The sequence below is a fragment of the Nicotiana tabacum genome, chromosome 5 (assembly GCF_000715075.1).
Source record: "Nicotiana tabacum cultivar K326 chromosome 5, ASM71507v2, whole genome shotgun sequence".
Lineage (NCBI taxonomy): Eukaryota > Viridiplantae > Streptophyta > Magnoliopsida > Solanales > Solanaceae > Nicotiana > Nicotiana tabacum.
In genome coordinates, this window is record NC_134084.1 from 17,354,569 (window position 1) to 17,426,657 (window position 72,089).

At 36.3% G+C, this 72,089-nt stretch overlaps 2 protein-coding genes and 1 long non-coding RNA gene across 12 annotated transcripts; 2 read left to right on the forward strand and 1 right to left on the reverse strand.

Moving 5' to 3' along the window:
* Nucleotides 1–20,008: 20,008 nt before the first annotated feature.
* Nucleotides 20,009–26,330, forward strand: LOC107822101 (B3 domain-containing protein REM17). Of its 10 annotated transcripts, none has more exons than XM_016648601.2 (10): nucleotides 20,009–20,222; nucleotides 21,746–22,058; nucleotides 22,629–22,864; nucleotides 23,099–23,366; nucleotides 23,452–23,648; nucleotides 23,810–24,074; nucleotides 24,366–24,511; nucleotides 24,622–24,856; nucleotides 25,008–25,119; nucleotides 25,933–26,330. In XM_016648601.2, exons 1-9 carry the CDS (start codon nucleotides 20,157–20,159, stop codon nucleotides 25,079–25,081), a joined length of 1,800 nt encoding a protein of 599 aa, XP_016504087.1. In that variant the 5' UTR covers nucleotides 20,009–20,156; the 3' UTR covers nucleotides 25,082–25,119; nucleotides 25,933–26,330. The 10 variants fall into 10 exon arrangements, with proteins under 10 accessions (XP_016504087.1, XP_016504088.1, XP_016504089.1 ...); XM_016648602.2 differs by having other exon boundaries at nucleotides 25,938–26,330; XM_016648603.2 differs by having other exon boundaries at nucleotides 24,378–24,511.
* Nucleotides 26,331–26,532: 202 nt separating this feature from the next.
* On the reverse strand, nucleotides 26,533–34,222 carry LOC107822104 (B3 domain-containing protein REM10). The gene is made up of 7 exons (XM_016648607.2): nucleotides 33,826–34,222; nucleotides 31,885–32,167; nucleotides 30,453–30,544; nucleotides 29,919–30,150; nucleotides 28,278–28,405; nucleotides 27,935–28,166; nucleotides 26,533–26,721 (listed from the first exon to the last, which is right to left on the reverse strand). The coding sequence occupies exons 1-7, from the start codon at nucleotides 33,889–33,891 to the stop codon at nucleotides 26,681–26,683; spliced, it is 1,074 nt and encodes a 357-aa protein (XP_016504093.1). The 5' UTR covers nucleotides 33,892–34,222; the 3' UTR covers nucleotides 26,533–26,680.
* A 3,648-nt stretch (nucleotides 34,223–37,870) lies between these two features.
* Nucleotides 37,871–39,049, forward strand: LOC107822105 (uncharacterized). The gene is made up of 3 exons (XR_001656304.2): nucleotides 37,871–38,027; nucleotides 38,129–38,259; nucleotides 38,454–39,049. It is a non-coding gene; the product is annotated as an uncharacterized LOC107822105 (long non-coding RNA).
* The last annotated feature ends 33,040 nt before the right edge of the window (nucleotides 39,050–72,089 follow it).

Genomic DNA, 72,089 nt, shown 5'->3' on the forward strand with positions numbered 1-72,089 from the left:
CAAACCAGGTCAAGAGCCAGAAATTTACTTGCCTTCTCAGCTTTTCTCTCCCAGATAGAACCCAAGAATATCAAGGAAGTATTGAAAGATGCAGATTGGATTACAGCCATGCAAGATGAGTTACATCAGTTTGAAAGGAATAATGTTTGGCACCTGGTACCCAGACCCTCAGACCGAACCATTATAGGTACCAGGTGGGTATTCAGAAACAAGCTCGATGAACATGGAATTACCACAAGGAACAAGGCCAAGCTAGTGGTTCAAGGCTACAATCAGGAGGAAGGGATTGACTAAGATGAAACATTTGCTCCGATCGCTCGCATGGAAGCTATTAGAATTTTAATCGCTTTTGCATCTTATATGGAATTCACCTTGTTCCAAATAGATGCTAAAAGTGCATTTTTGAATGGACTTCTTAAGAAAGAAGTTTATGTGAAGCAACCTCTAGGGTGTGAATGTCATAAACACCCTAAATAAGTGTTTCAACTGGACAAAGCATTGTACCGGGCTGAAGAAGGCTCCTCAGACTTGGTATGAAAGGCTGTCAAAGTTCCTCTTGGAAAATGGCTTTAAGAGAGGGAAAATTGACAACACTCTGTTCTTAAAGAAACGGGGAAAGAACCTGCTCATTGTTCGGGTCTATGTCGATGATATCATCTTTGGGGAAACAGCTAATTCTCTATGTGAAGAATTTGCAAAACTCATGGGAAGTGAATTTGAAATGAGCATGATGGGGGAACTGAACTTCTTCTTGGGTTATCAAGTAAAACATTCCCCAAAGGGTATATCCATCTGTCAGCAAAAATACATCAAGGAGCTCTTGAAGAGGTTTGACATGGAAGCATCAAAAGTGATAGACACTCCCATTGCTACGGCCACTCGACTGGACATGGATGAAACTGGATCTCTTATGAATCAAACCATGTATAGAGGCATCATTGGGCCGCTCTTCTATCTCACAGCCAATAGACCTGATATTGTTTTTAGTGTGGGGCTATGTGTAAGGTTTCAATCAAATCCCAAGAAATCGTATTTGAAGGCTACCAAAAGAATACTGAGATATCTCAAAGGAACACAGGACATGGTCTTGTATTATCCCTCATGTGACAGTTTTAATCTCATTGGTTATGCTGATGCAGACTATGCAGGTTATCTTGTTGATAGGAAAAGACCTCTGTAATGGCTCACTTCTTAGGTTCATGCCTTATCTCTTGGGGCTCAAGGAAACAAAATTCAGTGGCTCTTTCAACAGCTGAAGTAGAATATGTAGCTGCAGCATCCTACTATGCTCAACTTTTATGGATTAAGCAGCAACTAGAGGACTTTGGGGTACTCACTAAGAGTGTGCCCCTTCTATATGACAACACCAGTGCACTCAACATGGCCAAAAATCTAGTTCAACACAAAATGACAAAGCATTGATGTGAGGCATCACTTTCTAAGGGACAATGTGGAGAAAGGGTTGATATATATAAAGTTCCGCAGCACAGAAGACAAAATTACAGACATTTTCACCAAGGCATTAAGTAGGGAACAATTTGAAAGAAACAGAGTGAAGCTGGGGCTTTTAAAGACCAATTGAGAACCTGATTCCTCTTTATCTGGCTATGAAAATCACCTTCAAGAAATAACTAGCTAAAAGTGTTTTCTGGCCACGTCTAACTCACTTTAATACCGTTGCAGGTAAACACGAATGATGAGTATAGAACCTGTAGATGCATTTGCATGAATGATAAAAGAGGATTGATTCCTTCAAATAAAAGGTCAAGAACCTGGTTCTTGTACCAAAGGTTAGTAGTTCTGTGCATCCTTTAATACACGTCTTAAAAAGGGTACAAAACACAACTGCCATGTCATTCAACTTTTCAGATCCTGCTGTCACGTCTCTTCTTTTCAAATCGTTCCATCTCCCTCTGAAACGTTGCACTTCTCCACGCCCAACCGCCATTTCAAAACCGGTGCATATTCCTCTCTATTCATAATTATCCTCTCCACATAAAACCCATTTTCTATTTTCCCTAACCATAAGTTCTCCATTAGAATTTCTCAAAAGTATCTTCACATTAGTGTTCCAATGGCTAAGATAAACTTCGACCCCCATGCCTCAGTCGTACCTACTACTACTAAACCTATGGAGACCTCTGTTCCTACTGAGCCTTCCTTACCCGCTCTTACCCTTCCTACTAAAATCACACCTCACCCAGATTCCCCGTCTCTCTCTATTTTAGAAACCCCTAAAATTATTGCTCTATCCTCTCCATCTTATGAGATTCCCACTAGTCAAAGACCAAATGGATAATAAGGTCAAAACCCTGAGGTCACAGAGAGTTTCGCCATCATTGCTACTGATTCCATGGTGGCAGTTGTACCAATTGAGGAACAGAATAATGTAACTATTTTGTGGTGTCTGATGATGGTGTACTGTATGAGATCATATCTCAGAAGAACAAAGTACAAGGTGTGGGGGACGAAGGGGCCATTGTAACTATTGAAGGGGATGCAGTAGCAGATACTACTGGGCCCTCACATGAGGAACCTGATCCCTCTGCAGAGGACCCAGGTTAGGGCTCTCATTCCCAGGACAGTTCTACTCCTGCATTCGATGATGTGCCTTTGGAAATACAAGTACCTGAAATGAGGTCCAGTGATAAGGAGGACCTAGATAACATGGCTCTTGATGCGTTCATAGTTAAGCGGAGGGTTGTGTCCACTCCTGAGTCTGAAACCAAACGACCTACTACCAGGCTTCAAGATAAGGTGGCCTACGATTCTGCCCTTCAAAAGAGCAAGAAAAGTAGTAAGAAGAAAAGGAGGAAGTTGGTAAAAGACAGTGTACTGGAAAGTGATGAGGTGATCCCTGTAGTAGAGGTGGAAGAAAAAACACTAGATGAACCTGGTTCTCTGGTCCGACGGTCTCAGAAAAAGAAAAAGCTTGCTTTAATAGAAAAGGGTCACATTCTAGCTCCAAATTGAAGGAGATTGTGAGTGAGTTCTCAATGTCTGATGAGGATGTGCTAGTCAAATCCAAGGGAAAAGAAAAATTAAGTGGTGAGAAGTCCGGAAAACGCAAGTATGAAATTGTTCAGGAACCTGGTTCTGTGAAGAGGTTAAGGAGTGAAGTCAGTCTTGGCTCAGAATTCCTAAGGCACCAAAAGGTCTGCTGGGTCGTACATTTGACCCCGCAATCTCTGAGATGGCTGGCATTCGATAGATTCTTGAAATGGTTGACTTTCGACGATGGGGGCATCTATTTCAAATAGATAGCCCTAAGGCTTATGAGGATGAGGTACAAAGCTTCTTTGCTAGCCTTTTTCCCGTTGACACCAACCACATCTGTGCTTTGGTGAATGGAGTGGATATAGTGTTTGATGTAAAGCTGCTTGGTGAAATTCTTAAAGTTCCTACAGCCGGTGTGTCCAGTGTAAAGGATGTTTGTCAGTTCAACTTCAGAAATGTCGTGGTAAAGGACAACACAAACCAGAAAGGGGACCAGATCCATAAGAAGGCGTTACTCCCTATCTATCAGCTACTTTTTGAGTTGGTCAACAAAGTTCTATTGCCTCGAGATGAGAGAAGGTCTGTGACTTCTAAGTCTGACATGTTCCTGATAGAGCAACTGGACAGCTTTAATCCTGTAAGCCTGCCTACTATTATGATTGAGCACATGAAAAAGGTAGCTACCTTCAAGGATGGCAATCATGGCCTTCCCTATGGGTTTTTGCTTACCAAAGTGTTTAATTTCTTTGCAATGCCATTGGGTAAAGGCCAGGTGGGACCTAAGAAGCAGAATTTCTCACAGACTACACTGGAAGAATGCGAGTGCCTGAAAAAGAATGGGGGAGTAGGAAGTACATCAACCGTCTCACAACTAATTAATGCTCAGAATAGTGCAATTGAGGAAATTCGTCGGTTGAAGGCTAGGAATGCTATCTTGGAAGGTCAGTAAGCCCAAGGGGCTCCGGCATCAAATGATGAGGTAGCTCGTTTGGCGAAGGAGAATGTTGATCTCAGGGCGCAAGTAGAGAACCTGAAAGTAAAACTACTCAACGAGCAAAAGTCGGCCAATACCCGAATAGACCTTGTTCTCCAAACACTTGCTGCAGCCTCCAAGCCTTTTACTCCTAGTGCCCCCTAAGTATTTTCAGTGACCAGATTTGGAAATGTTCTTCAGTTTTTTTTGTTCTTTTCGTTGTGTTGGCAGATGTTTTGTTTTCTTTTTTTATGTGGTTGGGATGAAACACTACTGCTCTTGTTTGAACAGTCCAATATTGTATCTTGCTTCTTAAGCAAAGGCATATTAAAATTTTATCAATATCAATTATGTCCTCTTTTATTATATCAGTGCTTTACTTCTGTGTTTCTATTCTCTATCATGTTTGTGTGTACATATGTGGCATGTGTTAGCTTGGTTAGACTTATTTGTGTTATTCTTCTGATTGTATCTTTTTAATGATGCCAAAAGGGGGGGAAATAATATGACCATAAAGTCAGGGGGAACATATGGGAAGATAACATGTGAAAAAGGGCATACAGCCAGGGAACTTGTGTTATCCTGTTACTTAATCTGGTTCTCTGAGTGAAGAATCCGTTATCAATATGTTAAGTTTGTCATCATCAAAAAGGGGGAAATTGATAGATTTTCAATATATTTGCCTTATGTTTTGATGATTTAACAAACTTAATGTCTAGGACCAGATAGGGAACCTGACTCACTTTGACTACACTGTATTTAATGGATTCTAGCTAAAGGTGAACTACTACAGCTTCGGGAGCTAGTAAACTAAACAAGGACCTGATACCCTTGTGGTTCCCTCATAGCAGTACAAAGTCAATTGGACACAGCTGGAAATAAAGTGATTGTCTGCACTATTTCTGCCGCACTGTAATGTTTCCAGCGCCTTCTCATTTCTTGACCAACTAAAGTGCTCGCATCATTTCAATTGATGTGATCAAGGTTTACCAACAATGAGTTTATATTAAAACATCACTTGAATGTTTTAGTTTCTCATTCAAGCATTTGGCAAAAACAGAGAAATCAATCCTCACGAGCTTGAAGAACAAAGTTAAACGCAACAACGGACCAGTTCCTAAAGTTAGCATGTTGGTGTCCTTAGTTGAGTTGTAACTTTGTGATTGTACTTATTGTATCTCCTAAATTTATTATCTAGAAGCGTTGATTAGGAATCTTCTTGTAAAATCTGTAAACTCCTTGAGTTTATGTTGTGACTAGGTTTAGTCATAAGCAAAAGCCTTTGTAACTGTAGAGTGACAAAGTGGCTTGTGGTGAGAGCATCACAAGTTAGTAAAATCCTTTGTAACTAGGGAGTCACAAAGTGGCTTGTGGTAAGAGTACCACAAGTTAGTTGAGCTAAATTCTTTGTAATGGAGTCATTACAAAGTGGCTTGTAATAGGTTTTACAAGTTAATGAAGTTGAAAGCCTACTGGTGTAGGTCGTGGTTTTTGGTCCCCTTGTGTGGGATTTTTCCACGTAAAAATCCATTGTTTCATTTACTTACAGTTTATTAGCATTCTCAGCAGAATCTCGTAGAGGACCAGGTACTTTACTGTTTGGTAGACTAATACAAACTAACATAACTAGTGTTTGCCCTCTTTCAAAATTTAGAAGAGAGCAATATATAGTAGTTTGAAAGCTAGGTAAATAAGGTAAGAATCAAATTGTTCAGTAATTATAGAACTCAGAGTAAAATCAGTTCGAGTCCTCCCTTGATTAAGGGAATTAGTTCAAACGGTAAAGAGAAGGTGACAAGTAAGGAAAGAAATCATACATAGCTGGAATATAACAAATAAGGAAATACTTCAAACATTGCAAGTATAGAACAAGTAATTAGGGCTAGGTTCAGAAAATTCTAATTAAGGAAATAATCAGTAAGAATCAAGTAACAATGCAGATAAGGTAAAGGAAAATTAATTAAGGTAAGCGAATCAATCAAATTGAGTAGAAGGGTAAGAATCGAAGGTTTAAGGGAAAGTGTTCAAATTAAACCAGAAAATAAGGGATTCAGAGTAATCAAGGGTTCAAAAATCATGAAAGAAGCAACATGCTTAGCATATAAAATGAGGTAAGGCATGAACAATCAGGATTTCACACAACCTCGACAAAACTCATGGTTAAACGACATTGATTCAAAGAGAAGCATACAAGTTTTGCATGAATGGCTAGTACAAATACAAGTTCATAATATCAGTGAAAGTTTGAACTAAGAAGATTCAATAGAAGCATACTAGGACAAGTAAATCATGAGAAGTCACAAGAAACTAAGGCAAGAACACAAACCCATATCAGAAACCAAACGAAAAACCTCAAAACATTAGGGTTTTCAGTACAAACGGGCTAAGGTTACAACAAGTTCATAAAATTAGCCAAAACGTGTGAGAATCAGAAGTTTAAACACAAAGAATCATCAAACAAAGTTTTAAAAGAAATTCTGAAAACCCTAATTTTAGAAAAGGTGAAGAAATCATATGATTCTTGTAAAGAATCTCAAGGATAATATAAAATACTCAAGAAACAAACTCAAATCGTCCTAGATCTAGGAGGTATAGAAAAGAAATTAGGGTTTCGAAAGAGACTCATACAAAGATGAAGAAACCTGTCTAGAAACCTAGAGATCGTAGAAAATATAGAACGATTTCACTTGAAATCACACTGGAATAGCCAGGAACAGGCAGGAGATGAACCCTAGATGCAAGTCAGCATGGCCCTGGTCCCTTGAGGGCCTTAGAGAAGGCAAGAATGACATTAGAGAAGCCATTGGACGCCTTTGAGACGATGAGAGGTCACCGGAGATGGCCAAAGATGGGGGGTCGGCATTTGAAGATTAGGGTTTAGGTTGAGAATGTTTTGAGAGCAGAGAGGATTTTAGGGCAGTGGGGGAGGTAGTGAAAATGAATTAGGTTTGGGGGTTATAGTCTAGTTTATTTAGGAAAGGGTGAATCCGGGTCGTTGATCTCGGAGATCAACGACCAAGATTAAGGGGGCCTAGGTCGGGTAAATGTATTTGGGGCCTGGGCTGGGTAATTTAATTAGAAATTGGGCTGGGTGTTAGGATTGGATTGGGTTGAATTTAGCTGAAATTGAAATAAATTTGGCTAAGTTTTAAATAGCCACTTTCAGTACTATACAATTTTTATAAAAAATAATAAAATAATTTCTAAAAAATATTTCGTGTACTGAAAATGATTAAAAATAATTGTTTAATATTTTTTAAAAATATAAAATACCCTTTTATGCATTAATAACGTAATTGTACATTAATAGGGCAAATATTGCAATTATATGCAAATTGGGTTAGAAAAATATAAATGCAATTATAAAAATGCACAAAAATATTTAAGCAATATTTTGGCATAAATATAGAATTTATATGGCTAAATTACCACAACAATAATTTGAAGGATAATTTATGGAAATTTTATAAGTAAAAGGAAAAGAAATAAATCAATTTAAAGCCTTTAAAAATTAAAGAAAAATTATAAAAGCTTGGGCATGCTTATATACGCATATATGCTATTTTGAAACATGTGTATTAAAATATATAGGAAAAATTGGATTTCAACAGGTCTTATACTGTATATTGTGATGCATCGCAGATTGGTCTCTGCGCGGTGTTGATGCAGGACGGTAGGGTGATTGCCTACGCGTCTAGACAGCTGAAGGTGCATGAAAAGAACTATCTTGTCCACGACCTTGAGTTAGCAGTTATTGTTCATGCCTTAAAGATTTGGCAGCACTATTTGTACGGTGTCCCTTGTGAGATCTATACTGACCACCAGAGTTTGCAGCATCTGTTCAAACAGAAGGAACTTAACTTGAGTCAGTGGAGGTGGTTAGAGCTGCTTAAAAATTATGATATCACTATTCTATAGCATCCCGGAAAGGACAATGTGGTGGTCGATGCCTTAAGTCGTAGGGCGGAGAGTTTAGGGAGCTTAGCATATCTACCAGCAGCAGAGAGACCATTGGCATTGGATGTTCAGGCCTTGGCCAACTAGTTTGTTAGATTGGATATTTCTGAGTCGGGTCGAGTTTTGGCTTGTGTGGTCTCCCAATATTCTCTTTATGATCGTATCAGGGAGCATTAGTATGATAAACCCCATCTGCTTGTCCTCAAGGACACAGTTCAACATGGTGATGCTAAGGAGGTCACTATTGGGGATGATGGTGTATTGAGGATGTAGGTCAGGCTGTGTGTGCCCAATGTAGATGGATTGCATGAGTTGATTCTCCAGGAGGCTCACAGTTCACGGTACTCCATTCATCCGGGTGTTGGGAAGATGTATCAAAACTTGAGGCAGCATTATTGGTGGAGGAGAATGAAGAATGACATAATGAAATATGTAGCTCGGTGTCTAAATTGCCAACAGGTGAAGTATGAACATTAGCGACCAGGTGGGTTACTTCAGAAGTTAGAGATTCTGAAGTGGAATGGGAGCAGATCACTATGGATTTCGTTGTTGGGCTTCCTCAGACTCAGAGTATGATGCAGTTTGGGTGATTATGGATAGGCTGATAAGTCAAATCATTTCATTCCTGTGATGACTACTTATTCTTTCGAGCAGCTGGCTCGAGTTTATATCCGTGAGATTGTCAAGTTTCATGGTGTGCTGGTATCTATCATCTCTGACCGGGGTATGCAGTTTACATCACGGTTCTGGAGGGCCATACTGCATGAGTTAGGTACTCGGGTTGAGTTGAGCACATCATTTTACCCTCAGACAGAAGGACAGTCCGAGCGCACTATTCAGATACTAGAGGAAATGCTCCGTGCATGTGTGATGGAGTTTGGAGGTTCTTGGGATCAGTTCTTGCCACTTGTGGAGTTTGCCTACAACAACAGTTATCATTCGAGCATTCAAATGGCACCGTATGAGGCTCTGTATGGTAGGCGGTGTCGGTCTCCAATGGGTTGATTTGAGCCAGGTGAGGCTAGGCTATTGGGTATACACTTGGTTCAGGACGCTTTGAAAAAGGTTAAGGTAATTCATGATCAACTTCGCATAGCCCAATCCAAACAGAAGAGTTATGCGGATTGAAAGGTTCATGATGCTCCATTCATGGTTGGAGAGCGGATCTTGCTCAAGGTTTCGCCCATGAAGGGTGTTATGACGTTTGAGAAGAAGGGAAAGTTGAGCCCAAGGTTTATTGGACCATTCGAGATGTTACGGCGAGTTGTAGAGGTTGCTTATGAGCTTGCCTTGCCTCCCAACCTAGCTGGAGTTTATCCGGTATTCCATATTTCTATGCTCCGGAAATATCACAGCGATCTGTCTTATGTGTTAGATTTCAGGTCAGTCCAGTTGGATAAGGATCTATTTTATGTTGAGGAGCCAGTGGCTATTATGGAAAGGCAGGTTCGAAAGGAACGATCAAGTAAATAATAATCTAATCTAAGCACAGATGTCATAATTAAAGAAGGCAATAAATTACAAGGAAACAAGTCCCACCCGCATGCTTTAACCCAACAACAACGCATAAGTACTCTTCACTTTACATATACATTGTACCCACACATTTAAACGCATAACAAATAGGCAAATAAGTCATAATCCCTCAAATCAAGGTTAATCACGACACTTACCTCACTCTACAATCAACACAAAGCTCTACCGGGGCCTTTCCTCTAGAATCCACCTCCAAACCAATCGTATCTAACCAAAATCGACTAGTTAACGTCAAATAATGCTAAAGGATTCAATTACAATACATAAAGTTAGAATTTTTACACATTTGCCAAAAAGTCAAAAAAAGTTAACCATGGGCCCGCTTGGTCAAAACTCAAGATGCGGACCAAAACGCATTTATCCATTCACCCCCGAGCCCGATTATGTAATTAATTTTGAAATCCGACCCCAAATTGAGGTCTAAATCCCGAATTTGTAAAAAATCCCCAATTCTTTCCAAATCCAAAATTTTCTACCATGAAAGGACAAAAATTAAGGCTAAAATTAATGGGGGTGATCGAAATGGAAGAAAATAAGTTAAACTACACTAACCTATGAAAGGGTGGTGAAATTTCTCATCAAAATCACCTCTAGGTCAAGCTCTAATGAAGATATGGTGAAAATGGATGAAATCCCCTTTTTTTGAAATTTAAATGATTGGGAGTTAGGTGTTCATCACGATCGCGAGAAACTTGATGCGTTCGCGAAGAGCACTGCCTACTTGGCTTACGCGATTTCGAGATACTCTATACGATCGCGAGGTACTCTACGCGTTCGCATATGCTTAGTCCACCACACCTCCACGTTCGTGAGCTTGGGATCACGTTTGCGTAGAGTAACACATCGGTCCCCTTCCCAGGTCCAAAGCCCTACGCGTTCATAAAAAGCTGGTCGCGTTCGCGAAGGGTAAGTCCCTCATTGCTCGGTATTCGCGACCCATCTATCCTGTTCTCGATTAAGGAAATCCACTCCCAGCACAGTTTACTTTTTGCGATCGCGAGAGTACCTTCGCGATCGCGGAGAAGAAAGTACCAGATCACAACAGAAGTTCAAAAAACAGAAATTTTTAAGTTCGAAACACCTGTAGCCTATCCAAAACTCACTCGAGCTCTCGGGGCTCCAAACCAAACCAAAATATGCACACAAGCCCAAAAATATTATACAAACTCGCACGAGTGATCACAACACCAAAATAACGCCTAGAACTACGAATCGAACACCAAAACAGATGAAATTTTCAATGAAACTTAAGAACTTTCATTTTAACAACCGGATGTCTGAATCATGCCAAATCAACTCCATTTTGCACCAAATTTTGCAGACAAGTCATAAATACAGTAATGAACTTATACCAAATTTCGGAACCATAATCCGGACCCGGTAGTAACAAAGTCAAACTTCGGTCAAACTTTAAAATTTCGTTAAATCTTTAAACTTATAATTTTTCTTAATAAATTACGATAAATCACGCTACGGACCTCCGAATTCTATTATGGGCATACGCCCAGGTCCCAAATCACGATACGGATCCACCAGAATCATCAAAATACGGATCCTAGTTCGTTTTCTCAAAATATTGACACAAGTCAACTCAAAGGATTTTTAAAGCACGATTTCACATAAAACCTTCCGAAGAAGATACGGACTGCGCACACAAATCGAGAGAGGCTAAAAGAAGCTATTTGAGGTTTCAAAACACAGAATTAAGGGTTAAAACTCTAGATGACTTATCGGGTCATCACAGATATCCTCGATGAAGAAAGGATTGGAAAGACAGTTGCAAAATGTTGGATGATTTACTTGAGATTTGTCTTCTCCGGTAAATCACATCTATTTATTTAATATCGGATAGGCTCCATATTCCACTAGCAACTTTTGTGGTTACAAGATTCTGAGCAGAATATAGCCTTCAATAGAGCAGACTATAATGAAGTAGTTCTTATCCAATTTAACCCCTCATATTTGAGGTATTTAAAAATTCTATTGATGGTAATTCAAGTAAGTTGGTCGAATTATTTGCTCAACTAATGTAGAAGCATACTTTAAGTCCTTATAGATTAGTCAGAGTATTTATTTATTCTCTCTTTATTTTTATTTTTGTCGTCAGGTAGCATATTAAAAGGAAGTGGCAAACCGCTGGATATATTAGCAAAGTTAAATGAGTTAGCTAATTTTTCATCTTACGAAGAAATTAAACTTTTTAAAGTTAATTTTGTTTATAACTAATAATGAGGAACAAATGTTTTACCGATAAAAAATAAGACCAAAAATGTCATGCTCAAGCCCTTTTTTAACAAGTCACTTGGGATTGGTAGTCCATGACAACAATAATATAGAGACAACCTGATGAAATTAATCTATTTGTTTTTGGTTTTAATTGCTTTAATTGCGACCACTAAATTTAAGAGGGGTTGCTCTGATGGTAAGGAACCTCCATTTCCAACCAAGAGGTTGTGAGTTCGAGTCTCCCCAAGAGCAAGGTGGGAAGTTCTTGGAGGGAAGGATGTCAGGGGTCTATTTTGGAAACAGCCACTCTACCCCAGGGTAGGGGTAAGGTCTGCGTACACACTACCCTCCCCAGACCCCACTAAGTGGGATTATACTGGATTGTTGTTGTTGTTGTTGTTGTTGTTGTTGTTGTGTAAATTTAATCTGCAATATACATATGTTTTTAGTATCTCTCTCCACTCTTTTTTTCTTTGAATCGATATGTACTAAGTACAGTAGTTACTAATGACAAACCCGGCATGTCATAGTTCCCCCTCTTGGAAATAAAATAGTTATGCTAATGTTGTTAGAATACACTATAAGCCATGCGTATTGTTATAGTATTCTTTATGAACAATTATTTATTTACTTGTTTAAATTCAATAAAGTTTCATTTTAAATAGATCATGTGTTGGTTTGTGCGTCCATTGCTTACATAGTAGATGATTTAGTGTATAGAGTTTAGCTTATACACGGAAGATTAAATCATCGGTTCTTGTAAGACATAAAAGATAATGTTCACAATCTAATGATAGAATTGGACAAATCATCGGAATGATTGTAGCACAAGATTAAATATAATTCATCTTGATTATGGGAATGGTTTAATTCCAACTTCTTGTGCTAGTACATTTTGTATGTATTGAACGGATCAAGTAGAGATGAGTATTTTATACTAACTTTATAAAATAATCTCTCTAGTCCATTTAATGTACTTATACTCTTAATCCTGATATAATTATTATTAGCTATGTATGTCACTTGTTGTTTTGATTTATTGAAAGGCGAGATTCTTTCGCGAGTCAATAAGCCTGGTAAATTGGATAACAATGATATACATTGGGGAAGTAATAATTAGTTGATGGAATCCATGTCTCGATTTTGAGATTGATGATACTCCTTTATGAAAGCTTTTAAGTTTTCATGTGTAAATCCGGCCGGTGGATTTTGTATCTGACACATGAAATAAGTTAAGTGTAAGTTTAAAGGAAGTAATCAATAAATTAAATAGTCAGTAATTTAATTTGATTGATTAGTATCTGAATCTTAACATGGGAAGTTAAATAAGGTTTTATGGAAGAATTTCGAAATTGAACTAAGGAGTGCAATTACGAATTTTTAGTGGAATAATTCGTAATTTATTATGATGGAAATTAATTTCAGAATTTCAAAATTAATATCATAATAGGAAGTCTTGTTAATTAAATTCTGTGGTCCCTACTGTGCCTAAATAATAGAAAATAGTGGAAACTGTTACTTAGTGGGAAAGAAAATATGGAAATTGTCCCTTAGTGGGAGAAGGAAACCTAACAGGTTTTGAAAACGGTTTTGACCCAAAAATGCAGCTATATATATGGATATAAGGGCTGGACGTTTGAGTTATGATTCTGACTGCGGTTTCTACTAGAATTTTGCCCACCCAAAATTCTCTATTTTCGGTTATTGTTTGAGTAACACAGTAGAAGACTGTGGAAATCTGCAGGTGTGTGGTATCAACTGAGGAACTGGAGAACGACATAGATTTGTTGTGTTTACGCTTCAAGAGGTAATCCTAAAATCTCCATACGTGCTAGTTGTTTAGATTACACGTGAATAAGATTCTGTTATTGCTTCCGTTGTGGTATATACTCCAACACTTGGTATCAAAGCTTACTCACGTCTAATTAAATAATTAGGATAAACCATAAGGATTAATATCATGTTCTATATGCAAGTTTTGAATTACATGCAAAGTTTGTTTTTTCTGAAAACGTGCACTGTTTTTTGGTGTGATTATCTGTTATGGGTTGTGTTGATTATTCTGAAAACTTGATGTATCCTTTTAATATTGGTGGTGTTGAGTGAGAATAATCTGAAAGTTGAATTTTATCATGTAAAACGGCAAAACAAGTTTTGCCAAATTAGGGCAGGAAATCGGAGGTCAAAAAGTTGACGGACTCCGATTGACCTGAAACTTGGCAGGTCCATGCGAAACGGCCCAGTGAGCAATACTCATGGATTGACTAAAGTCGTTTTTTGGTCTTTCGGGGTCGTTTAGATGGTGTTTTTGCTATTTTTCTAAAATTCTGAAAAAAAATTTAGTTATTTTTAATTCCAGTAATTGTGGGGATCAATTCCCTTGGTCCTCGGGCTTAACAAATCAGTGATATAATGTTTTTTACACTTTGACGTAGGTCTTCTTCCATATCGGATAAAAAATATTATGAATAATCACCATATTATACTAGTCATTGATTATTTGTATTTACTCTCCATCTGAGTATGCATGTTGGTTCAATGGGACTAATATATGTTGAATGTTGATATTCACTTGGATTAAATTAATAGTTTACTCTCCATCTGAGTATGACCTGTTTAAGTTTATGGAGTAAAAATCTGTTATTATATATGTATATTGCAAGAATAGCTTCTTTCCCATCGAAATTTGTTGTTCAAGGTGCATAGATTGTATATATATAATGTGTTTTGAATTTTAATGTTCATAAAACAAACTGATTTGATCTATTTAAATATTTAATGTCTTCCAGATTGACAATGACTACTTTCAATCCCCTTACTGCCATTCTTACCCAAAACAAACTTGAGGGTCCAAATTATGTTGATTGGAAACGAAATTTGGATATTATTCTAATTGCTGAAGAGTACAAATTTGTGCTTGATGAGGTGTGTCCAGAAAAACCTGGAAATGATGCCACAGATGATGAACAGAAGGCTTACCAGAAATGGATTAAGGCTGATGAGATGGCGCGGTGTTACATTTTGGCATCCATGTCGAATGTTCTGCAACATCAGCTTCAGTCGATGGAGTCTGCTTATGACATTCTGGAGAATCTCAAAGAAATGTTCGGAGATCAGAATCGTGCGGCTAAGCAGACTGTCATGAAAGCCCTTCTAAATACCAAAATGGTTGAAGGTTCATCGATCAGGGACCATGTTCTGAAGATGATGAGTCTTCTGAATGAACTGGAGGTCCTTGGAGCTAACATTGATAAGGACACGCAGGTTGAAATGATCCTGCAAACTTTGCCTGATAGTTTTCAGCAGTTTCGCCTGAATTATAACATGAACAAAATGGATTTGTCCCTTGCGAAATTGTTGAATGACCTGCAATCGGCAGAGACTATTATCAAGTCCCAAGCTCCTCCCGTGGCATTGAATTTTGAGGAAGGTTCTTCTTCTAAGCTGAGAGGCGGGCAGAAAAAAAAAAGGCTCAAAAACCCTGTGTTTGTGGCGCGACTGCTGGTGTGAAAAAGGCTAAAGGCAAGTGTTATCACTGCAAGCAGCCCGGGCATCATAAGAAGCAGTGTCCAACTTATCTGGCCAAGCTGAAAAATAAACCAGGTGATTTACATCTACTTGTCGTTGAAACATTTTTAGCGGTTGTTTCTACCATGTCATAGTGTGTAGATTCGGGAGCCACTAATCATATCTGCACTTATTTGCAGGGGTTTCAGATAACGCGGCGGCTAAGTAGAGGAGAAATCAATGTTTATCAAGCAGACGGTTCAGCAGCCCCAGCTTTAGCATTAGGAAATATTAGTATTTCATTTGGTAGTGGTAGAGTTTTAGCTTTAAAAGACACATTATATGTACCTTCCGTTAGAAGGAATTTAATTTCGGTTTCTAGCGCAATGAGAGATGGTTATGATTTTAATTGTCATGACGTTGATAAATGTGTTATTACTCATAATAAGCGTTATCTCTCTTTAGCTACATTGATTAATGGTCTTTTTGTTGTTGAATCTATTCCTAAACCGTTACCACCTAAAGAACTGAATAATGTTGATTTACCAAGTAAGAGAAAACGTTCTTCTAAATTGAGTGAAACATATTTATGGCACTTGTGTTTGGGTCATATAAATCTAAACAGAATTTCCAGGTTGGTCAAGGATGGACCTTTAAGTTCATTGAAAGTGGAGGCACTACCAACTTGTGAATCTTGTTTAGAAGGAAAAATGACAAAACGAAATTTCCCCTCAAAAGGAAATTGGGCAAGTGATAAATTAGAGTTAATTCATTCTGATTTGTGTGGTCCAATGAATGTCCAAGCAAGAGGTGGTTTTGAATATTTTGTGACTTTCACAGATGATTACTCAAAATATGGATATATTTATTTGTTGCATCGAAAGTCTGAATGTTTTGAAAAGTTCAAAGAATTCAAGACTGAGACTAAAAAGCGACATAATAAACATATCAAGACACTACGATCTGATCGTGGTAGGGAGTACCTCTCTACGGACTTCATTGGTTATTTATCAGAATGTGGAATTACATCTCAATTATCTGCACCTGGAACTCCACAACAAAATGGTGTAGCTGAAAGAAGAAATAGGACTCTTATGGAAATGGTTAGATCAATGATGAGTTATTCCGTTTTGCCTTCGTCTTTTTGGGGACATGCCTTAGAAACGGCGAATTATATTCTGAACTTAGTTCCTTCAAAGTCAGTACCCTTGACCCCTACAGAATTGTGGACTGGGCGCAAGCCTAGTCTGCGGCATATTCGAGTTTGGGGTTGTCTGGCACATGTGCTAAAGGGGAAAACGGATAAATTGGAGGCAAGAATGGATGTATGCGTGTTTATAGGTTATCCAAAAGGGACGAAAAGTGGTTTATTCTATTGTCCTAAAGAGAAAAAGGTAAGTGTTAGCACAAATGCCAAGTTTCTAGAAGAGGACTATTTGATGAACCATGTTCCTAGAAGTAAACTCGTTTTACAGGAACTTAGCAAAGGAATGGAAACTCAGTCATCTGAAAATCAAAACGACCGTATCCAAACCCCGAAAGTCGATTATGATATACCATTGCACTTTAGTATTGGGAGAAATGTCAATAGACTTAATGTCCCACAAGAACAAGTGCCCATAGTTATACTACAACAAAGTAATGGGAGTCATGTTGAGCAGACTGCACAACAGGAAGAAGTCATTGATATCCCTGAGGATAGCATGGAGACTCAGGTTCCTGATGATGTTGTGGTTCAACCACAAAATCAAAGTGATGTAGTTGCAACTGATGTAGTGCGTAGTCGTAGTGGGAGAGAAATAAGACAGCCAGTTCGTTATACGCTCTTGGGAGAATCATATGATAGGATCCCTGAGGAGCCTACCTCCGAACCTGTCAATTACGACCAAGCACTACATGATAAGGATGCCGATAAGTGGGTTGTTGCTATGAAATCAGAGATGGAGTCTATGTACTCTAATCAGGTCTGGGATCTTGTAGAACCAACTGATGGGGTTAAACCCATTGGATGCAAGTGGATCTATAAGAAAAAGAGAGGTGTAGACGGAAAAGTACAAACTTTTAAAGCAAGGCTTGTAGCGAAAGGGTTTACTCAGAAAGAAGGGATCGACTATGAGGAAACCTTCTCGCCGGTAGCCATGCTTAAGTCTATAAGGATTCTCTTATCCATTGATACTCATTATGATTATGAGATTTGGCAAATGGATGTCAAGACAGCTTTCCTTAATGGAAGTCTTGATGAGTGCATCTATATAATGCAACCAGACGATTTTATGGAAAGTGGCAAAGAGCACATGTTGTGTAAGCTTAAAAGGTCCATTTATGGACTAAAACAGGCATCTAGGGCATGGAATACTTGTTTTGATAAGGCGATTAAAACTTCTGGTTTTGATTAGTGTCTTAACGAATCTTGTGTTACAAAAGGTGGGATGGGGACAAAGTGGCGTTTTTGATCTTATATGTAGATGACATATTGCTCATAGGAAATAATGTGGGCATGTTGAATTCAGTTAAGCAGTGGCTGTCCACACATTTTGATATGAAAGATTTGGGAGAAGCGGCTCATATCATTGGAATCAAACTCTTGCGAGATCGCAAGAAAAGGATATTAGGCTTGTCCCAAGGTCTTTATATTGATACAATACTCTCCAGATTTAGCATGCATGATTCCAAGAAAGGATTTATTCCTTTCAGATATGAAATTTCTCTATCTAAAGATCAGTCTCCTAAGACTGATGAAGAGATAGAAAAGATGAAGACGGTCTCTTATGCATCAGCTATGGGGAGCCTCATGTATGATATGTTATGCACTAGGCCTGATATCTGCTTTGCCGTTGGCGTTGTTAGCAGATTTCAGTCTAATCCTGGGAAAGAGCATTAGACGGCGGTTAAACATATAATCAAGTACCTGAAAAGGACTAGGGATTACATGTTGATCTACCATTCGGATGACCTGGTACCTATTGGGTATACTGATTCGGATTTCCAATCAGACAGAGATTCTAGAAAGTCTACCTCAGGTAATGTGTTTACTCTTGGAGGTGGAGCCATAAGTTGGAGGAGTATCAAGCAAACTTGTGTTGCTGATTCCACCATGGAAGCCGAATATGTGAGGCAGTTTGGCTCGGTAACTTTCTGAGAGAGTTGGGTGTGGTTCCCTCGATTCAAGCGCCAATTACGCTTTACTATGGTAATAGTAGTGCAGTTGCAAATTCAAAGGAGCCACGAAGCCATAAGAGGGCAAAGCACATTGAGCGTAAATATCATTTAATTCGTGATATAGTGCAGAAAGGGGATGTAGTGGTCACCAAGATTGCGTCAGAGAACAACTTGGCAGATCCGTTTACTAAGAGCTTACCACAGAAGACTTTTGATAAGCATGTAGAAGGAATGGGTGTCAAAATTGTAGACGCATGGTCATTAGTCTAAGTGGGAGATTGTTAGAATATACTATAAGCCATGCGTATTGTTATAGTATTCTTTATGAACAATTATTTATTTACTTGTTTAAATTCAATAAAGTTTCATTTTAAATAGATCATGTGTTGGTTTGTGCGCCCATTGCTTACATAGTAGATGATTTAGTGTATAGAGTTTAGCTTATACACGGAAGATTAAATCATCGGTTCTTGTAAGATATAAAAGTTAATGTTCACAATCTAATGATGGAATTGGACAAATCATCGGAATGATTGTATCACAAGATTAAATATAATTCATCTTGATTATGGGAATGGTTTAATTCCAACTTCTTGTGCTAGTACATTTTGTATGTATTGAACGAATCAAGTAGAGATGAGTATTTTATACTGACTTTATAAAATAATTTCTCTAGTCCATTTAATGTACTTATACTCTTAATCCTGATATAATTATTATTAGCTGTGTATGTCACTTGTTGTTTTGATTTATTGAAAGGCGAGATTCTTTCGCGAGTCAATAAGCCTGGTAAATTGGATAACAATGATATACATTGGCGAAGTAATAATTAGTTGATGGAATCCATGTCTCGATTTTGAGATTGATGATACTCCTTTATGAAAGCTTATAAGTTTTCATGTGTAAACCCGGCCGGTGAATTTTGTATCCGACACATGAAATAAGTTAAGTGTAAGTTTAAAGGAAGTAATCAATAAATTAAATAGTCAGTAATTTAATTTGATTGATTAGTATCTGAATCTTAACATGAGGAGTTAAATAAGGTTTTATGGAAGAATTTCGAAATTGAACTAAGGAGTGCAATTACGAATTTTTAGTGGAATAATTCGTAATTTATTATGATGGAAATTAATTTCAGAGTTTCAAAATTAATATCATAATAGGAAGCCTTGTTAATTAAATTCTGTGGTCCCTACTGTGCCTAAATAATAGAAAATAGTGAAAATTGTTATTTGGTGGGGGAAAAAACATGGAAACCGTCCCTTAGTGGGAGAAGGAAACCTAACAGGTTTTGAAAACGATATAAGGGCTGGACGTTTGAGATATGATTCTTACTGCGGTTTCTACTAGAATTTTGCCCACCCAAAATTCTCTATTTTCGGTTATTGTTTGGGTAACACAGTAGAAGAATGTGAAAATCTGCTGGTGTGTGGTATCAACTGAGGAACTGGAGAACGATATAGATTTGTTTTGTTTACGCTTCAAGAGGTAATGTTAAAATCTCCATACGTGCTAGTTGTTTAGATTACACGTGAATAAGATTCTGTTATTGCTTCTGCTGTGGTATATACTCCAACAAATGTTGCATCTCTTTTCATAATTGTTTTTCTTTATCCCAATTTTGCTTCGGATGCTGTGAAAATTCGTCAATTTACAGTCCCACAGTAAAAGCTGTCATTCCTTTCAAGTTTCACTAACCAAATAAAGGCATCCCCTGAACTGAATTGAAGTTTCAATCTTTCAATTACAAAGTAGAAAAAGATACTTTGTCTATAGTAATTGCATTTTTTGACTGCTGGCTATGAAAGTCCGTCCAGTGAAGCCTCACTTTTTCAAACCTATTCTGCCAGGTTTCAAGCACGCTTTGGTAAGTCAAAACTAACCGTGTTTTAGTAAATATTTCATCTTTCTTATATATTTATGTATGATATGAATTTATCCCAGAAAACAAAAACACTAAAATTCAAAAACCATAGTCCATACAAACAACAACAACTGTACTGTGTATCCTGCGAGAGGTTGTTTCCAATATACCATCGGCATACTTTCCTCCAAGAACTTCCCACCTTGCTCTTGGGGCGACTCGAACTCACAACCTCTTGCTTGGAAGTGGAGTATGCTTACCATTAGACCAACCCACCTTGTCAAAAACCATAGTCCATATGAACATGAAAATGGTCAAATTTGCCCATCAACTATGCAAAAATGTCTAAATATGGCCTCCATTAAAGTTGGGGACAATCATGCTTTAGCTCACTGATTAGCAGGGCTTGGTGTCAGGTGTCCAAATTTTAATTTTAGGTTAAAGGTCAAATTTGCCTCTGAATTATTCAAAGAGGACTAGATATGGCATTCGGGCAACCGTAGAAGTTACTGGTAGCAGTGTTGTCAAAGGCGTGCTTAAGCCTTGAAGCGAGGCGTAAAACATGTTAAGCGTTTCGCCTCGCTTAGCGGGCACTTCAGTGTCATCATGTAAGAAGAGCTTAATCCTGAGGAAGCAACACTAAGGAATTGATATTTTACTTTTATTGTAAATATTATTTAATTTTTTTGTCCATATATTTGTTATTCATGCTTATAATTATTTGTTTTGGGCTACGCATACATATTTGTAATTTTTCTCCATTTATGCCTTTCTTAATTGAAAGCCACGTTTTATTTGCGCCTAAAGCCCCAGCGTACCTTAGAGCTTGTTTGCACTTTTCGTCTTTGATAACAATGATTGATAGTGGTGGTTCTCGGCTAAAATGTATCTGAAAATTCACTGGGTTGGGTCTGAATATTTTGTATCGAAAAGGTACTTGACAGAAGAGCTCTGACGAGCAGCACATCCCAAGGTCCACCACTAGGGTGGTGTACGATATTTTTAGCACATTAACCATATCTTGCAATCAATATATTACCCTCACATTATCTTGTTCGTCAATTTCGTACGAAGGGTATGATGGAGAAGCCCTTATACCGTCTTCCTCAATTCCATCAAATAGAGCAGCTTTCTTGCCACGTTCCCTTCGAGAATTCGCATCTATCAAAAAAGCATGATTGGCTGAAACTATTAACAGAGGGCATATATCTAGACTATTTCGCATAGTTCAGGGCGCAAGCTTGAATCTTTTCTCATTATTACATTTTGGAGACATGGCACCAAACCGTGCTAATCAGTTCAATTAGTCAGTAAGGACAAATATAACCCATTTTTGTAATGGCAAGGGCATATGATTCCCTCCAACTATTAATTGAGGGCAGACATAGACCATTTCACATAATTTAGGGGAAAATTTGACCCTTTGCCCTTTCTTAATTGTTGTTTATCTGGGTATAAAAATAGTTTTTTTTTCACGTACTAAATAAAACAACTTGAATCAACTCTAAATTTGTGTTGTACTGCAGAAAATTCCTAAAGGTTTTCTGAAGTATCTAAAGGGACATGAGCATGAACATGCAGTACTGAGAAGGGCGGATAAATACTGGCTGGTGAAGGTGAACGCCTATCGATTCAAAGCGGGTTGGGCAGAATTTGCGAAAGAGAATGATTTGCAGTTGGGAGATATATTGGTGTTCAGATATGAAGGAAACATGGAGTTTGAGGTAATGATCTTTGATTCAAGTCACTGTAACAGAGAATATGCGGAGTATTTGCAAGAAGAAGAAGCAGCAGCAACACATACTTTTGGAGAGGCTTCCAAGAATTTTGAATTTGAAGGTGAAGTTATTTAGGTTCTCAACTTTCTTTTTTCAGATTTTACGTTTCTGTTATTTATGGAAGTTATATTCCTGATTATTTATTTATTGTGTACTGATGCATAAACAGTATAATGCTTGATGCTCATTTAATACTCCCTGTCTCATTTTAATTGTGAGGTTACTAAAAATGTTTGACCGATAATACTTATCAATTTATAAAATCAAGATAGAATTGATCAATTTTCTCCATTTTGCCCATAATATTAATTGTCTTGAAAGTAAGCAATACTAATAGAGTGCACATTTATTGCATAGTGATAAGGATAAATTAGTCACAAAAATACTTCTTATTTATGATTCCTTAAGGGGCATGCAAAATGGAAATATGACAACCGATTAATATGGGACAGAGGGAGTAGTAAGAAAAAGTAGAATAGAAAGAGAAACTAAAGCGTCCTTTAATCTTAATACAAGAAAATACGGATGCGATGTAATTTATTTTGTTTAAGAAATTAGCCGAAATGTGTGGTAGATAGTTAAATGTTGTTCCCTTTTCTAAATGGAATTTGTCATATTTAATTTCTTGAAGATACAAACAACTATGCCTCAATCCCAAGTGGGGATCAACTATATGAATCCTCTCCATCCATGTCGTGCTATTTAATCCATTCAAGAAATACCGACGATGTAATAGAAATACCAAGCCCCGGCATCAAGTTGTCAGACGAGGATTCTTCACATGCGGAAGCTGCTAGTGACAAGCATGTTGGTCATTCTCATTTTGTATGCACTATTAAACCATATTGCCTAACATATGGCTACTTGGTAAGTCTTAGAACTCATTAATTTCACATAAACTCTTCAAGAATCTTAAGGCTAAAGGAAGCATGTGTACTGTTTTGCTTATTTTTATCCTTGTTTAAGTGAAAATCTGAAGAATATGAAATGTTTTAATGATGTGTTCAAATGGTAGTTGCTTATTTTTATCCTTGTTTAAGTGAAAATCTGAAGAATAGAAATGTTTTAATGATTTGTTCAAATGGTAATACACTTTGTCAGTACCTTCCTCAACAATTTGCAAATGGTCTCTCCAACAAGAAGGGCAATTTGATTATAAGAGATGAAAGACAAAGGTTATGGAATTTAAAGCTAAGTTCCGATTACAAAAAACGAGTCCGTATTGGAGATGGCTGGCGTAAATTCATTGCTGATAATCGGTTAAAGGAGGGAGATCGTATTGTGTTTGAAGTTGTAACTGATGAAGAGACATCTATATGGAAATTTCATGTTGTTACTAATGCAAAAACTCCAATGAGGAAGTTTCAGGGTAAGTTTTCTCATATCTATGTTATACTATTGATGAAGACGAGCCTCGGCTTAACTGGTACATAAAGTTGCTACCATGTGACCAGGAGGTCACGGGCTCGAGCCGTGGAAACAACCACTTGCAGAAATACCAAGCCCCGACAATGTAGTAGAAATACCAAGCCCCGGTATCAAGTCGTCAGACGAGGATTCCTCACATGCGGAAACTGCTACTGACAAGCATGTTGGTCATTCTCATTTTGTATGCACTATTAAACCATATTGCCTAACATATGGTTACTTGGTAAGTTTTAGAACTCACTAATTTCACCTAAACTCTTCAAGTATCTTCAGGCTAAAGGAAGTATGTGCACTATTTTGCTTATTTTTATCCTTGTTTAAGTGAAAATCCTAAGAATATGAAATGTTTTAATGATGTGTTCAAATGGTAATACACTATGTCAGTACCTTCCTCAACCATTTGCAAATGGTCTCTCCAACAAGGAGTGCGATTTGATTATAAGAGATGAAAGACAAAGGTTATGGAATTTAAAGCTAAGTTCTGATTGCAAAAATCGAGTCCGTATTGGAGATGGCTGGCGTAAATTCATTGTTGATAATCGATTAAAGAAGGGAGATCGTATTATGTTTGAAGTTGTTACTGATGAAGAGTCTATATGGAAATTTCATGCTGTTACTAATGCAGAAACTCCAATGAGGAAGTTTCAGGGTAAGTTTTCTCATATCATGTTATACTATTGATGAAGAGGAGCCTTGACGTAACTGGTACGTAAAGTTGCTGCCATGTGATCAGGAGGTCATGGGTTCGAGCCGTGGAAACAGCCACTTGCAGAAATGCAGGGGTAAGGCTGCGTACAACAGACTCTTGTGGTCTGACCCTTTCTCGGACCCCGCACATAGCGGGAGCTTAGTACACCGAGGTTCCTTTATGTTATACTGTTGATATGTTCTTTTGTTCATACTTTTGCCAAATATTTGATATGACTTTTTATGCAATTAGCAAATGCTACAGAAAAACCAGAACCCAACATCATGTCATCATACAAGGCTTTCCCCGATGTAGAAGCGGCCAAGGACATGCCTCTGTCTCACCCTGATCATTTCATTTCTACTGTCAAACCCCATCACATTTCAAAATGTAGGATGGTAAGCTTAAAACTAAATTCTATTTTCATTGTTACACTTAAGAAAATAAAAGGAAAATAAGATGACCTCTTAAATATGAACAATTTACGTGGTTATAAACTGTGTTTCAGCATGTTCCAAAACTATTTGCGAGAGAAAATGGCCTCAGCAACAGGCAATGTACGATAGTGATAAGAGATTATGAGCAAAGGTCATGGGAATTTAGGCTGTATTCCTCCTGTGCTGGCAGCACTTTCATTGGAGGGGAATGGCGTAAATTTTGCGCTGCTAATTTCTTAAAGGAAGGAGATTGCATAATGTTTGAGATATTTGCCAAGGGAGAGAAACCTATATTGAAATTTTATGGCAAGTTTCACATCTTAAAACCTTATGTTATACTTATTTCATCACTTTTACATCATTTATCTGCTTCTTTTACTTCAACTTAATGTTCTGTTTTTGGATTTATATTCATCTTCAGTTTCAGTTTTGACTTGTTTCAATTTTTAAAAACTAGATTTGAGAGCAAATGCATCACTTCAGCCCGAAGAATGGAAGCCTAATTTGGATGCTAAAAGAGTTTCCACTTAATGAATCTTGTTTAATACAGGACAACCTTAACAGAAGAGGTATGCCAATTGTTAACAGATGTTTTATGTGTCGGCAACATTCAGAGTTCAACCGACACCTTTTGCTACATTGCTCAAATGCCTCAGACATATGGTGCATGTATCTTTCTATCTTTGGTCTCAGTTGGGTAAAGCCACAAAGCATTAGAGAGGTCTATGAATGCTGGTCTGGTTGGAAAGTTGATAAAGTCATTAGGAAAGTCTGGCTGATGATCCCTGCTTGTATCTTTTGGTGTGTCTGGACACAAAGGAAACGCAGATGTTTTGATGGGATATCAACTCCAACACACACAATTAAAGCTAGATGTCTCCTTTGGTTATTTAGTTGGCAGTGTTTTAGCCCCTGTAGATTGCCATATTAACTTTTTGGATTTTGTCAGCTCTTTTGCTTTAGCCTAGTATTTCTTTTCTTTTTTGTATCAAAGCTGACTCCTCTACATAGAAGATGCCTTTTTCTATAAAACTCATTACTTCACCAAAAAAAAAAATATTAACCTTGATCTTACTAAAAGAAATTGGACTTTCAGTGTCGACCTTTATGACTTTTGTAATTTTTGTGGTGACTTTAGTCGCAACAAAAAGTCTTACTTCTCTTAGCATATGTATCCAATATCTTTGTCTTTTCTTTTCATTTCTCTGACTCTAATAGCTTCTCTATCTTCATAAGGTAGTGGTAAAGGTCTGCGTACATTTTAGCCTTCCCAGACCCCACATGTGGGACTTCACTAGGTTTGTTGTTGTTCTTATTGTTGTTGTTCTTTGACTCTAATAATTCTTCTTTCTTTTCTTTTTCATGTATATTTTTGAATGAAGAATAGGCCTCGGGATTGGGTGAAATGATGGTGAAGCTTAATATACAATTGCAGACATGTCGCCACAGTTGATAGTTTCAGGGTCCTTTTGCTTGAATTGTACGTAGATCGTTAAGAATTGTTCTAACTCCTACTGCTTCACAAGCTACTTCTGTTGTCGAGCTATATTCTGCTTCTGCTGAAGATAATGCCGTTGTCTTTTGAAGACACTTTTGCACTTTCATCACTGCTAAAATTATTTTTCAATATTTGGCTTTCAGAGATTTCAACTCTAGAGATAATTTAGTTTACCTATTCTGATCGTTGATATAGGCTAATGGCGGATTCATGTAAATTATTGTATTTCTTCTACAGAGTTCTCTTTTTCATATGAATTATTACTGTTCCCTTCGTCCCAATTTATATGGTGGTGTTCAAATTCGAGAGTCAAATAAACTTTTCTTTAACCTTCATATTTTGAGACTTTATTTTTTAGTATGTTTCAGAAAAATGGATCTTCCTATTATTTTTAGTAAATTTATAATTTCACCTTTCATATGTTATCCTTAATGCCACATGACTCTCTTATAGGGATGATATGACACGTTTAATACCACAAAATTCAAAAGATATTTTTGGTATTTACTCGCACTAGTTTAAAACCACAAGAATTTAAAGTCTTTTTTACATTCTTAAGCTTTGAGTCAAACTGAGACAAATAAAACAAAACGAAGTAACATTAAAAACCAGGGACCAAAAGTCCAGTTGCTTCAATGGACCTCTCTTTCTGCATCCTCTCCAGAATATTTGCCTGCAAAATATATTTTATCATGAAAGTTGTCACAAAAAATCTGATAAGAAGCCAATGATGTAACATTTTGTATGACATCTTTAGTAATGTCATATAATTTTCAAACTATAATAAAACATGTAAATACCTTTTAAACAAACTATTTATAATAGTAATTGTACAAATATGAGAAATGATACATAAAAACCATAAAACTGTGAAGAATCCGAGACCAGTAGGGAAAAAAGAATCCAGTTTTGCAGAAATTTCATTACCAAATTTTAACTTATTCTTGCCACTATATAAAAGGACAAATTCAAAAATAGCCAGATTTACAAGTGGTCATTCAAAAATAGCAACAGTTTCAAAAGTAATCAAAATTTAGCCACTTTTCATGAAAAGATAAATCTGAACGAAAACACTGTTCAAAATCCGGAAAATACTCCAGAATAATATGTTGGAATTCCAGTATAATATACTGGAGTTCCAGCATAGGTATATTGTCCATCATAATATACTGGAGTTCCAATATAATATACCGGTCCAGCATAATACGTTGGAAGTTCATACACAGGTGCTCCAATCTCCAGTATATTATGCTGGAACTTTCCGTGTTGCAGCAAAATAGTGGTTATTTTTCAATGACTTTGCAACCGCTAGCTATTTTTGAATGACCAGTCCGAAAACTGGCTAGCCGTGCTATTTTTACCTATATAAACTCAATTTGATTGTGCAAAACCACCATACAATCATGCAAATCTATGGTCCGCTTTTTATAATCGGAAATCGGGAACTTTCAAAATTAATCTCCAATATAATGTTGTGTCAATAATATATGTCAAAATTTTAACTTGAGTATACATTATTCATAACTTTATCGACCGTTAAAACCATTATGTAAAATTTCAACCGTGTCTTCCTTAAACAGCCTAAGCTAGAAAGAAGATAATACTTGATAAAAGGATTTAACTAATTATATCTACTAATAGTGTAATAAAAATTTTACAATTCCAATGAAATTTAACCTACTATAGAAGGTTACCACAACAACAAACCCAGTAGTTTCCCACGAGTGGGGCTACTATAGAAGGTTACATATCTTATTTTTCATGATACTATTTTCCTTATTTTTCATGTTACATGTAATTACTTTTTAAGTGACATGATAGTATAAAAAACTTTTGCATGGTCAGTGAAAAGAAATAGTATACATTAAAACTAAAAGAACACTTACGGCGGAAGTACGCAATTGGTAATTTCGCGTTTGTGATGAGTTCAAACTTGTAAACATCTCCTACTTGGAGACCATTTGCTGCTCTGAATTTTGTCCATCCACTTATAATTCCAAAATGATGTGCATCTCTCCCTAGCCATACTGACCAAGATCTATTTGCTTCATCTTTCAGAATCATCTCACACTTTCTATTTATCAACCCGTTCGAAATTGCAAAATCCACTGGAAGATACTACGGTAACATTTATTCCATTACGAGGAACAAGTTTCAGTTGTCACTCAAAAAAAAAGGGGAAAAGAGGCAAAGAAAAGAATATAACTATTATCAGTTTAAATCACTTACCAAAACTGACTTCTTGATGGAATAAGGTTTAATGGTTGAAATAAAATAAGGAAGATCGTCATCACCAGAAGCTGGAGTAGATACTTGTGCATTGAGAGGAATCATGTCTGAGGGCTTTGTCCTAATGTCTGTTGTTCATTATAAAGAACAAGACAGCAAAAGAAAGAGAAAGGAACAAGGAAGTGTTACAATTAGGATAAAAAGAAAGATCATATTACATAAGGCTTCCAAATAATAAGGAAACGGCTAAAAAAGCAAGCATGATGTAATGGAATAAGTAATGATTTTATATTTTAATTCAACTAGAGGAGCGGTGAAAAGATGACAGATGACACTCCAAAGCAGTAGGAGGTTCAGGCACAAGGCAATATGAATGCTACTTTGAATGTCGCAAATCTCATTTATGCTATTACCCCTATTCCTCCAATTCTTGTGTGCAATTTGGATGTGGATTCTAATGAAGCTTTGGGGGTTTAGTGGCTGTAAGGCTCTAATGGGAAAAGATATTAGCAGTCCTGACGTAAATATAACTCCCAAATTAACCCGCAATGCTACAACTGAGGAAGACAATGTAGCAGTCGAAGGTATTTCTAGTCCAATGCCTGATATAGAACGAAATAGTCAGGATAAGTCTTAGCAACATAAATCAACATTATTATGGTCCATCGCATAACACCAACACTTCTTATAAGGCAGATTGGGAATGTGAATATCATATTGATAACAATAAGGATGAAATAGGAGGCGAGGATACTAAACAAGTGCAACTATGGTTCCATTTCCACCTTTGGATAATAACTTTCCACCATTAGCTTCTGGAATTTCCTTAGCTCTGCCAAGCCTATGTTGCACAATGCATTCATGAAAACCTCTCGACTAACATTAAATGCATCAGTTCCTTCTTTTATTCCTGGTATCAGCAAGACATATCCAAACAATGACGTAGAAAATATTCCGTAAATGATGAAGATGCTTCTGATAAGATGATTATGGCTATTTAGAAAGAAGATTAGAGGACAACGAAAAGAAAAAAGATGTGCAAGGATTTGAATTTGGATTCATTCATGGACAAGCAAAAGGGATCATTCGAATTTGGATCTCGAAGAAAAATGAAGACAATGAACGCTCTTCTTTTCTGGATCTTCAAACATATATTAAAGGCAAAGAATGGTTTATTTCATCCAACATGTAGTTAATCTAGAATATCCAACTAGTGTCTCGTTGTTACATTTTCAGGTAAGGACTTAGACATTTGATGTGAAGAGAATCAAGGGCATGCCTCTTTCTCCAAAGTCTGATCTATAGGGTACTGGCCTAGTCTCCTACTATGATTTTGCATTTTTCTTGTTTTGAGTTTAATGGTAGTGAATGTTGGGCCGCTAAAGTCCAAGATATCCAGAAGATGAGTGTTGCAGGGATGAGAATGCTAAGATGGATGTGCGCTCATACAAGATCATATAGGATTAAAAGTGACCATATTCGTCAGAAGGTGCAAGTAGTAAGCATTGAGGATAAAATACGAGAAGAGGTTGTCGACAAATATAAGTAATTTTATCAAAGATGTAATATAGTGTCATGGTGTATTTGACAAAGTAAAAACATTGCCAGAAACCAAGAGGTTGCTTGAATGAGAGAACTTACCATGAAATTTCCAGATTGGTTTTTCTCCATTAGTAACAATCTCAAACATTATATGATCTCCCACCTTTAAGTCATTTGCAACACGAAAGTCACCCCAGCTACCTCCAATATAGACTCGAGAACAGGAAGTATATAGCCTTAAATTCCATGACCTTTGTCTTTCATCTCTAATAATCAAACCACAATTCTTGTTGGTGAGACCGTTTTCCGCTGCAAATCGAGTAGGAATGCACTGAAATTGTTTGTAAGGATTTGCACACTTATCAAACATTTCATATGTATCATATTTCATTATAACTACCTCCAATTTCAAAGGAGAAAAAAAAAAGGACTCTTGAAGGGTTAGGGGAAATGAGTTTGGAGACTTACAAAGTAATCATTTAACAGGCCATAAGGTTTATAACAGATTTGCACATACCATCAAACTTATCATATGCTTCATATTTTTGCGGTAATTGATTCTAGTTAACAGAGAGGGGAAAAAATGGTACATTTATCTTGAAGAGTTAGGGGGAACTGAATTTTGAGACTTACCAAGTAACCTTTAAGGCAATAGGCTCTAACAATGCATGAAAAATGAGATTGATCACAAGCGTTGTGAGTAGCAGCTTCTGCATTTGGTTTGTCTGTTACATTGTAAATTGTAAGAAAATCCATATTAAAAATTAAATATGCCAAAAAGATTAAAGTATAAGTAATGTCTAATCATCCACCCCATCTTTTGGCTAAAGTTTTATCTAAACAATTTGAAATTTATGTCAAGATTAAAGGAATTAACTTGCATAATAAGAGTATGCTAATGAAATGGCATTGGAGGTATAATTTGTAGGACCCTGGTTTGAGGAAATCAGTGATTAATGCAAAACATGGTGTGAGGAACAACTGGTGCACAAGACATAGCAGATCACCTCATGGTACAGGCCTATGGAAACGCATATCCAGTTTATGGGATGAGTTCCAACTTAACTCAAAACTCAAGTTAGGGAGTGGAACACTCATCAAGTTTTGGAAAGACAAGTGGCTGGAATCAATGGCACTAAAAGATGAATTTCCAAATTTGTACCTACTAGCAGTAGATGAAGAATCCACTGTAGAACAATGTTGGCAGAACAGCTCTTGGGACCCTCAATTCAGGAGACATTTTCAAAATTGGGAGATAAATGACCTAATGGAATTGCTGGCCAAACTTGCACAGATTGCTGTCAAACCCCAGCTGAAGGACAAACTGGAATGGGGGACGGGAAATTTACAGTGAAGAAAGCATATGCACACCTATGCTCCAACAATGATCTGATAAACAATTGGCCATGAAAACTAATTTGGAGAACAAAACTGCCTCCTAAAGTGATTTGTTTCAGTTGGGTTGCCTTAAATGAAGCACGCCTCACTCAAGACAACCTCAGTAGAAGGAGTATACCAACGGTGAATAGGTGCTACATGTGCAATTTGGATTCTGAAAGTGTTAGACATCTCTTTTTGCATTGTCCTTTAGCATGTGATATTTGGAACATGTTCCTCTCTATTTTTGGACTAGCCTGGGTCAAGCCTAACAGCATCAAGGAAGCATATGAATGTTGGCGTTCATGGAGAGTTGGTAAATCCATCAAAAAAAAATTGGGTAATGGTACTTGCTGTTATCTTTTGGTGCATCTGGAATGAAAGGAACTGTAGATATTTTGATGGGATCTCAACTCCGATCCATATAGTCAAAGCAAAATGCTTATTGAATTTGTTTAGTTGGCTAAATCAGGCACCTGTAACTAGTTCTGTTCAATTTTTTTATTGTGTGTGCTCCTTAGTGGTAGAATAGTTTTTTTGTGTATATGAGCAGACACCATCTTTCTTAATTGTAATCTTTCGCCTGCATCCGCTGGATGCTTTTAATGAATTCTCCTTACTTCATCAAAAAAAAAATATTAACTTGCAAATTCATCAAGTATATAAAAATGGACTCTAAACATCTTACCTTTGAATTCAACATTATTGGCTTCTTCTTCGTCCAGATACTCTGCATATTCTCTGTCACAGTGACTCGAATCAAAGATGGTAACCTCAAACTCCATGTTCCCTTCATGTCTGAACACCAACATATTTCCCAATTCCAGACCCTGCTCCTCTACAAATTTCCCCCAACCCTCTTGCAGTCGACGGCCCTTCACCTTCACCAGCCACTTCTTACCATCCTTTCTTAGTATTGCGTATTCATTCTTATATCCCTTCAGATACTTCAAGAAACCTACGGGAATTTTCTGCAGTGCAACATAAACTTGTCCCAAATCATTATGCTGTTTCATTTAGGCCCTAAAACTCTACCATATTTTCTATCTTTTTATTTTATCAGGCAAAAGTTGAATTTTCATTAATCGGGATACAATTGCAGTAAAAAAAAACAAGGGGCTTCTATACTTTCCTTTCACTCCTTATACAATTCAATGAGCTTACAAAATCTAAAAAGCGTAACTGCATTATTTACATTACAATAGTTACACCAAGCAAAAATGTTCAATAAACATCTAGTCTTCAACGCATGAATTGGAGTTGAGACTCCATCAAAACACCTCTGATTCCCTCCTTCCAAATGCTCTACATAACACAAATCGGACCATTTTCCAAGAATTTATGATGGATTTCTCAACTTTCCACATTTCACAGCTAACAAATGCTTCTTCAGAGTTCAAACAGTCGGGAAATACCCATTTTACCACAAAAAAAGCACAAAAACATGTACCAAGCGTTTATCTTTATAGGACCAGGGGCAGATGTACAACATAGCTACGGATTCAGCCGAATCCAATAGCTTTTGCTCAGACCCTTTATATGTATCAAAGAATCTATTAAATATGTACAAATATTAAATTTTGAACCCAATTACTCAAATGGTCAGTGGATTTAGTGGCACCTCGAATCCATAAAGTTAAAATCTTAGATCCCTTCAATTTAGGACCAGGGGCGGATGTAAAACATAGTTACAGATTCAATTGAACACAATAACTTTGGCTCAAACTTTGTATATGTGTTAAGGAATCTATTAAATATGTACAAATATTAAATTTTGAACCCAATAACTCAAACGGTCAGTGGGTTTAGTGGCACCTCGAACCCATGAAGTTTAAATCTTGGATCCCCTCTATACAGGACAATGCAAAAAAAAAGGTCTATATTCTCATTCTCTGTCAAATATAAATAACACCTGTTGCAGAATGCCTGCTATACCGTTGTTTCTTAAATTTTCGTAAGCTAAACATGCCCCCAACACTGTCAACAATACAAAACATGCCACTTTTGTGGGAAATTTTGTCTTCTAAAATAATTTTAAAGGCTAATCATCAATGTTGTGGCTGCTCTAACTAATTAACCATAACATTCCTTCAATGTAAAACTTTCTTTCTCTTTGTCTCCCCAATGTAGGTAGTCCCTTAATCATGGTATCCGAACCAACTTACGCACATCAATATTAATTCTACGGGATAGTGCAAGCATACAGGGTAACTCTATCCACAAAGGCTTGGAAATAAGCTAGTATTTTTGCCTCCATTGGGAATTGAACCTAAGTGTACTCAACCGATTTCATTGACCGCTGCATCATACCCTTGTGTGCTAGTACCACTTAATTCATTAGAGGTCGTTTGGTATATGGGATAAGGATAATAATCCCGGGATAAAGTTTGGTATTAACTTTATTCTATGTTTGGTTTGGGGTATTAGCTAATCCGGGATAACTTTTACGCTAAAATGGCGGAATTAGTTATGTCATATAAAAGGTGGGATAACTAATCTCAGAGTGGGATATTCCACCATTGTACCAAACGACCCCTTGGATATCCCACCACTCAACCTTCCATATCATACATAATACGTAAAGTAGAGGAAAGGAAAGATGAAATAATTACTAAAGGGGTTAACTCACCAGACCCTGCTTGAAACCTGGTTGAATTGGCTTGAAAAAGTGAGGCTTCACTGGAGTGACTTTCATTGCGAGCAGTCAAAAAATGCAGCAACTATAGTAGACAAAGTATCTTTTTTCTACTTTGTGATTGATATAATTGAAAGATTGAAACTTCAATTCAGTTGAGGGATGTAATTATTTTTTGGTAACTGAAACTTGAAAAGGAATGGCAGCTTTTCAGTGGACTGTAACAGAAATTACACAGCTATGTCCTAATGTTCATTTGGAAAAGTGGCAAGGTTTTCATAAATTCACATTTGAGGGTTAACCAGAAGAGAGAGAGAGAGAGAGTAAAAAGCGAGGAGGAGTTTATTTTTTATTTTATTTTTTGGGTGGAAGGAGGGGGCAGTGGGGGAAGGGGACAGTAATTGAAATTGATGATGCACTTAGCTTCTTTTGTCCATTTTTTTATTTTTTTTCTTTTCTATCTTAAATTAGTGTTATGTATCCATGGCCATGTTCTTGTTTTTTCTTTTTCTTTTTTTTAAATTCAACAACGTACTAAGAAAGGGCAAAATGGTTAAATAGTAGTTTTTATAGTAATGATAAATTTAAAAGAGCACGTAAATGAATATTAAAATATATCTGATAAACAAATTCGGAAGAAGTTCAATAATTGTATTTAAAAAACACATGCGTACAATCTTTAATTTGCAGATATCTCGCCAGTGGATGAACCCAATAATATAAAAAAAATTTGACTTTAATCATGAACAGACGTGTACTTAGAAAATGAAAGCATGTCTTTTCATAAAGTGAAGAAATAGTGAAAGAAGTTAAAACGTGACTTGTGATAATACAGAATTTGAATATACTACGGATGTGGAGCATAAGAGACATCTATATCAGCCACATGAAATGGTGGCAAGTACTCTTCAGATATTATCTAGGTAAATAAAAGAAGGATATTTTAATAACTTAATTTTTTAATTATGAGCTCAAACCTGATTGTTACTTTCTTCGTGGATAATGGCTTGGAGAATTTGTTACTGTTAAAATCATATAACTTCTCTCGTACATATTTTTTCTTGATTAATTCATAGCTTAGAATGTCCATGACATTTTCATTGTCAAAATTATTATTTGGGTAAAACGTTGAGATTTATATGGCGACTTTCAGGAACAACGCCTACACTCACTTTTATTCATGCACTTTATATTGATAGCCCAAGAGATAGAAGAATTCAAATGATTATATAGCACCACAAAATATTTCAATAATAAAAGTTAAAGAAAAAAAGATAAGAATAGAAACCCAGTAGCATTTCAATTATATATATGGGAGACATTAAGTTGTAACTAAAGATACATTGTTGTGCACTACAATACTATGCATCTATAACTACAAAATCTTAGCTATGAATTTAAAAATTATAGCTAATACCTAATAATAACCACAAAATTAAAATTCTATGGCTATTTGCAAAATTATAAAATTTCTTTGCCACGAAATTAAGTTGGTAAAGCTAATTCCTCGTATTAGCTATAATTTCTAACAATCATGGCAATAACTACTTATATAGCTACAAATTTAGTGCTACAAATAAAATTTGATAGCTAACCATAAGTTTTTGCCACGCTTCAATAGTACTGTAGCAGTAGTTACCTTTTAGTCACAATAAAATATTTGAAACAAAACATTGTAGCTAAATGAATATTTTTGCTTTAAGTTCTAAAAAGTTGTGGCAATAGTTAAATGATATAGCCACGGATTTATTGCTATAATTGAATTATGTAGCTAATCATTAGTTTTTTGCCACAAGTTGAAACTTACTATAGCTATAGTAACTTTTTAGCAACAATGAAATATTTGAAAGAAAATATTATAGCTAAATGAATATTTTTGCTTCAAGTTATAAAAAGTTGTGGCAGTATAGATAAAGTTAGCCACATATTTCTTGCTTTAATAGAATTTCGTTGTTAATCATTAATTTTTGCCACTAGTTGAAACTTAATATAAATAATAACCTTTTAGTCACAATAAACTATTTAAATAAAAATGTTACTAAATAAATAATTTTTCTTCAAGTTCTAAAAAGTTATGGCAATAGTTATCACGATAAAATGATATAGCCACGAATTCATTGCTACGATAAATTTTGTAACTAATCAGTAATTTTTACCACAAGGTAAATCTTCCGTAACAATAGCAATCTTCTAGCCACATTAAAAATTTGAAACAAAATTTTGTAGTCAAACAATTATTTATCTTCTTATTTTAAGAAAATAAAGATAGTTAGATAATAGTTACAACTATTTGTCATGACAAAATTAATAGACACAAATTTAAAGTGACGATAAATTTACGAGTTAACTATACCTTTAGTCGTACACTTAGGATTGTCATTTTAATAATAATATTTTAACCACAATATGTACAAAATTTCATAAGTGAATAACTTTATTTCAATGACAAAAATAATAGTTCACTACGAAAAAATTGGAATTAGCTACGAACGTCGTCGCTAATATGTCGCTAAAACGCTCGTACCTAGAAGAATTTCATGATAATCTGTTGCTAACTGAGATTAGTGACGGATTTTTCTATTTAGCAATGTTGCTCAAACAATATCAAGTTATGAAATTTTAATTTTAACTATAAAAGTTGTATTTTTCCAAAATAACATAAAATATAGTAATATATATAGATTTAAGTATTAATGAACTTTAAATGTGCAAAAGTTAATTTTAATAGACCATTTGTATGCCTACTTGTAGCCTTTATTTATCAAACTCGTATTTTATTTTATTGCACCTTGTTATTTTTGGATGTTAATTATATATATATTTGAGTATTTATTTGAAATTGGCCCTCATATATTGAAGCCTTTAAGAGTTTTTAATAAGTCCTTAGAATAATTTCATATATCTAATGATTCATTTTTAAGTAAGTGCTCATATATTGAAGAACTTTGTGATGGTTTTGGTGTATTTAGTTTTGATAAATGACCAAAGCTCCAAATAATATGAATATATTTAGCACTACAAAAAATTTTACGACATTATAATTCATATTAGTATTTATATAATTCTTTTATAACTATTTCAAAGAATTACAAAATTAATTGATACTTAAGTCCACAGGAAAACTAAATATATTATAATTATTATTCAATATAATAGAATTATAGCTAATTAATGTGTGGATGACTAATTTTATAGAATTTAAAAAATTATAATCTTGCATATATATATATATATATGTGTGTGTGTGTGTATGATAATTATTTACTATCCTAATAAGTTTCTAATTGTCATAAATTAAATTATACATTGAATATAATAATTCAGAATTAAATATGATAAAGATACATGAAGAAGATCATGTTTCTCCTGTGACTATTATTTGATACTTTATAATGTTTACATAATTCGATATTATTAAGTTTCACTTCAAAATAATTTAAAAAATTAATATTTTAATATGTTGATATAGGAGTGTATAACAAAACTAATTAGTGGAGTATATTATAATTCATATTAAATAAATTATACTTGTAATTTTCTATACAATTTTAATAAACATGTAATTAATTTTCATTAGATTTGAATAAGCAATATCAAATTTAGACAATATATTTGTATTTATGTACATTGATCTAATTACACTAAAGTTAGATAAATAGAAAAGTTGTATATTTAATGATCTAATACTATTTTAATAACTTAATAACTATCATACTCTAATTAAACACTAAAATAAAGAAGTTAATATAATTGAAACAAGAGTAAATAACAAAACTAACAATATCGTATAGGATGAAAAAAATTGTAAAGAATATAGTATATTATAGAATATCTTTATTTCATGTATTTTACTTAGTGTAAATTATGTATTTAATCCTTTGCATTTTTACTAGATAATTTTCTTACTTACTTATATTTGTTAGTACTTACATTTCTCTCATTTATGATATTTATATTAAATAAGAAATAAAAGGGAGTAAATAATATATTAACAAAAAGAAAAGAAACATAAAGGCCAATTGGCCCAAACCAAAATCCCCAACCTAATAAAAACCCTTCAACCTCACTTTTGTGCGTCATCCCCTTCCCAGCCGCCTCCCCATTTCTTTCATTTTCCCATTGTCTTCTTCAACAACAATTTCTCTCAAACCAACGAAATCATTGGCTAGATAGTCCGGCGCCTTCTCTCTTTCCAGGTATGTTTATGCATTTACATTTTAGAATTTTTCAATCCCATACGCCTACTTGATTTGAAATTTTAGATTTATATTATAATAATTTGATAGATATGGTGCAGTATTGTGATAGGTATTGAGTGGAACCTTCAAGATTATAATTTAATGTTGGGAGGAGCCACAGTTCGTCGAAAAGACATTACAAATATAAATTAGATGAAAATCCTTTCAAAAGTTATAGAAAAGTATTCAGGTTTGTTTTTTTATCTTGTTGCTTTGAATTTTTTCCTCTTGTTATATGCTAAAAATTCTTGTAATAGAAGTATCTAGACATAATTTTTCTCTCTTTGAACTTTCATTTTGTATTTTTACAAATCAAACTTGCATATTTGTATTAATGGTTCCCTCATTCTTTAGTGCTAATTTTTGTTTCTTTTGAATTTGCAGGGTGCATTTTAATCTGTTAAATGCAAGCAGATCAAAGATCAGTCTTGATGCAAAGAGTGAAATTACTTTATCGTTGCTAATCCAGTGGCAACATCTTTAGCTACGACGTAGAATACCTCGATCCATCCGATTTTGAATAAAAATATTTGGCACTTCACCGCTACATAAATTGAGTGCATTCAAATTCAGAAATGAAAGCACATAAAAATGGGAGGAAACTTGTTCATGGCACACCCATATTTATCTTGTTAAAATTCACGGGAATGTATAGGAAAATTGTGTCTTTAGTTTAAAAGTTGGTGATTAACAATGAAGGGTCACAACTATTTAGAAAAGGCACAATATTAATTAATATTTCTGTAGATATTTATTTAATTATTGTTAAAAGGGTATATTGGTAATTTAACTTTTTAGTTTGGGGCTTTCCACTTTTAATATATATATATATATATATATACTAGTAGTTTCTAGGCATGTGCATTGCACGTGTACACCTAATCATGTAGCACACGGTTACATAGATTATAAAGAGTTAATTGTTCAATTTACCATGTCGTGACGTCAAATTTTTTAAAGTCGAATACTCCATGCAACCAGCACCTTATGTATATGCCCTTATTATTTCTTCTCTATTCTAAGTAATATAATTTCTTGTACTAAGAACAGTTTGTCTATCGAATTCCTAGAACCGGAGGGAATCAGGAAACAAATAATTTTTAAAAAAACAATAATGCACTCGTGTTAAAATATATATTTTTTCAATAATGCACTAATGTTCGACAAATTTTGTAAGTACAGAGGCCAAAAAGGAATTCCAAGGGATTCTCCAAATTAAAAATGTGAACCAACTCTATTTCAACCAACAATTCCTTGACATCAAATACAATTGCATCTCTCAACTGTTGGGCTATTAACATCAGACAATCAATTATGTTGTTACCCAATATAAGAAACAATGCTGATATTTTGTTAGGAAAAATTCTCTCCGTCTTAAAAGTATAATAAATCCATCTTGACTTCTTGGGGTGAACATAGAAGTACATAAAAGTTTCACTATATATTAATCTTTTAACATGAGCCACGCTAAAACGTAACCTTGACACATCTAGTCCTCGTTGGTTCATATTAATGTTTCATCTCTACAAAAAAATATAATAGCTTAGAATGGTGGAGCACGGATGTGACTTCCTCATTACCATGGTGAATTAAAAAGTTTCACCAAGCGAGTATTCACCTGTTAAAATAAGCATCTAGAGTACTGCAGCAATAGTAAAAGCACTACCAAATTATAGATATATCTACTAAATTGGATCATCACAATATTTTTATATTATGAACCTAACAAAGTACAATAGCATATAATACTTTAAACAGATGAAAAAAGAAGTAAAAACAACACTTGATGAGATATGCTTTGACATATTATTGAATCAATCAGTAATGTATTGAAAAATGAAGTTCACAATAAGAAAATTAGAAGATGGAAAAAAATTAAGGATTAAGTTAGTTATTAAAACAAAATAAGTACCACTGTTTACATGACAATGCACCATTCGTTTGGAAGAAGCTTGTATGTATTTACAAAAGTGAGTAAACTACCATTCATGTAATGTATTTAGGAAATTAAATATAGCATTTACATCATGTTTTATTTTCTTAGTACACCAAAATATAGCAAAAGTAAACTTCTAGACTTAACTAAGGTGATTAAATTTTCTCTTTACTTAATATTTATGAGAAATGGAGGGATCAAAATAACTAAGATATTCTTGCCATTTACCTTTTCAGCTTCTTTCATACTCGATTTTTTTTTATCCCTGATATTGTTTGGCATACTATCATTATGTGTTTATTTAAGAGATAATTTTATCTGCACACGGTTATGTTATAAATTTTCACTTACTTTTTGGTCATGAACGTGACATTGTACACCAATTAGTCAAACACACAAGAAGATTCTCTGCTCCTACCCTCCTAAAAACCTCTAGTTTGTGGGATGTAGAAAATCCACAAAAGTAAGAGGAAAGAAAATTAAAAGGTAGTTTTATATCCATATAAAAGAGATTTTTGCACATTCTTAGAGTACAATATCTTCGAATTTTATCTCAACCCAATTTTGATACATAAATTTATGTCGCTAGCCAATCCGATATAACCAAACCAAACTAATGGCAGCCGCATCAAACTAAAAAAATTCTTTCTATATATCTTTAAAAAAGGGTAAAAGATAGAAGTACGATCATGGCATTAGAAACCAAAATTTTGCTCCCCAAATATTAAAAGACACAAGTAAAGAGAAAATAAACATGCATCAAAAGAATCATAAGTATATTTTTGAGGAATAACACTAAATTCATACTAATAGTATCGCTCATATATTTATTCCTCCCAACAGATTCCTTGATAGATGCTTGGCCGGTAAACAGAAGCTCCTTTAAGGATTAAGTTTGCTTGCTCCAATGTTTTTCCTTAGAATCTAATGTTTATATGGTAGACATAATAAAATCTAGCAAAAGACGTCTAATTAAATATATGATTAAAACACAAAATTGAATTTGTGGTTACCTGAGCTATGATTACACAATAATTTCTCCGGCAAACGACATATTTTCAGGATGTGAAGCCTCATCTGCTTCTTCCCTGTATTTAGTTTTTGTAATTTTTTTTTTTTTTTGCTTTCACTTCGCTTGTGTTGGAAACCAACAAATTAGAATAAAATCCCACGTCAAGATTCAAGAACAAAGAGAAAAAATATTAAATTTGAAAAAAGAAGCCCTGATTAAAAAAAAAACATTTGGAAAAAACAAACCCAAAAAAAGAGAATCGAAGCGACCCAAAGTTTGGCATCTCTTTGGAACCACTCTTTTTTTTCCCCTCTTTGAAAGCGTCGTTTCATTTATGTGCGGTAGTTTTCTTGTAGTTTTAAAAAAAATCTATTTATAATTAAAAAGAGAGGAAGAAGCATCCTCGTTAAGCCAAATGGCATCGTCATAATAAGCCACTTGGCACTTTAGGACAAATTAGTTATTTTAGGTAAAATTAGTTTCTCTTTTTAAATTTTAAATTTAATAACAATTAAGTAGGTATTCTATATTTTTTTTAAAAAAAGTAGTTTCTATCTTAAAAAAAAAATAGTATCTACAATTTTTTTAAAGAAAAGAATAATTAATTAGGTATTCTATATATAAAAAAAGAGTAGTTTCTACCTTTTGCTAAAAAAATCGCCTCCACATTTTGAAACCTTAAAGAACGGCAATTGGGAACTCTATTTTCGCCTATTTGCCCTAAAAATTTCATCCTTCAAATTCGGCACTTCAATGTCACGATGTCTCACCATGAGTTTAACTCCTTACCCATGAACTCTTCTGCCTTGGATTCCAGTAACATGATTTTAAATTTTTGTCAAATCTTCTATCTATAATTAAAAAAGAAACAAAGAAGCATTCTCATTAATCCAAATGGCATCATCATAATAAGTCACTTGGCACTTTAGGACAAATTATTTATTTTAGGAAAAATTAGTTTCTCTTTTTAAATTTTGAATTTGAAAACAATTAAGTAGGTATTCTATATTTTAAAAAAAAAGTAGTTTCTATATTTTTTAAAAAGAAAACATCATTCCTATGTTACGTATTCTATACTTAAAAAAATTAGTATCTACATTTTTTTAAAGAAACGAACAATTAATTAGGTATTCTATATAAAAAAAAAAAAGAGTACTTTCTACCTTTTCTAAAAGAAATCGCCTCTACATTTTGAAACCTTAAAGAACGACAATTAGGAATGCTATTTTCGCATATTTACCCTAAAACATTCATCCTTCAAATTCGTCACTCCAATGTCACGATGTCTCACCATGATTTTAACTCCTTACCCACAAACTCTTCTACCGGGATTTCAGTACCATGATTTCAAATTTTTGTCAAATCAATTCTAAAATCAGTTACTTTTATAGTACTGATATCTCTTCTTCAAATGGTTGTACAACTTCTCACACCAAATTCAATTTCTAGACAATTTGACACGGAAAAACAGAAGAAACTCACACGAAAAAATTGAATATGCATACGGAAGCAGAAAGGGGCTGAATATTCCTCGTGTAAAAATGGTATAATTAAAAAGAGAGGAAGAAACGTCCTCATTAAGCCAAATGACATCATCATAATAAGCCACTTGGCACTTTATGACAAATTAGTTATTTTAGATAAAATTAGTTTCTCTTTTTAAATTTGGAATTTGAAAACAATTAAGTAGGTATTCTATTTATTTATTTTTAAAAAGTAGTTTCTATATTTTTTAAAAAGAAAACGTCATTCCTATGTTACGTACTATATACTTAAAAAAAATTAGTATATACATTTTCTTATAGAAACGAACAATTAATTAGGTATTCTATATAAAAAAAAGAGTAGTTTCTACCTTTTCTAAAAGAAATCGCCTCTACATTTTGAAACCTTAAAGAACGGCAATTAGGAACGCTATTTTCGCATATTTGCCCTAAAAAATTCATCCTTCAAATTCGTCACTTCAATGTCACGATGTCTCACCATGATTTTAACTCTTTACCCACGAACTCTTCTGTCTGGATTTCAGTAACATGATTTCAAATTTTTGTCAAATCAATTCTAAAATCAGTTACTTTTACAGTACTGATATCTCTTCTTCAAATGGTTGTACAACTTCTCACACCAAATTCAATTTCTAGACAATTTGACACGGAAAAACAAAAGAAACTCACAGGAAAAAATTGAATATGCATACGGAAGCAGAAAGGGGCTGAATATTCCTCGCGTAAGAATGGTATAATTAAAAAGAGAGGAAGAAGCGTCCTCATTAAGCCAAATGACATCATCATAATAAGTCACTTGGCACTTTAGGACAAATTAGTTATTTTAGATAAAATTAGTTTCTCTTTTTAAATTTGGAATTTGAAAACAATTAAGTAGGTATTCTATATTTTAAAAAAAAAAAAGTAGTTTCTATATTTTTTAAAAAGAAAAGTCATTCATATGTTACGTATTATATACTTAAAAAAAATTAGTATATACATTTTTCTTATAGAAATGAACAATTAATTAGGTATTCTATATAAAAAAAAGTAGTTTCTACCTTTTCTAAAAGAAATCGCCTCTACATTTTGAAACCTTAAAGAACGGCAATTGGGAACGCTATTTTCGTCTATTTGCCCTAAAAATTTCATCCTTCAAATTCGGCACTTCAATGCCACGATGTCTCGCCACGATTTTAACTCCTTACCCACGAACTCTTTTGCCTTGGATTCCAGTAACATGATTTCAAATTTTTGTCAAATATTCTATTTATAATTAATCCAAATGACATCATCATAATAAGTCACTTGAGACTTTAGGACAAATTAATTATTTTAGGTAAAATTAGTTTCTCTTTTTAAATTTTGAATTTGAAAACAATTAAGTAAGTATTCTATATTTTTTTAAAAAGTAGTTTTTATATTTTTTAAAAAGAAAACGTCATTCCTATGTTACGTATTCTATACTTAAAAACAAATTAGTATCTACATTTTTTTTAAAGAAACGAACAATTAATTAGGTATTCTATATTAAAAAAAAGAGAGTAGTTTCTACCTTTTCTAAAACTTATATCAGATTTACTGAGCATCTAGCCTTGTAAGCCAACAATTTTTATAATTCACTACATAGACAAAAATATCATATCAAATAAACACTACAAATAACGACCATCGCCTCTACATTTTGAAACCTTAAAGAACGGCAATTGGGAGCGCTATTTTCGCCTATTTGCCCTAAATATTTCATCTTTCAAATTCGGCACTTCAACACCACGATATCTCACCACGATTTTAACTCCTTACCTACGAACTCTTCTGCCCTGGATTCCAGTAACATGATTTCAAATTTTTGTCAAATCAATTCTAAAATTAGTTACTTTTACAGTACTGATATCTCTTCTTCAAAAGGCTCTACAACTTCTCACACCAAATTCAGTTTCTAGGCAATTTGACACGGAAAAACAGAAGAAACTCACATGAAAAAATTGAATATGCATACGGAAGCAGAAAGGGGCTAAATATTCCTCGCGTAAGAATGGTATAAACTTTTATCACTATATACAGATTTGCACTATAAAATCATATACTATTGTCCTTAAAGTTACAAACAATTAAAACTGATCATGACTTTTGATAACAGATAAATTTGATTGTTATGCAGTCTTTTTAATCCATTGCAATTGTCCTCTGTCTTTCTTCTTTGGCGTAAATTAAATATACCCTTTTAACCTGATTTGGCTTTGTAACTGCCTGTTTATTATGCCCAAAAGTTCAGATTATGTTTCTAAGTCTACTTAACATACATATGTTAAATGTGCTTGAGATTGTTAGTGAAGTTACTTTGTATGTCTGCAACTTGAGCTTTGATTTGTGATGCAAAATTTTATTTTTAAATTTTATTGAAGTTGGTTGCAGAAGTGATATATGTTGTGGTATTTAATTTTTTTTAACTAAACTAGCAAATTCAAAGAATGTGATGTCATTAAGTTGTGGTCATTGCTTAACTTTATTAATTAAAGATTTATATATAATTGAGTTCAAAAAAGCAAAATTTTATTAAAGTTGGTTGCAGGAGTGATATATGTTGTGGTATTTGATTTTTTTTAAACTAAACTAGCATTTTCACAGGATGTGATGTCTTGAAGTTATCGTCATTACTTAACTTTATTAATTAGAGCTTCTTATACAACAATTAGAGAGTAATAGTGTTCTTATTTTTGGCATTGAGTTTACATTTTGTTTCTTCTTTGATCATATTCTAGGAAGTAATTGCTATTAGCCATTGGTTGTTACAACAATATACCAAATGCATAGATAACTGTTTTCACGCTTCTGATATTCTTTTCTGTAAATGTCTTCTATCAAAAGAGTTGTGGTACATTTTATCATCTCAGTCTGAGCCACAATGTTCAAATTCACAACAAGAACAAAATTTGCAATATGGTTTGTCGGCTTCACATATGCATACAGATCATCATCTACTGAATTTGAATGAGCTACCATTATTGCAAGGTTATTATTTCAGTTAACTTTATTTATGTCACAACCCCGATTCGCCCTCCGTAAACCCTCATGACGGCACCTAGTCCTCTACGACTAGGTAAGCCTAAATTGCGGAAGATAACCAAAGTGCGGAATAAAAATAAATTAAAACAGAATGAAGAGTGATAAACCAGTGTTTAAAAGTGTCACTCGGCATACACAATATTAACTCTTAAAACCAATACATTTTCCTAAAACCCAAAAACCCATGAATCACAACCTAAGAGATACATAAGAAGCTCCAACTCCAGAAATGTCTAACAAGAACAGAATACTGAAAGGTTATACTATTACAGAAAGATAGAAAGGGACTCCTCAGTCTGCGAACGCAGCAGATATACCTCAAAGTCTCTACAGAAGCGCTCGCCTCAAGGATGATAAGACAGAGTGAAAGTACCTGGAGTTGCACATGAAAAACATGCGCAGAAGGGGCATGAGTACACCACAGTGATACTCAGTAAGTACCAAGCCTAACCTCGGTCGGGTAGTGACGAGGAAGGTCAGTGTAGAATAAGGCAGAATAATTAAGTGCAACAGTAATAAATAACATAGAATAGAAAGAGCAACAACAACTAGAAAAGAGGCAAAATAATCACGGAAAGGAAATACAACTCAACACAGAGATAACAATCGGGGTACCTTCTAGGATACCGTCATGTAGTCCCAATTACATCTATCCAGTGGATCTCCCGGGATACCGTCCCGTAGTCCATAATATATATATTCGAAGGATCTCCCGGAATTCCGTCTCGTAGTCCAACTATCAGTGCGCGGGAATCTACCGAAATCCTGATCCGTAGTCCCAAATATAAATACCCAGTACTGGGGGAATCTGTCGGTTATAACTGTGCAGGGGGATCTACCGGAATCCCACATCCATAGTCCCAAAATAAACAGACAAGGGGAGCTACCGGAATCCTACAAACTTAGTCCCAAAATAAACAGACAAGGGGGAGCTACCAGAATCCCACATCTGTAGTCCCAAAATAAACACACAGCAGCAACAGGAAAATATACAGAAATGGCAAAATTTCATATTAAGGCAACAAGTGATTCTAGCCTAGCATGTTGCATAGAATTCAGGTAATGCAGGTTGAGCAAATAAAGCAATTAAGTCACTTAGACATGCTTTCCTAAGCTAACAACATGTTTAATAGTGCAAGTAATAAAAACAGGAAAGGAAACATACTATTGATTACTTAATGAAAATCGGATTTCCAACAATTAGCACAAGTACTCACTCATCACCTCACGCACAAGATATTTCAATTACCAAATATATCAATCATAAGGGGAAGGTCCCCCCCCCCCACACACAAGGTTAGACAAGCCACTTACCTCGAACCGGCTCAAAATTAACCCAAAACCACGCTCTTGCCACGAGTACTTGACTCCAAATGACCCAAATCTATTTAATTCAATTGCATAATGTAAATAACACTTCAAGTAACTGATTCTACAAAGAAATTCTAAGCTAATACGCGAAATTAGGTAAAATTACCAAAATGCCCCTCGGGACCACATCTCGAAATCGGGTAAAATTTATATTTTCAGAAACCTCGTACCCTCACGAGTCTATACATAACAAGAACACTGAAATCGGAGTTCAATTGGCCCCTCAAATACCCATGTTAAGTTCTCTTAATCTCAAACCCTAATTACTCATTTTTCCCAAATTTCTCACCATCAATTAGGTCCTTAATCACATATAAACGAGTTATGAAGTCAAAAATGTTACCTCCAAGTGATTCCCCTTGAATCCCTCTTCAATCCTCTTCAAAGAGCTCCAAAATCGCTCAAAAATGGTGGAAGATAACCCTAAAATCGCGGACCAAATGACTATTTAAACATTCAGCCCAGGCATCAAATCCTTCTTCGCGAATGTGGTCAACGCCTCGCGTTCGCGAAGCACAAATTTACTTTGACTAAAATTCCTTCATCGCGATCGCGACACACAGCTTGCGAACGCAAAGGCTTAGCTCTCATACTAAAAGCGAACGCGACGTCCCCTCCGCGAACGCGAAGGACAAATCAACCTTAACCCAGCCGCCCAACTTTCCTCTATGCGAACGTGATGCAAAAGACCCCAGCCCATTCGCGAATGCGGAGTCTCCATCGCGAACGCGAAGGTCATTTTTCTGCAACACCCAACAACAGTTTTCTGCAGTTTTTTCACAACTTGAAATGGTCTGATTGACCATCAGAAACAAACCCGAGGCCCTCGAGACCTCAACCAAACCTTCCAACCAATCCTAAAACATCGTTCAAACTTGTTCCAACATTTAGAATGCTAAAAATAACAACAAAACACCTATTTTTCATTGGATTCAAGCCTAAGAATTCCAAAATCTCTAAAAATACGCTTGTCGCACCTCCTTTTTCCGCCCCGCCCGCGGGGCGCGTGGGGAGTTTTCTCCAATTGAAGGACAGTCGAAAAGGGATTTGTTTATTTGTTTTAGAGTCGCCACCTGGGAATTTTAAGGCGTCCCAAGTCACCAATTATAATCCCTGAATCGAGGAGAATATGACTCTGTTTATTATTCTGCGAACCAGAAATCCCGAGTAAGGAATTCTGTTAATCCGGAAGAAGGTGTTAGGCATTTCCGAATTCCGTGGTTCTAGCACGGTCGCTTAACTGTTTTTATTATTGGCTTAATTATCTTGATTTTTTATTAAATACTTTTTGTTACGTGATTTTTCTACCGCTTTTGCTTATTGTGGTTAAGGACCCTTCTTTGAATCGAATTACGCGTACGTATATTCGTGTTATAAATTAAAAAAAATACGGAATTGTGTCACGCGTACGTGTACACAATAACTTTTGATAATATATTAATTAAGCAATCATTTTTCGAGGAATCAAGTGTCGAATCAAGAATAATTATTTTTCTTGAATAGTGAACCGTACATATCGGATTTTTATGAAATTGATTTAACGCCTTTAGAAAAATCCTTTTATTAAATATTCGCTCGAAATTGCGCGTACGCATAATCCAAAATTTTGCTTTTAAAAGTATAATCAGGGTACGCGAACGTATCCCTAATTGCGCAACATATTTGTAATGATATTATGGAATTTCCACGAAAAAATGTTTGTTATATCATGAGAAATCTCGTTTTAAGATATTCTTTAATTTTTTGGAAAATAATCCACAATTTATTAAATATTGACCATTGATTATAATTCCCGCATATAACATGTTTATCCAAGTCTATTCAAATTCAAAGAACAGAATAAAAATATGATTAATACTATTTTTAAACAAATATGACATATATATGTATGCCAAAGAATAAATTGCATATGAAGCTGAAAATAAATGATTCATAAAGGAAGGAAATATTTCCGAGAATTTTCATTATTTACTTAATGCAAATTCTACTTCTAATTATCATTGATATGAAGTGTGGCAATTTATGCTTATACATCTCTTTTCATCCTTATATGCTTGCTTTTAATCTAATAGGCCTAATTATTTGGTTAATTTGTTTTATGAAGGTAGATAGACATCGAGCTATGATGGCCGAATTATTATACAAGTTAATTTAATAAAATTACCTTACATGTAACTTAACTGTGTATCGTATTCATAACGTATTGCAATAAGCTACATCATATCGCCTTTCGCCCACTTTTATACACACATCTATTATTTTATCGACATCACCATCTTAACCTTATGTAACAATAAATATCACTACTATAGTTATCTTGGCATTTCTACATCACTTCTCACTTAACCAACAACATAATTTAAATAATGACCAACACTCATACCATATTCTCTACTTCGACAATTTAATATGATTAAACTAATGAGATAGTGAGCTAATGTTATTACAAATCTTTATACGAACTTTCAAAGTAAGACAATTAGCTCATAGCTATCAAATTGAATTCACTACTAATTAACTAACATAAAATAAAAATGAAATTTAAATTGATGAACTTGGACAAATAAAAAAAAACAGAATTTCAATTCAATCTTCGTTTATTCGCCATATTGAATCTCTTTCCAACAGAGAATTTAAAAGGATATATACCTGGAAATGGAGATAGAAGTAGTAAGTTTCAGCAGTTGCAGCAGTAACAAAATCAACAGAATACCAGTTTTTCCACAAATTTGAGCAATAATAAGACCCAAGGAAAACAAATGCACAATAGCAGTATTCTTATGAGAAATTTCAAATTTGAACCACAAATTGCCACTAAAAACAGACCCGGACAGATTCTAGAAAAGTAACATTTTTCAGATTTTTCAGTTTCTTTCCTGTTTTGGACTTCTTGTTTCTGATTTTTCTGTTTTTGTTGCTGTCTATCTGTGTGTGTGTGTGACTGCCCTCTTGTTCCTTTTAAAACTCTCCTCAAAATTCTCTAGGATCTTAAAAACTGATTAAAAGACCGTCCTTAAAGGTCTGTCCAGCTCCTGTATTTATACAGGGCTGGTTCTATACTAATTAGTATTGGAGGGACCCTTTATCCCTTTAACAACCAGAAAGTTTCCATTGAAACTTCTTTTTAATACTTTATGTGATCCTAACATGATTTTCAGCAGCCCCATTATCCCTTGTTCCCCCTTTATTATTTAAATATAGTCATTAACACTACATTATAATACACTAGCCTTAACACCCTGTTTTTTACTGTTTCATTCCCAAAAGTGCCCCTGAAATCCTGATATTATTACTGAAAAATCAGAACCTACAGCAAAACAGATTCTAAAATCTGTACAAACTTAGTTATTCTTCTGATTTACAGTTATAACCAATCCTATTAACCTCCTAATACAATTGTATCTAACCAACTTTTGTAAACTTGAATCCAAACTTGACATTACAGTAATATTTCACTGAATTCAGAACTAACAACATATTACTGAAATTATCAAAACAATTCAGACTGGACCTAACACTGAACTAGAATCAAACACACACAGGATCATTGTCAATACTGACAATGTCCTGAAACTTTAATGTTCAGACAATAACATATATACAACCTTTATTTTGACAGATTCATATAAACCAGGATGATTTAACTAACGAGTATTAGTTAAAAATGATTATCTACAATATCTGTCAACAAACAGTACATAATAATAGAAACAGATAATTTCAATCAGTATTATGAGAATTCGTAATATAATTAATCGACGAACTTAATCGAGTCGATTACACACATTGTAACTAAGCACAATCAACAGAAACAATTCACATTTAAAATCAGGTAGACGGGTAGGAGACAGTATGATAATAAACGATGGGAAAATTACACAGACTAAAACAAACACAAAAATACATGTATAATACACAAAATAAATAGAAAAAATACCTTTGAATCTTCAATTTTATTCCAACTCGAACTCAACTTGGATTTCGGATTTTTTGTTTGAAATCAAACTGACCTTAGTCGAAGTATTTTCCACTGAAAATACTTCGACTAAGGTCGATTAAACCTCAATCTTTTACTTGAAATCGGAAAAATTCCAAGATTGGAAATTTTTAGGGTTTCAGGTTCTTGGATCTTAAATCCGAACATTTCCAGGCAGATTTGCAGGGAACCAAACATGATACGAGGGTGAGGGTAGCCTAGGGGTTATTTGGTGTTAGTTTGAAACGGATCTGAGTTTGTTCTTGTTTGGTCCGAATCTTCAAAAGAAGATTCGAGAAGTTCCGAACTGATTCGAACCAAACAAATGATAGATCCATATTCAGGGTGACTAGGGGAAGCTGTGGTGTCGATTTGGGACTGTTAGGTCTAGATCTGAACTTGGCTCGAATCTTCAAATGAAGATTCGAGAATCTCTAGGGAGATTCGAACCAAGCTGGTAACATATTCGGATAGAGGGTGTTCATGGGGTCCTAGGGTGTTAAGTTGGTGACCGGCGGCGTTGATGCCGCCGGGTTTCAGGCGGTGGAATCCTAGGGCGGCTAGGGTTAGGAGTGGGGGTTTGGGACGATGATGAACAGGAGCAGAGAGGGGGGGGTGTTTAGTTAGGGGGCCGGGTAAAGGGTTACGTGTTTATATAGGGGAATGGTGGGTGGATATGGACCGTTGGATTAGGCAGGATGGATGGCTGAGATTAATTCATTAAATCAAACGACGTCGTTTGGTTTAAAGTTGGGGTCGGACTGAATCGGGTTAATGGATCGGGTAACGGGTTATGGGTAAGGGTAATGTATCTTGTCCGTTGATTGGATTTGATCGAACGGTTTCTTGATGAGAGGTGACCAAACGACGTCGTTTGGTCTTAGCTTGGGACTGGACCGGACAGGTTGTTTGGATTGGGCTGAGGAAGTGTAATTTGTTTTGGCCCTAGATTTTAAATCCAGGTCCAATTTTTTATTCCCTTTTCAATTATTTTCTAATTTTATTAGTAAAAAAAAATCCTAATAAAATTATAAACAATTTTTAACCTTACACAAAATATTAATTACTCCATAATAATTATTTAACACATAGACAAAACATCAATCACACAGTGAAACATTTAAAATAGAACCAATGCATATTTTTGTGATTTTATTTAAATTATCTCTTAAATGCATAATTAAATCCTATATGCATGCAACATGTATTTTATTTTAATTTTGTTTAATTATAACAAAGCAAACATTTTACGGACATAAACAAATATTTAACACCACGCAAATTCAGAAATTACACGGTAAAAGAAATTTATTTTGATTTATTTTGGAGTAATTTTTCGTAAGGCAAAAATCACGTGCTCACAGCTGCCCCTCTTTGTGCGGAAACTCGAAGAGTTTTCGTACAAAGATAAAGTGAGCGGACACGAACGATTTTTGCCCGTTCGAATACTCCGTGGGAAGCATTTTTAGAAAGATTTGACCGAACCTCTGCTTCAAAGGTTTCCTACATATCCTTGGTTATAAAGGAATCAGGTCAATGTAGTTCGGGAAGTTTTGGGTAACTGGGATTACCGCGGGACTGTGATGTTACTGCTGCTTCGTGCTGCTTTTACTGCTTGCTGACCTCCTTATTACACCTTACTTTAAAGGAAATACAAAAATTTAAACTAGATTATGGTACAGGAACTGTAAAAATCTTATCTAGATCATGCCCTTGCGTTTCTTGTTGTCTTGATATCTTGGTGACTCTTGGGCATTTGGCTTATTCCATATTCTTTTTCATTATGTCCCGTATTTTCTTTTGGGACTCTTGTTGTTTCTTGCTGGGGATTCTGTTGGACTCCTCTGCTTTATTGATTCTAAATGTGCTTCTTTCATATGAGCGAGCTTTTGATTTCATCACTTCAATTGCATTCCCTTGTTCTTCAGGTGGGTGCCTCGACTGTTTCTTTTCTTTCTTCATCCTCATTCTCCAGGTGGACGCCTGATTTCTTCAATTTCTTTATCCTCATTCTCCAGGTGGATGCCTGACTCGTTCAATTTTCATCCTCATTCTCCAGGTGGACGCCTGACTTCTTCAATTTCTTTATCCTCATTCTCCAGGTGGACGCCTGACTTCTTCAATTTCTTTATCCTCATTCTCCAGGTGGACGCCTGACTTCTTCAATTCTCATCCTCATTCTCCAGGTGGACGCCTGACTTCTTTTTAACTTCATCCTCATTCTTCAGGTGGACGCCTGACTTCTTCAATTCTCATCCTCATTCTCCAGGTGGACGCCTGACTTCTTCAATTCTCATCCTCATTCTCCAGGTGGACGCCTGACTTCTTTTTTAACTTCATCCTCATTCTCCAGGTGGACGCCTGACTTCTTCAATTTCTTTACCAGGTATTTCCTGACACAAATATTGTATTTGCCCCTGTTTTTAAATCAAAGAAAACTGCGTTAGTTTAAAGCAGGGTGGTTGGCTGCGGTATTCTTGCAGATGGTGATGTTTCTCTTCGTCTCTCTTTATTGCCTTGGAATGATTGAAAAGACTGTTTTGTCTTTGTAATTGATCCTTGACTATAGGATTCCCCTCTGTGTGTTTTCCTTCAAAACCTTTCAACTGTAATCATGTGTCTCTTTTGACTTTGCTGATCCACTTTTGATTTCATCTTTCTTACACCCGTATTTTATCTCCCACCTTTCGTGGCTGTATTTTGTAACCTTGAATCTTGGTAGTATACATTGACATTCCTTCTTATTTGTTTGGAATAAAACTTATCTCAAAGCTTTTAGAAAAGTAAGATTATTAGTGACGAAATACGTTGATTTCGACAAAAAGAAAAATCCAATTTTGGATGACTGTTTGAGAAAGAATAAAAACTTATCTGATTGGAGTTACTGGCACCAATGATCAGGGTATGCATTTCGGATTAATCAACCCAGTCTTTTAGTCAATCTCCTCTCAATTGTCTTATTTTTGTTTTTCCCCAAGATTTCCGTAATCCAACTTCAATTTTCATTTCACAAGCCTGTTGGGCTTGTAACATCTCAAAGAGTTTTTACCGATATACCTTCCTCATTTGTTCATTTCTCATTTCCTTTTCGCCTTATGGTGCCTACAAAGGTTTTCACCAATAAGACTCTCTCATTTTTACTTTTTCTCTCAACTTCTGTCGCCTTATGGTGCTCGTTTGGGTTTTCACCTATAAGACTCTCTCGTTTTTACTTTTTCTCTCAACTTCCGTCGCCTTATGGTGCCCGTTTGGGTTTTCACCTATAAGACTCTCTCATTTTTACTTTCTTTTCTTGTTTGTACCAGAATGTTATGAACCATCTTCATTAGCATTTTTTCTAAGATTGGTCGAAAGGTCTTTTTGGTATGGGGTTAGAAATGGAAAAACTTAAACAATTTTGGTATGTGTTTTACAACTCTTGGAATCTTTTCTTATTCCTAATACAATTCTTGCCCCAGTTCCTTGATTGGGGTCGCTTAATGTTTCTTTTTGTGCACATTTTATGTATGTTGTGCACCCTATGACCGAGCTGTGAAGCGCCTACGTATCCTTCTTTGAGGAATCAGGTCAAACGTAGTTCACCTGATAATAATGATGATTTTTTTTAATAATACTTGATTTTTATTGATTCCAAGAGAGGGTAGGAAAGAAAACAAGTATGGCTCAAAGGGGAAGCAAATGGTATAGTGTTTGGATAGCAGAATAAATTTCCTTTGTCATTCCAATCTTCGAAATAATGCTAAATACAAACACTCAAAAAGTTATGCATAATATCTCTTTACTGCGTCAGAATTGATCGCCATATCTATGCATTTGCCTTCAATGTCTGTTAAGCATAGTGCACCATTTGATAATACTCTGGTCACAATGAATGGTCCTTGCCAATTCGGGGCAAATTTGCCCTTTGCTTCAACTTGATGTGGAAGAATACGTTTCAGCACATGCTGTCCTACTTCAAATTTCCGAGGACGTACCTTTTTGTTGTATGCTCTTTCTATTCTTCTTTGATATAATTGACCATGGCATACTGCGGTTAATCGTTTTTCATCAATCAAGTTTAACTGTTCCAGACGGGTTTTGACCCATTCATCATCATCAATCTTTGCTTCGGCGATGATCCGAAGGGAAGGAATCTCAATTTCTGCAGGAATTACTGCTTCGGTGCCATATACCAACAAATAAGGAGTGGCTCCTACTGAAGTGCGAACAGTAGTGCGGTATCCCAATAATGCAAATGGTAATTTTTCATGCCATTGTTTTGAACCTTCTACCATTTTCCGAAGTATCTTCTTTATGTTTTTGTTGGCTGCTTCTACTGCTCCATTCGCCTTGGGCCGATATGGGGTAGAGTTACGATGTGTAATCTTAAACTGTTGACATACTTCCTTCATTAGGTTGCTGTTAAGATTAGCACCATTATCTGTGATGATCACTTTCGGGATTCCGAATCGACATATGACATTTGAGTGAACAAAATCGACCACAGCTTTCTTGGTCACTGATTTGAATGTCTTAGCCTCAACCCATTTGGTAAAATAATCAATAGCTACCAGAATGAATCTGTGTCCATTGGATGCTGCCGGCTCAATTGGTCCAATCACATCTATGCCCCAGGCAACGAATGGCCATGGTGCCGACATTGTGTGCAACTCGGATGGTGGAGAATGAATCAAATCTCCGTGTATTTGGCATTGATGACACTTGCGCACAAAACTGATACAATCTCGCTCCATGGTAAGCCAATAGTAACCAACTCGGAGGATTTTCTTTGCCAACACATATCCACTCATGTGGGGTCCGCAAACTCCTGAATGTACTTCAGACATGACAGCTGTAGCTTGTCTGGCATCTATGCATCTTAATAATCCAAGATCTGGTGTTCTTTTATACAAAACTCCTCCGCTCAAGAAGAAACCATTTGCTAATCGCCTAATGGTCCTCTTTTGATCTCCTGTGGCTTGTACGGGATATATCCCCATTCTGATATACTCTTTGATGTCGTGGAACCATGGTTCACCATCAAATTCTTCTTCAACCATATTGCAATAAGCGTGCTGATCGTGGACTTGAATATGTATTGGATCTACATAAGCTTTGTCCGGATGGTGCAACATTGATGCTAGGGTAGCTAATGCATCGGCAACCTCATTATGGATTCTTGGAATATGTTGGAATTCCACTGATTGAAACCGCTGACAAAGATCATGTAGACATTGCCGGTATGGGATGAGCTTCAAGTCTCGGGTTTCCCATTCTCCTTGAATTTGATGTACCAAAAGATCTGAATCTCCCATGACTAAGATTTCTCGGATACCCATGTCTGCAGCTAGCCTTAACCCCAAAATGCAAGCTTCATATTCAGCCATATTATTGGTGCAATAAAATCGCAATTGAGCCGTAACAGGATAGTGATGCCCTGTTTCAGAAATGATTACAGCTCCTATTCCGACTCCTTTCATGTTAGCGGCTCCATCAAAGAAAAGTTTCCAGCCAGGTTTTTCAATTTGTTCCACCTCGTCGATATGCATTGTTTCTTCATCAGGAAAATAAGTCTTCAACGGCTCATATTCCTCATCGACCGGGTTTTCGGCTAAATGATCGGCCAGTGCTTGAGCCTTCATTGCAGTTCTAGTCACATAGATGATGTCGAATTCCGTGAGCAATATCTTCCACTTTGCAAGTCTTCCCGTTGGCATAGGCTTTTGAAAAATGTATTTCAATGGATCCAACCGAGAAATGAGGTAAGTAGTGTAGGATGACAAATAGTGTTTCAATTTTTGAGCTACCCATGTTAGGGCGCAACATGTCTTTTCCAAATGAGTATACTTGACCTCATAAGCTGTGAACTTCTTGCTAAGGTAGTAGATGGCCTGTTCTTTTCTGCCAGTGAGGTCATGTTGTCCCAATACGCAACCAAATGAATTTTCCAAAACCGTTAAGTAAAGAATCAAAGGTCTTCCTGGCTCTGGCGGGACCAACACGGGTGGGTTTGACAAGTACCCTTTTATTTTGTTGAACGCTTCTTGACACTCATCGGTCCATTTGACTGCAGCATCCTTTTTTAACAATTTGAAAATTGGCTCACAGGTTGTCGTGAGCTGAGCAATAAACCTGCTGATATAATTTAACCTCCCCAACAAACTCATTACTTCAGTTTTGTTTTTTGGAGGTAGCAGTTCTTGGATGGCTTTAATCTTTGACGGATCTAGCTCGATGCCTCGTCGACTGACTATGAATCCCAGAAACTTTCCGGATGGAACTCCAAATGCGCATTTGGCAGGGTTAAGCTTGAGGTTGTATCTGCGAAGTCTCAAGAAAAACTTCCTCAAATCCCCAACGTGGCCGGCCTGATGCTTTGATTTTATGATCACATCATCCACGTACACCTCAATTTCCTTATGTATCATATCATGAAACACTGTGGTCATTCCTCTCATATAGGTTGCTCCGGCGTTCTTTAGACAGAATGGCATTACCCGGTAGCAATAAGTTCCCCATGGTGTGATGAATGCCGTCTTTTCTGCATCTTCTTCATCCATTAAAATTTGATGATATCCGGCATAACAATCCACGAAAGACCCTATATCATGCTTGGCACAATTGTCGATCAAAATATGGATATTGGGCAATGGGAAGTTATCCTTTGGGCTTGCTTTGTTGAGATTGCGATAGTCGACGCATACTCTAATTTTGCCATCTTTCTTTGGTACAGGAACGACATTAGCCAACCAAACAGGATATCGAGTGACTCGAATGACCTTTGATTCCAATTGTTTGGTGATTTCTTCCTTAATTCTCATACTCATATCAGACTTGAATTTTCTCAGCCTCTGCTTGACAGGAGGCACCGTTGGATCGGTGGGTAATTTGTGGACCACTAAATCAGTGCTCAAGCCCGGCATGTCAACATACGACCATGCAAAAACATCTTTGAATTCTACGAGTGCTTTAATTAACTCTTCTCGGATCTTCGGTTCGAGATGGACACTTATTTTTGTTTCCCGGACATTACTTGTATCTGCTATATTGACGTCCTCGGTATCACTCAAGTTAGGTTTGATTTTTTCCTCAAAGTGAATTAACTCTTTACTAATCTCTTCAAAAACCTCATCTTCATCATATTCTGATTCATAATCACAATATATTTCTTGAATTATTACTTCAGAACTAGATTGATTTTTAAGACTGGGCTGAGGATTCCTTATGCATGCCATATCACTAGAGCCAGCGTAAAAGGAACTGTACAGAAAAGAAGAAAAAGAAAAGAAAACTATTAGGAATGATAATAAAAAGGAAACTGCTTTTTATTGGATGATGAAAGATAATAAGGTTTTGCACATTTCAAACCAACTGTAAGGTAAACTTTGGGATTACAACCTTGAAATAACCCAAAACAAACTGAAAGAAAATCAAAATAAACTACCAAGACTCCTTTCGAATTGGGAGAGGAGTGGCTTTCCAATTATTGAGCTTTGTTTCTGGCCCAACGAATTGAACTTCTGCGTTGCTACACCCTTCTCCGCTTTCCAACATATTCACATCACTAAACAATTTCTCGAATCTTTCAATTAATTCCTTCTCAGGATTGACCCGGGATTTAGGAATTGTTGTTATCGGGCGATTTTTAGCGCCGGTCTTGACAAAAGATTTTGACAGATGTGGTACTGGTTTTGGAAGAACCCATGCTTGGTGTTTCAACTTCCTGGCCCTTATTACGTCGTTGGCGGTGGGTATGAACCCTAAACCGAATGTTCCCCAGTTCTCGGGGAGAGATACTGGTTGTACAATTCCTTGCAGAGATAAGCCCAGACCTTTGCCGGGTATAAAGCCATTCTTCAGCATTTCATAAGCTACCATGACTGATGCAGAGGGTATCTTTGGATTCGAAAGGTGTTTCCCTTCTGGAATTTTCTCTACCGACACTGTGTCGGACACTTGGTATACCCATGGTCCTTGGTCAATTTCTGTTCTCTCGACCGGTACAATGGTGCTGTTGTGAGCATTTAAACTTTCCTCTCCATGCACGACTATTTCTTGATGGTCCCATTCAAACTTGACAGCCTGATGTAGTGTTGATGGGACTGCTTTAGCAGCATGGATCCATGGTCGACCCAATAACAAGTTGTAAGAAACAGATATGTCCAACACTTGAAATTCCATTGTGAATTCAACTGGTCCTATAGTTAGTTCAAGTACTATGTCGCCAAATGAATCTCTGCTTCCACCGTCAAATCCTCGTACGCAGATACTATTCTTTTGGATCCTTCCCTCTTTAATTTTTAATTTGTTTAAAGTGGAGAGAGGGCATATGTTTGCACTGGACCCATTGTCGACCAATACCCCGGTTACTACGGAGTTTTCACATTTCACGGTGAGGTAAAGAGCTCTGTTGTGCTCGGTACCTTCCACAGGTAATTCATCATCAGCAAATGTAATTCAGTTTGTCTCAAAGATTCTGTTGGCTATTTTGCCCAAATGATTTACAGAGATCTTTTCAGGAACATGAGCTTCATTCAGGATTTTCATCAACGCCAGACGGTGTTCCTCTGAATGGATCAGCAATGACAACAATGAAATTTGAGCGGGGGTCTTCTTTAATTGATCCACAACAGAATAATCATGGAGCTTCATTTTTCTTAAAAACTCATCCGCCTCTTCTTCCGTCACAGCTTTCTTTGTTGGCATTGGATTGTTTTTAGTTTTTCTCAGCTCTTCGGGAGTAAAACATCTTCCCGAACGAGTCAAGCCTTGCACCTCACACACTTCTTCCTTGATTTCTTTGCCCTTGTACATTACGGTCACCCGTTCATAGTTCCATGGGATGGCTTTGTTGTTGATGATTGGCAGCTGGATTACAGGTGCAATAATAACCCGATCTGTACGTGCTCCTTCCACGAATACAACGGGTTTGTTAGCAACCCCTGGTACTATCACCTTCGGTCTCTCTTGTTTTGCGGCAACTTTGCTCGATGACCCCTCATCGACTATCATAGACGGTTCATCACCACTTTTGTTCTGTTTAAACACCTGCTTCTCCTCCATTAACTGCTTATCTGGCTTGGTTTCATGAGACTTGATCATCATGACAGTTTGTGACGGCTTCTTTGTCTCCCCATCAGCTTGTATGATTTCTATCATGTTAGCCTCTTGATGGGCTGGCATTGGATTTCTATTGATATTTGGAGCTTCGGGGTTTTGAACCTCGATTTTATTAGTATCAATCAGCTCTTGTATTGCATTTTTCAAATGCCAACATTTCTCCGTATCATGGCCTGGTGCACCGGAGCAATATTCACAGTTAATGGTGTAATCCAGATTCTTTGGAGGAGGATTGGGTAGTTTGGATTGTATTGGTCTCAGCATGTCTAGCTGTCTCAGCCTGTGGAACAGACTAGTGTAAGACTCTCCCAATGGAGTGTAAGTTTTCTTTTTCTGTTCCCTTTCTCCCCTGAATGCTGGCCTAAGCCTGAAACCTGGTCCGGGATAAGCTCGTGGGTAAGTATTTGGTGTGACAGGAGCACGCCAATTGGTGTGAACAGGTGGCTGATTATATGCTTGAGCATGGTTAATGGCAAAATGAGGCTCTGAAGGGTGATAGTAATGTTGGGATGAATCATGGTGGTAAGCTGATTGGTGAGGTCGTTGCTGATTATAGTAAAACGGTGAACCCCTGGGTCCTGGCCAAATTCCTGAATCAACTACGGTTGCTTCCTCCCTCTTCTTTCTTCCTATTCCTCCTACCCCGCCTTGAATAGCTTGAGTAGTTGCCTTAATTGCTGAATAGCTCATGATTTTATTTGTCTTGAGGCCTTCTTCCACCATACCTCCCATCTTCACTACCTCGTTGAATGATTTTCCAACCGCTGAAACCAAGTGGGCGTAGTAAGTTGGTTCCAAGGCTTGGAGGAAGTAGTCTATCATTTCGCTCTCCTTCATAGGAGGATCCACTCTTGCTGCCTGTTCTCTCCACCGAAAACCATACTCTCTGAAACTTTCGTTGTGTTTCTTCTCAAATTTGGTCAAAGATAATCGATCTGGGATGATTTCCAGATTGTATTGGAAATGGTATGCGAATGCCTGTGCCAGGTCATCCCAGGTGTACCATCTTCCATGGTCTTGGCGTGTGTACCACTCCAAAGCTGATCCGTTTAGACTTTGACTGAAGTAAGCCATCAATAATTCATCCTTTCCCCCAGCTCCTCGCATCTTGCTACAGAAGCCCCTTAAGTGGGCTACTGGGTCACCGTGCCCGCTGTATAGGTCAAATTTGGGCATCTTGAAGCCAAATGGCAATTGTACATTAGGGAATAAGCATAAATCTTTGTAGGCTACACTGACTTGCCCACCTAATCCCCGCATGTCTCGGAACGACTGTTCTAGACTTTTGACCTTCCTGAACATCTCTTCTTGTTCAGCATTTTTGGCTAGCTTGTCAATTTCGGTTGGGAGATCAAACCGAGGAGCAGGTGAATTGATTTCGGAGGCTTTGAAGGTGGGCTCCGGGGGTAATATTGGTTGTCTTGGGCCTGAAATGTAGGCTCACTAGGAGATTTGTGAAATGTAGCAGGGGGAGGTGCTACGAAAACAGGAGTCATAGGTGGAGGAAGATACGGGACTGGTTTTGGAGGTGGAGACTGTGGTGTCTGAGAGGTGGTGCCTCGGTAGTGCTGATAAATGGGGAAACTTGGGGATAATTCAGTGGTGATATTATCCTGAGTTTGGGTCATTGATGGAGCAGGGTTATTTGGGTAAGATGGGGGTAACTGTCCTGTAGACCAAGCTTGGTACATTTCAGCCATTTGCTGCTTGAGCTTAAACATCTCTTCTTTCATTTTTCCGACATCCATCTCTTCTATCTCCATACTTGTGTCAACATCTGGGATAGACATACTTTCGGGTATTGGTCCTTTTGATCTTGTGTGATAGTGATAATATGCCAGTATACTCTTTAGAGAAACTAACTGCTTGAATTCTGCAAATTAACAAACTTGTTAGTTTTGAGAGTTTAACACATATATAATCACACGTTGAGATGCAATGCTCCTAGACAAATAATCCCTTTCTATTATGCATTCGCTCGGTTGCTTGTGTCGTCCCAACTTTCTTGAAAATTTTACTCACTTTTATTTTATTTCATTTTATTATATATATTTTATTGTGGTGGTCGAATCTTATAGAGATTGCCTACGTATCAGACCTTACGTAGTTCGGACCAAAGGCAATTATTTTTATTCATTACACAAAGATGGAATTACATTTGAAAATTTTAAGAAAATAGCTTTGAAATTCACACACTTAAATCAAAAATAAAAGATACAATTCATAACATCTCACAACATGCCCCACTTTCCACTTTTGTTCTCTAATATTGGATTATCTGCTCAATGTGGGGCTTGACCTGGATGGCCTCCCAGCGTACGATACATCCTTTCCAACTCCATTTCTAGATGACGAGCAAAAGTGGGCGCATGCTCTGTAAACCTTTCATAATCCATTCCTTGGCAGTTTACATAACTTTGAGATGTGAAGACTGCCAAGTCGTGGATTTGTGCCCTGAAACCTTGGAGGCGTTGGTCTTGGTCTTGCAATTGCTGCTGACGAGTGGTGGCTATGTCTCTGACACGGTTTTCACGATCTAAAGCTGATTCTAACAGAGCTCGGAGTCTGGCCTGCTCTAATCTTGCTTGCGATTTTTCCCTGTCGAGGTCTGCTTGTTGATATTCTCTGTTGCATCTTCTTGCCTCTTCTAGTTGTGCACGAAGCTTGTCTTCTGATCGCATCCAATAGTCTTTTTCCTTCTTGAATTGAGCCTTGTCTTTTTCGGATTGCCTATCTTGGCGTTCCTTGTTAGATCTGGCTTCTTCGTTTAATTGTTGGATCCTTTCTTTTGCTTTGCTCAATGCCCTCTCAATTTCCGCAAGCATGGAATCATAATCTTGCATTTTTTCGAAGAGATTGGCGATGGTTTTTTGATCCTTCCAGCTCCTCTTTGGCGTTTCAGATACTCTTTTCATTTTTTGGAGCCGAGCATGAAGATTTTCATTCTCACAAGCTAGACTCTTTTTCTCGCCTTTGGCTTCTTGTTCTTGCAAATCTTTCTCCAAACTGAGGCTTCTTAGATTTTCTTTTAGGGCATGGATAGTGGCTTTGTACCCTTTTTCTTTTTCTCCCCAGATCAACCGCTCTTGGATTTTATCACTGAAGTTTTGAACATGGGGTCTTTTTGTTGGCCTTTTTAGCTCAGGTTCTGGTACATCATCCACGCGAGACCGCTTTTCGAACCACCTTGCATATCCAGGATTTATCTCACCCTTGGTAGTGTCTAGGACTTGAGTATCACTTTTCAAGTATCGGCATCCATTCCACATTTGCTGAAGTAAAGCTTCGGGAATAGTGGCTTCTGGGTGTAATTCGACTACTTGCATACTCAAATCTTCCTCATCAGGAACTATTTGATATCTCCCTAGTTGCCTTAAAACTCTTAGTGGTGCATACAGTTGAATGCTTCTCAATCCCAATAGTAGTAGATAACTATTTGAGGTTGACATATGTATTACTTCTCTCATCGGAAGCCATCCCAGAGTCCATTCAATTTGATTTGCAGTTAAAGCCTTTAGATGAGATACCCATGCTTCTATCCCTTCTGGAGCTTGATAATCTTTTGTTCTTTCCTCATAGCTCTCGATGCAATTAGCTTTGTTCGACCCATACTGTATGATCTTGGGCTGTTGTTGGAGATGTTCAATCACCCATATTTGCAACAAAATTTTGCATCCTTCGAAAACTTTCGCTCCTGATTTGCATAAAGTCAAAGCCCGATAAATATCTGATAGAATGATGGGGACAAGGGTGTGATTTTCTTTAGTGGTGAGGATTTGCACAACTTTTGCGGTGCGAATATCAATTGTTCGCTCTTTATTTGGGAAGACCATGACTCCTAGAAAAGCCACCATGAAAGCAAATCGACGGTGCATCTGCCAAGTGTCTTTGTTTTGCTTATTAGTAAGGCCTTTCTCATGAATTTTGAACCCATCTGACTTTCCAAGCCTGGAATACAAAAAATTGAAGGAACAACATCCATTGAGGACATTGCTTTTCCTGATTTGACTGCTGATGTTCAGAAGACCGAAGAATCGATGTATTGAAGGAGCCTTTGTGAATATCAAGCTTTGATTTCTTAAACTTTCGTTAAAATCAACATAGCCAGCTATCTCCTCTAATGTAGGAGTAAGCTCGAAGTCAGAGAAACGAAAAACATTGTGAACAGGATCCCAGAAAGTTACTAATGCCTTAATCAGATCATCCCGAGGCTCAACTTTCATAATGTCCGTGAGATTTCCCAAATGTTTGACGACCCATCTTTGACCGTCCTCGCCTAAATCATACCACCACATTTGAAGCTGACATAGAAATTCCTCCGTACTTGTGGATGAGGGGCTTTGTGTAGTGCTCATTTTGTATCTGAAATTTAATTTTAATAAAGTCAAAATTTATTTTGGAAAAATTTATACTAAAAATCATTTTCGAAATTTTTTCTTTTATTTATTAAATATCTTTATTTCAAAATTTAAAACTATATTTTTTCGAAATTTTTAAAGCAACCCATTTTATTCCTTTCTTCTTACCAAGCCTTTATTTAAGCTGGTCAACAAGCATGTTCGAGGCGAATAAATGCACAAATAACAAGTAGGATGCATCATGATGGTCTTTTAATTTTGGGTTCACCTGTCCTAGACAGACCAAACCCCTGTGTTGAGTCTCCAAGGCCAAATGCATATGATGCAAATATTCGTTCCTACTAGGGATCCGGTACACGGCTGAGTTATTCTAAGTGTAAAACCTTAGGTTGATTGTTCTAAACCTGGCTTACCCAAACGGACAGTTTGAGCCGAAGCGGGAGTAATGTACCGGGAGCACGAAAGTCTGCCCGGCCTAGTTACTTGTCCCAACTCCGTCTTATTTGGTATGACTTTAACAGAAAGGTGGGTCACGCGCACGTGTACACCATAAATTCAGAAGACTCAGAAAGAAGGGGGTTTCGTAGCAGTTGTATATATTCACAATTCAAATAATATTAAAGCGGTAAAAAACATTTAGCATATTAGCATATAAACAGTTGATAATTATATAGTAAATAAAGCCAATAAAAATAGATATTTTAAGCTCGAATTCTTTAAACCCTGAACCAATGGTTCTGGGTCATAGTAACAACTAGTGTCCCCAGCAGAGTCGCCAGAGCTGTCGCACCTCCTTTTTCCGCCCCGCCCGCGGGGCGCGTGGGGAGTTTTCTCCAATTGAAGGACAGTCGAAAAGGGATTTGTTTATTTGTTTTAGAGTCGCCACCTGGGAATTTTAAGGCGTCCCAAGTCACCAATTATAATCCCTGAATCGAGGAGAATATGACTATGTTTATTATTCTGCGAACCAGAAATCCCGAGTAAGGAATTCTGTTAATCCGGAAGAAGGTGTTAGGCATTTCCGAATTCCGTGGTTCTAGCACGGTCGCTTAACTGTTTTTATTATTGGCTTAATTATCTTGATTTTTTATTAAATACTTTTTGTTACGTGATTTTTCTACCGCTTTTGCTTATTGTGGTTAAGGACCCTTCTTTGAATCGAATTACGCGTACGTATATTCGTGTTATAAATTAAAAAAAATACGGAATTGTGTCACGCGTACGTGTACACAATAACTTTTGATAATATATTAATTAAGCAATCATTTTTCGAGGAATCAAGTGTCGAATCAAGAATAATTATTTTTCTTGAATAGTGAACCGTACATATCGGATTTTTATGAAATTGATTTAACGCCTTTAGAAAAATCCTTTTATTAAATATTCGCTCGAAATTGCGCGTACGCATAATCCGAAATTTTGCTTTTAAAAGTATAATCAGGGTACGCGAACGTATCCCTAATTCCACAACATATTTGTAATGATATTATGGAATTTCCACGAAAAAATGTTTGTTATATCATGAGAAATCTCGTTTTAAGATATTCTTTAATTTTTTGGAAAATAATCCACAATTTATTAAATATTGACCATTGATTATAATTTCCGCATATAACATGTTTATCCAAGTCTATTCAAATTCAAAGAACAGAATAAAAATATGATTAATACTATTTTTAAACAAATATGATATATATATGTATGCCAAAGAATAAATTGCATATGAAACTGAAAATAAATGATTCATAAAGGAAGGAAATATTTCCGAGAATTTTCATTATTTACTTAATGCAAATTCTACTTCTAATTATCATTGATATGAAGTGTGGCAATTTATGCTTATACATCTCTTTTCATCCTTATATGCTTGCTTTTAATCTAATAGGCCTAATTATTTGGTTAATTTGTTTTATGAAGGTAGATAGACATCGAGCTATGATGGCCGAATTATTATACAAGTTAATTTAATAAAATTACCTTACATGTAACTTAACTGTGTATCGTATTCATAACGTATTGCAATAAGCTACATCATATCGCCTTTCGCCCACTTTTATACACACATCTATTATTTTATCGACATCACCATCTTAACCTTATGTAACAATAAATATCACTACTATAGTTATCTTGGCATTTCTACATCACTTCTCACTTAACCAACAACATAATTTAAATAATGACCAACACTCATACCATATTCTCTACTTCGACAATTTAATATGATTAAACTAATGAGATAGTGAGCTAATGTTATTACAAATCTTTATACGAACTTTCAAAGTAAGACAATTAGCTCATAGCTATCAAATTGAATTCACTACTAATTAACTAACATAAAATAAAAATGAAATTTAAATTGATGAACTTGGACAAATAAAAAAAAACAGAATTTCAATTCAATCTTCGTTTATTCGCCATATTGAATCTCTTTCCAACAGAGAATTTAAAAGGATATATGCCTGGAAATGGAGATAGAAGTAGTAAGTTTCAGCAGTTGCAGCAGTAACAAAATCAACAGAATACCAGTTTTTCCACAAATTTGAGCAATAATAAGACCCAAGGAAAACAAATGCACAATAGCAGTATTCTTATGAGAAATTTCAAATTTGAACCACAAATTGCCACTAAAAACAGACCCGGACAGATTCTAGAAAAGTAACATTTTTCAGATTTTTCAGTTTCTTTCCTGTTTTGGACTTCTTGTTTCTGATTTTTCTGTTTTTGTTGCTGTCTATCTGTGTGTGTGTGTGACTGCCCTCTTGTTCCTTTTAAAACTCTCCTCAAAATTCTCTAGGATCTTAAAAACTGATTAAAAGACCGTCCTTAAAGGTCTGTCCAGCTCCTGTATTTATACAGGGCTGGTTCTATACTAATTAGTATTGGAGGGACCCTTTATCCCTTTAACAACCAGAAAGTTTCCATTGAAACTTCTTTTTAATACTTTATGTGATCCTAACATGATTTTCAGCAGCCCCATTATCCCTTGTTCCCCCTTTATTATTTAAATATAGTCATTAACACTACATTATAATACACTAGCCTTAACACCCTGTTTTTTACTGTTTCATTCCCAAAAGTGCCCCTGAAATCCTGATGTTATTACTGAAAAATCAGAACCTACAGCAAAACAGATTCTAAAATCTATACAAACTTAGTTATTCTTCTGATTTACAGCTATAACCAATCCTATTAACCTCCTAATACAATTGTATCTAACCAACTTTTGTAAACTTGAATCCAAACTTGACATTACAGTAATATTTCACTGAATTCAGAACTAACAACATATTACTGAAATTATCAAAACAATTCAGACTGGACCTAACACTGAACTAGAATCAAACACACACAGGATCATTGTCAATACTGACAATGTCCTGAAACTTTAATGTTCAGACAATAACATATATACAACCTTTATTTTGACAGATTCATATAAACCAGGATGATTTAACTAACGAGTATTAGGTAAAAATGATTATCTACAATATCTGTCAACAAACAGTACATAATAATAGAAACAGATAATTTCAATCAGTATTATGAGAATTCGTAATATAATTAATCGACGAACTTAATCGAGTCGATTACACACATTGTAACTAAGCACAATCAACAGAAACAATTCACATTTAAAATCAGGTAGACGGGTAGGAGACAGTATGATAATAAACGATGGGAAAATTACACAGACTAAAACAAACACAAAAATACATGTATAATACACAAAATAAATAGAAAAAATACCTTTGAATCTTCAATTTTATTCCAACTCGAACTCAACTTGGATTTCGGATTTTTTGTTTGAAATCAAACTGACCTTAGTCGAAGTATTTTCCACTGAAAATACTTCGACTAAGGTCGATTAAACCTCAATCTTTTACTTGAAATCGGAAAAATTCCAAGATTGGAAATTTTTAGGGTTTCAGGTTCTTGGATCTTAAATCCGAACATTTCCAGGCAGATTTGCAGGGAACCAAACATGATACGAGGGTGAGGGTAGCCTAGGGGTTATTTGGTGTTAGTTTGAAACGGATCTGAGTCTGTTCTTGTTTGGTCCGAATCTTCAAAAGAAGATTCGAGAAGTTCCGAACTGATTCGAACCAAACAAATGATAGATCCATATTCAGGGTGACTAGGGGAAGCTGTGGTGTCGATTTGGGACTGTTAGGTCTAGATCTGAACTTGGCTCGAATCTTCAAATGAAGATTCGAGAATCTCTAGGGAGATTCGAACCAAGCTGGTAACATATTCGGATAGAGGGTGTTCATGGGGTCCTAGGGTGTTAAGTTGGTGACCGGCGGCGTTGATGCCGCCGGGTTTCAGGCGGTGGAATCCTAGGGCGGCTAGGGTTAAGAGTGGGGGTTTGGGACGATGATGAACAGGAGCGGAGAGGGGGGGTGTTTAGTTAGGGGGCCGGGTAAAGGGTTACGGGTTTATATAGGGGAATGGTGGGTGGATATGGACCGTTGGATTAGGAAGGATGGATGGCTGAGATTAATTCATTAAATCAAACGACGTCGTTTGGTTTAAAGTTGGGGTCGGACTGAATCGGGTTAATGGATCGGGTAACGGGTTACGGGTAAGGGTAATGTATCTTGTCCGTTGATTGGATTTGATCGAACGGTTTCTTGATGAGAGGTGACCAAACGACGTCGTTTGGTCTTAGCTTGGGACTGGACCGGACAGGTTGTTTGGATTGGGCTGAGGAAGTGTAATTTGTTTTGGGCCTGGATTTAAATCCAGGTCCAATTTTTATTTCCCTTTTCAATTATTTTCTAATTTTATTAGTAAAAAAAAAAATCCTAATAAAACTATAAACAATTTTTAACCTTACACAAAATATTAATTACTCCATAATAATTATTTAACATATAGACAAAACATCAATCACACAGTGAAAAATTTAAAATAGAACCAATGCATATTTTTGTGATTTTATTTAAATTATCTCTTAAATGCATAATTAAATCCTATATGCATGCAACATGTATTTTATTTTAATTTTGTTTAATTATAACAAAGCAAACATTTTACGGACATAAACAAATATTTAACACCACGCAAATTCAGAAATTACACGGTAAAAGAAATTTATTTTGATTTATTTTGGAGTAATTTCGTAAGGCAAAAATCACGTGCTCACAACGCTTTCGATCAAAAAGTTTATCAAACCTCGTCCAAATGACCTGAAATTTTGCACACACGTCGCATTAAACACTACGGAGCTACTCCAACTTCTGGAATTCCATTTCGACCCTAGGATCAAAATCTCACTATCGAACCGGAAACTTCAAAATTTCAACTTTCGACATTTCAAGACTAAATTAGCTACAGACCTCTAAAACACAATCCGAACACGCTCCTAAGCCCAAAATCACCCAACGGAGCTAACAGAACCATCGTATTTCCATTCCTAGGCTGTATTCACACTGTTCCGACTACAGTCAACTTTTCAACACTTAAGCTCTCATTTAGGGACTAGGTGTCCCAAAACTCTCAGAAACTCAAAACCGAATGTCCCGGCAAATCAAAATAGTAGAAATAAACCCGGGGAAAGAAATTAATAGGGGATCGGGGCATTAATTCTTAAGACGACCGACCCGATTGTCATATCCTCATATGCATAAACATTCATTCGTCCTCGAACGAGCATAAAGACATACCTGAAGTAGTGAAAAGATGATGATAACGACTGCGAATATTCTGCTCGGTCTCCCAGGTCACCTCTTCGACCGGCTGGCCCCGCCACTGAACCTTTTACGAAGTAATGTTCTTTGACCTCAACTTTCTAACCTGCCTGTCTAATATTGCCACTGGCTCCTCAACATAAGATAGATCCTTGTCCAACAGGACTGACCTGAAATTCAACACGTGTGACGGATCACCGTGATACCTCCGGAGTATCGATATATGAAATACCGAATGAACTCCTGCCAAGATAGGAGGTAAGGCAAGCTCATAAGTAACCTCCCCAACATGCTTCAATATCTCAAAAGGGCCAATAAACCTCGGACTCAACTTCCCTTTCTTCTCAAATCTCATAACGCCCTTCATAGGCGAAACCCGAAGCAGAACCTTCTCTCCAACCATATAGGAAACATCACGAACCTTCCGGTCCACGTAACTCTTCTATCTGGACTAGGCTATGCGGAGTCTATCCTGAATCACCTTAACCTTCTCCAAGGCATCCTAAACTAAGTCTGTGCCTAATAATCTGGTCTTATCCGGCTCAAACCAACCTACCGGGGATCTACACCGTCTACCAGATAAAGCCTCATACGGTGCCATCTGAATGCTGGACTGATAGCTGTTGTTGTAAGCAAACTCCGCCAATGGTAAGAACTGATCCCAAGACCCTCTAAACTCAATCATACACGCACAGAGCATATCTTCAAGAATCTGAATAGTGCGCTCGGACTGTCTGCCCGTCTGAGGGTGAAATGTTGTACTCAACTCCACCCCAGTACCCAACTCATGCTGAACGGCCCTCCAGATCTGTGATGTAAATTGAGTACCTCTATCTGAAATGATGGACACTAGAATACCAAGCAGACGAACAGTCTCCAGGATATAAATCTCCGCCAACCGCTCCAAAGAATAAATAGTACACACAGGAATGAAATGAGCGTACTTGGTCAGCCGATCCACAATCACCCAAATAGCATCGAACTTCCTCAAAGTCCGTCGGAGCCCAACTATAAAGTCCATGGTGATTCGCTCTCACTTCCACTCTGGAATCTCTATCTGCTGAAGCAATCCACCCGGTCTCCGGTGCTCATACTTCATCTGCTGACAGTTGAGGCACCGAGCTACAAATCCAACTATATCCTTCTTCATCCGCCTCTATTAGTAGTGCTGCCTCAAATCCTGATATATCTTCGCGGTACCCGGATGAGTGGAATATCGTGATCTATGGGCCTCCTCCAGAAGCAACTCCCGAAGCCCATCAACATTGGGTACACAAATCTGACCCTGCATCCTCAATACCCCATCATCACCAATAGTCACATCTCTTGCATAACCCGTGCTGAACCTTGTCTTTGAGGACAAGCAAATGAGGGTCATCATACTACCGTTCCCTGATACAATCAAATAAGGAAGACCGAGAAACTACGCAAGCTAGAACTCGACTTGGCTTCGAAAGATCCAATCTCATAAACTGGCTGGCTAGGGTCTGAACATCCAGCACCATAGGTCTCTCCGATATTGGTAAATAAGCCAAACTCCCCAAACTCTCTACCCAGCGACTCAAGGCATTGGCCACCACATCGGCCTTGCCCGGGTGATACAAAATAGTGATATCATAATCCTTCAGCAACTCTAACCACTTCTTTTGGCACAAATATAGATCCTTTTGCTTGAACAAGTGCTGCAAGCTCCGATGGTCAGTATAAATCTCACAAGGCACACTGTATAAATAATTGAGCCAGATCTTCAGGGCATGACAATGGCAGCTAACTCAAGGTCGTGGACAGGGTAATTCTTCTCATATATCTTCAATTGTCTGGATGCATAGGCAATCACCCTACCATCTTGCATCAACACCGCTCCGAGGCCAATCCTCGAGGCATTACAATAGACCATATAAGACCCCGAACCTGTAGGCAGTATCAAAATTGGGGCTATGGTCAATGTTGTCATGAGCTTCTGAAAGCTCGCCTCATACTGCTTTATCCACTGGAACGAAGCACCCTTCTGGGTCAGTCTAGTCA

Excerpts from the sequence above, each read along its gene's own strand:
- LOC107822101 (XM_016648601.2), top strand. The coding sequence starts at position 20,157 with ATGAAAGTCCGTCCAGTGAAGCCTCACTTTTTCAAACCTATTCTGCCA. Across the intron at positions 24,075-24,365 it reads TCCAATGAGGAAGTTTCAGG|CAAATGCTACAGAAAAACCA; the intron begins GTAAGTTTTCTC and ends TTATGCAATTAG. Across the intron at positions 24,857-25,007 it reads ACCTATATTGAAATTTTATG|ATTTGAGAGCAAATGCATCA; the intron begins GCAAGTTTCACA and ends TTTAAAAACTAG.
- LOC107822104 (XM_016648607.2), bottom strand. The coding sequence starts at position 33,891 with ATGAAAGTCACTCCAGTGAAGCCTCACTTTTTCAAGCCAATTCAACCA. Across the intron at positions 30,545-31,884 it reads CAATAATGTTGAATTCAAAG|ACAAACCAAATGCAGAAGCT; the intron begins GTAAGATGTTTA and ends ACAATGTAACAG. Across the intron at positions 28,406-29,918 it reads ACCAATCTGGAAATTTCATG|ACATTAGGACAAAGCCCTCA; the intron begins GTAAGTTCTCTC and ends AATGAACAACAG.